The 72,089-nt window shown below is 33.4% G+C and overlaps 3 protein-coding genes and 1 long non-coding RNA gene across 4 annotated transcripts; all 4 read right to left on the reverse strand.

Moving 5' to 3' along the window:
- Positions 1-33,567: 33,567 nt before the first annotated feature.
- LOC133798351 (uncharacterized) lies at positions 33,568-35,709 on the reverse strand. Its single transcript, XM_062236593.1, has 6 exons — positions 35,254-35,709; positions 34,913-34,979; positions 34,465-34,643; positions 34,271-34,346; positions 34,089-34,146; positions 33,568-33,973 (listed from the first exon to the last, which is right to left on the reverse strand). Exons 1-5 carry the CDS (start codon positions 35,377-35,379, stop codon positions 34,130-34,132), a joined length of 465 nt encoding a protein of 154 aa, XP_062092577.1. The 5' UTR covers positions 35,380-35,709; the 3' UTR covers positions 33,568-33,973; positions 34,089-34,129.
- Positions 35,710-42,041: 6,332 nt separating this feature from the next.
- LOC133794026 (uncharacterized) lies at positions 42,042-42,706 on the reverse strand. Its single transcript, XR_009875089.1, has 2 exons — positions 42,621-42,706; positions 42,042-42,487 (listed from the first exon to the last, which is right to left on the reverse strand). It is a non-coding gene; the product is annotated as an uncharacterized LOC133794026 (long non-coding RNA).
- Positions 42,707-43,155: 449 nt separating this feature from the next.
- LOC133795968 (cytochrome P450 90D2-like) lies at positions 43,156-47,390 on the reverse strand. Its single transcript, XM_062233451.1, has 5 exons — positions 47,147-47,390; positions 46,474-46,563; positions 46,288-46,339; positions 43,474-43,571; positions 43,156-43,164 (listed from the first exon to the last, which is right to left on the reverse strand). The coding sequence occupies exons 1-5, from the start codon at positions 47,336-47,338 to the stop codon at positions 43,156-43,158; spliced, it is 441 nt and encodes a 146-aa protein (XP_062089435.1). The 5' UTR covers positions 47,339-47,390.
- A 2,675-nt stretch (positions 47,391-50,065) lies between these two features.
- Positions 50,066-50,989, reverse strand: LOC133794027 (uncharacterized). The gene is made up of 2 exons (XM_062231209.1): positions 50,824-50,989; positions 50,066-50,699 (listed from the first exon to the last, which is right to left on the reverse strand). The coding sequence occupies exons 1-2, from the start codon at positions 50,926-50,928 to the stop codon at positions 50,409-50,411; spliced, it is 396 nt and encodes a 131-aa protein (XP_062087193.1). The 5' UTR covers positions 50,929-50,989; the 3' UTR covers positions 50,066-50,408.
- Positions 50,990-72,089: the final 21,100 nt, after the last annotated feature.

A 72,089-nucleotide genomic window follows, 5' to 3' on the forward strand; every position in this document is an offset into this window, starting at 1 on the left:
AGGATTAAGCACTAATGGACTCTCAACGAAAGTACCAAACCGTTGATGCGGTTTTTCGCCAACAGTAGATTTAGAAATCCAACAAGAAAGATATTAGTGCTTATTTGTAAACCGTAATGAACTATATGAATAACTTCTCACACACACAATTTTACGTGGATTAGTGGTTAAAATCTACCTACTCCACGAGACAATATTAATACTCTCTCACAATTTCTACAGAGTTTCTATATTCTAAAAAGCTGTCCCTTTTCCTGTCCTTTATCCCTTGTATTCATAGTGGAATTTCCTAGACAGGTTTGGGTAACGTGTGCATAAATATGGGAAGTATTTACTCAAGATAATTCTCATTTACACAGGGATACGATTGCCTATAGAAATTACTTCTGTTATCTCGGACAATAAATGTGCAATACAACCTGATCATTAATGAGCGTATAAAAATCCTCCAAGTCTTTCGGGACCCTTCACTATGCGTCATGACCAGGTTTCTACGAGTTGAACATCTTCATCGAGCTAGTGATCGAAGAGTATGTGAACTATAGTTCTGATTAAGTTTAGAGCACCCTAAAGGGGATCTAGCCACTATATGTCTCAAACTGGATCATCATATTGTGAGGAGATCGATAATAATCTGCATGTCGTACTGCCAAGTCCTAACTCGAGCTGCTCACATCATCATTAGATAGATGTTCTACTCGCCTTCTTTTCCGCATGTTTATCTGCCAAATGTACCCCTAGCTGAGCGGTTGAATCCATGCTAATTTTTAGGGTAAAACTCTTATAATTTCCTTCATCCTTTGTACTATCTCTTCTTATTTGTCTCGGTATTTTATTTTCTAAGGAATGTTGGTTGATCAGTATACCAAGCAAGCATTATCTTCTTTTTGTCAAAAATTAGGGTACCAATTAGGAATATTTTTTTTGTCTTTTTCCTCTTATTGTCTCATGTAATGCTTCCTTCTTCTCCCTTGGGCCACTTCACAAAACTAATCCTTGTTGTCTGTATTTTTACCCTCCGCGACAACTTTTAAATTTAGCTCATTAAGTGACTCGCTAGCTGTACCATGCTCAAATTACGTAAAATCTACCTGTGGTTTTGCTTTTGCATTGCTGCACAAACCTGCACTTCCTAGCTTCAAATTTAACTACAAAAATTGAATTTCAAACTTTCCAAGCACCACTTCTTTATAACCTTCAAAATAGAATTGACATTTTCAACTTTTTATATTCATTTTCCCGCATGAAACAACAACACACAAGCTAAACTCCCTAACATAACTAAGAGGAAATACAACTTAAAATACCTACTCTAAAACCTCTTTAATACATAATTTAAGCTCAAAAGTACTAAAGACATCTATATAATTTAGAGTTATCACAACTCCAAACTTAAATCAGTACTCATCCTCGAATGATGATACGAACAAAGACAAATGGCACTTGCACAACTCAAAACATTAAACAAAAATAAAGAACACAAAGAAAAACATGATATATATACATAGAGGAACCCTTTAACAGATTATAGTGCCTAAAGAAAAAAGAAAATGCTCTTGTTTGGTCGCATCCTATTGTACACGTGAGAAGTTGGGATATGCTACTGTTAATTTAATAAAGATAATATTTTTTCACTCACAATTGTATTTCATTTATACACATGTCATATATCATGGATTGATGTAATATTAAATTAAGTATATACATATCGATGTACACACAAGTGGATTTCATTCAAGACTACAATAATATAAATTTTTTTGTAATCACTAAATAAAGTGAGTTTTATTTAATCAAGATTATGCGCACCATTTATCTTCTACTTCAAATAGAACAACTAATTCAGGATGTTTAGTGTAGTGACACGAAAGATAAAGTATACAATATAGATTGTGTAGGGTTGTGACACGATAAAAGTATAAACTTATGATAATCTTTATTAGAATATAGAAGTTTTACATTCACTACTTGATGGTCGTTTGAGATTTGACCTTAATACTAAAGTAAGCAATTGAATCTTATTTGTAGTCCTATGGGTTTTGACTTTGTTGGTTATTTGAGTTTCACTCTTAGTTGCTCTAATTTTAACAAGTTTACCTGAGTGTGTAGCAAGTGTATCATAAAGCCCAAGATATTCAATTATAAGAAGATCAAGTTGGATTCAAGCTTGCATAAAAGGAAAAGAAGGCTTGAAGATTAAAGCTTATAGGGAACCTAAAAAAATCAAGACTAAAGTCCAAAAAGGTATATTTATATTACTCTTGTATTTAGATTTGATACATGTGATGATTTCCATCTAAGAATGGCTCAAGTTTTTTACAAAATCCATTTTATAAGCAAAACAATTTTGGTAACCCAAATATTGGCAACACAAGTAACCAAAACTCAATTTTTATGTAAATGATGAAAACATGGTAAAAATATTTTAAAACTAAACTAACTTTTAAAATGATTTCATGAAGTATTTACAAAGTTTTAAATAGTATTACTTTTGTTTGAAATTAGTTTAATCAAATAAATTTGAAAAAAAGGTACTTTCGTAACTAGAAAAGTGACATTTTTGTAAACATAGGTCGGTCGACCGACCTACATGCAACAGTCAACTAAAATGCTCCAAACAACTTCCATAATTTTTGGAAATATGGTTTTAACAACTATAAAGGGCTAGTTTCAATTTTTCTTCTATAAAAGCCTATTTTATGAGATTCTAAGACACAAGAAAACACATATGCATTGATATGACACCTATTCAAAGTGTTTAAACCTATTTTTCTCATAAATATTTTCAAATCCATTTCAAAGCACGTTGAGCCAAACTTATTTCATATCTTTGTGCATTGCTTCATTTATCCTAAGCTTACATTTTTGTAAATCTATTTTGGGGAGAGTTTTGTGAGTGTTCTTCACTACTTCTACATCTTACTTGTATTGGTGAGGTTGACACCAATTTAACAATAATCCAATTTAAGTGAGCTTGTCACCTTGGAAGTTGCACAATCCTAGTTCTAGGTGTGATATAGCCTTGGGAAGTCTATTGTGCGAGGTTTGGGGTAAAACCTTGGTGAAAATTATTCTGATTGGACTAGTTGATAAAGCCCAAAACTTGGTTAAATAGTGGAACTCAAAGCTTGGAGCTTTGAAGACGTAGGTGACGAGTTATTCACCGAACCACATAAAAGAGAGTTTGCATCCTCTTATCCTTAAACTCTGAATTGAATTGCTTTACTTGTTTATTACTTGTTGCTAATCCAAAAATTAAACATAATGACGCGACAACCAAAAAGTTCAAACAACATCAACACTGGCAAGTAAGTTGACCAATGAAGTTAGTAGTATTGGTCAGATACCGTCACTTAGCAATAATTTATATGATTGGTATGTTATTGATCAAATGTAATCAATATATTACTGGTTGAAGCATAGTTGATTGAGCACAAGGTCCAAGACACAGTGCTCGAGCAACTTATTATGAAATTGATGATTTTTAGTCATTTATTTATGTATTTCGTGATCAAAAGGCCCAAGGCCCATTTTGTAAGGTCAATAAGTCTAGAAATAGAAGACTTATTGTATCATTTGGATGGCATGCCCACTTTTATACATAAAAAGCTCTGTAAATCTTATTTTCCTCTGAGGCTTAAGAAACTCAGTTGAATCTAGTTATTTGATCTTGGGTTTGAAAATCATTCAATAAAAGTTCCAAGTGGATGTAGGTCATTACCAATTCTTGGGACCAAACCATTATAAATTCCTAGTGTTCTATTTCTTTAATTCATTTTCTCTATTTTCATATCATTTATTGACTCTAATGTCGTTGGCCAGATTTGTGCTCAACAATTTGGTGCTTTCATTGAGAGTTGAACTCAAGAACTCGCTTCAACAATTAATTTTAGACTGGCTCAAGGAAAGAATACAAGCCAGTCATAGCAATATAGTCTTCAAAATCCTCCCCCACCTTCTCTACCTTCTTTACCTCCTTAAGTTCCTATTCCACCAGATAAGCCAAGGGTAGACCTAGGACAAGATACTCATCAATAAATTGAGCAAATGTGAGAGGCCACGGGAGTTATACGAGATTAGTTGGCTAACTTGCATACGTATTCAGCTACCTTGGCTGGAATAGTGGCTTGACCAAAAGTTAAAATTGAAATACAGCGTGGAGAATCAGAGGCTTACAACAAGAAGCCAATATGGCCTTGAAGTAGCTGTGGCTATAGCATGAGCAAATGCTGCGCCACTTGCTCCATCGGTTCAACAAAACATGCCTCAAAATCTGCAAAAAGATCCTGATCGACAAGTACATTGCTAACAAGGCTTAGGATGAGGTAACAATCATAACCAAGACAATGTGAATTATCTTCCACAATGACCTACTGGGAGAAAAATCTGACATTCAAATAAGGGGAATCGAGAATTGGGTAACGAACATGTTGCTAGTGACTAAGGCAACGAAAATAAAAATAAAAATTTATTATATGATTACCAAATGTTACCTGCCAGAAACCACAAGCAGCCACCACAAGGCCATGTAGGAGGACAAGCTAATGAAATGAGATTAGTTGTAAGGGATCGATTGGTCGCATGAATGTTTCAAGATAGAATGATCAAGGTCAGCCCAGATGTATTGAATAGCAAGGCCATCTAACAATCAAGGACATCGAGTGCAACGACTAGCTCTGTAATCTTTAGATCGAGATGGATTAGGTGATTATGAAGGCGATAACTATTACAGCCAGAGTCATCAATATAGGCACCAGAGACCTGAGTACAGGGATGACCATGGTTGTGATGAAAGAGATTCACAATATTTTAGAAACCAACCACGTGGGCCTCATCAACCAAATCCCCCACCTAGAGAAAATCAACTAGTCAAACAGTATGTTGGGGGTCGACCAAGGAGTACAAATGTGTTTGGCAGGTTAGGAACGGGAGGGCTCAACTGCTAGAATGAAGAGAGAGGTGTGGTGAAGGGAGTGATTTGAATATTCCCCAAGTAAGAGTTGAGCATAAACTTGACCAACTGGGTAATGGAGGATGGGACCATATTAGACCAATAGTTAAATTGCATAATGAGCCTGTAATACCTCCATTCGTCCAAGCTCAGATTGACGCTTTGAATCAGGTTGTTCAGCAGTTGGTAAGTAATAAAACAACAACTATCGATATTGATCAAAGGAAATGAGTCCCATTTCTGGACCGGATAGCTAATCTAGAGGTTTCGAGCAAGTTCAAGATGCCAATATAACCTACCTATACTAGAAAGGAAGATCCAGTTGTGCTCATCAATAAGTTTGAAATTCAAATGGATATTCAGATGGACCATTTTGAACAATTATGTATGGGTAATGCACTTCCCGAACATAACTGTTCAAAATGGAACTGGGATGTCTCTCTATGAGACATATTTGTTCACTATTGTCGATGATGACTTACTAGTGATGTGGTGACATAATACCTCATATGTCCACCCAACATACACAAATCATACAACAAGCATTCACAACATTGTGATCCATATCATATATCTCATATACAATCATAATATCCACAACTATCAGTATACATTCCCAGACCATGCATTACAAATCATATATCCGTATATACAATCCTAATATCTAAAACTATCAGCATACATTCTTAGAGCATGCATTCCAAATCATATAGTCTCATCTACAATACTATAATTATCACTAGTAGCATTCAAAATATACTATACAAATAATTTCCACCTACTTAAGTTACTCAAATGCAGACTTCCTTACCTCAAGTCCTTCCACACTTCTTTATGAGTGGTAGATTTCTTCTAGGTCCTACATACAAAATAAAACATAACACTTAGTTTATAAACTTACTAAGTTTCTCAGGAAAGAAATAAGGAAAACCTATCCCAAGATCCTGTTCCTGAACCACACTCGAGTCCCCAAGGTAAAATGACCAATATACCCCTATTGGGTATCAAAAATACCCTTAGATGAATATTTATCCCAAAAAAATTATATCTAAGCTCATAATCTCAAACTAGAATCTCCAAAATTATCCTTAAAAATGATATTCCCAAGCCTTGAGTCCAAATCCAGAGTTCCGAGCCCATTCATTTTTCTGAGCCCATAAATATTCAAATCATGAACCTAGTCATCAAATTATATTTCTAACGCTTAAAAATTAATCTAGAGCCTTAGTCATAATTCCCGAGCCTAAGATCCATGACCATTCGGGTCTATGGCCATGCATGCACTTCACTTGCATGGCATATGCACGTTGGCCTAAGGGCCACGTCCGAGGCTCACTCGAGCCTTGGTCACCTGCTTGTCATCATCATTGTAACACCCTCACTTATTTTAGTTAAAACCATATCCGAGGTGTTATGTTTTAAAACTATATCATAATTACTTTCAGCTGAAGTCTGGATTTTTTTTTAAAAGAAAACTTATTTCACATTATTTACATTAAACATTAAATGTGTCTCAAACATATTATACATAAGTATTAATTAACCCAATTTGTTTTCAAAACATAACTTCACACTTTATTACAAACATACACACTGATAAACTGAAATAACCCACAAAAGGTCAATATGTTCATATGTACAAATCAAGGTCAGGACCATGCTTCAGTTCTCCTTTGTCATTCACTCATTTCTTTCTCTACCTGCAACACAAGATAATTGTGAGCCTAACGCTTGGTAAGCAAAGTAATGCATGCAATGCTAATGATTACCCAATGTCAATGGACGTACACAACTTCTTTTTAAATTTTGGGCCACTTAATATTGTGCACATTATTTGATTAGGCCAATGCCTGCAGGGCTTGTTATACATATAATATAAAATTCCATGGGTTCTCCTCCGGCTAGCCATAACCACAATAGGGAGCATTAAAAACCTTATTCCATCGTTGCCCAATCAGGCTCAAGAGTTAAGGCGGCCACACACTGTGGTGTGAATACATATAACAGCAACTCATATGGAGGAGAAATAAAAATGGGAACAAGGCAAACAATATAATTGGTTCACCAAAACCTAGCCCAAATTATTGGGTTGCCACTATGAGCCTAACTATAGGCCTCCATTTACTCTTACTTACACTTTCATTTGCCTTTTCAAAACAGTGGCACCGAACTTAAACTTCTTATTACAACTTACTTTTATGTTGCATAAAACTTGCTAAGGCATCAAATAATTAATCATCATAATATCATGCATGGTCTTATATCATACAATAATTCATCATATCACTATTATGTCATGCATACAAATTTATGATGAAGTGTCAATGTATGTTAATACCACTTCCGCACAAAATATTCATATAATGCATACTTTCACATAACATGTAATTCTTGTGTTGCAGTTTAGTACTTTACTTACCTTCTGTACAAAATATATTTCACCGTGTAACAAGTGGTGTCTTAGGTGTTGATGTGCTTATCCTGACAATGACATGAATTTTATATCATAATGATGGAAGTAAGGCATTGAACTATAATTTAAAAATATTCATAAAACATCATATCCAAATCATGCCTAAACTGCCTTAAACCACTTAGATTGAGCGTCAGATTTATCTTAGACACTTGGAGAAATTTTGACAGAGCTTCCCCTTAATCTTAGCTATCCCCAAATATCAAAATCAATCAGTAATCAACATCAAATAACCTGTCATAACCACATATCCCAAATACCAACATAATTCATCACAAAGTTATTATATACTGATTTTGATAACATTCTAATTTCCAAGATCATCACCCAAATTAAATGAGTCACCATATCTATTAAAACATTTGTAAACATATCTACCCTCTTATAAACTCAATCAAATAACCAAAAATTAGTTTGTACTCCAAGAACCACAAAAACCTCATAAAACACAAAATTCCACTTACCGAGCAACTTTTCGGTGAAAACAATCTCTTCTAGCTTTTCTAAACCTCAAATCACTTGGAAACCACCAAGAAATATCTTAAAAAAAATAAAACACCATAGATAAGCTCTCAAAAAAATTTAAAAAATGTGGTTTAACTTCCAAGTACAAGAACTTACCATAAAAAGGCCAAAACTAAGCTTAATCCACTTCTTTGGCTTTGATTTAACTTGGATCTCCTTAGAATCTCTTCAAGCCAGCCAAGAAATATTTTTGGTTTTATTTTCTCACTGTTTTTGAGAGTCTTTGGTCGTGGAAAGTGATAAGGTTGATGACACTCCTTTAATTTCAATGATTTGGCCTTATTGTATCAAAATTTGACATCTTTCACCTTATCATTTCACTTTTTGACTTATGAAAACCTTAGCACTTCAGTAATTTCAACTTAATCATCTGCTAGGCCTATTATCCTTATGTGTGAAACACTCACAGCAAACCTTAGGTCCATATGAGTTCATACCCAATAGTTATGCTTACCCGATTGAGCGTAGCGCACTTATGCTAAGCTCGTTTTAACTTTGTGTCAACACCATTGATTATGTATACCTCCCATCAAGACTTGATCTAATGGTTCTAAAACCATTTTTACTTCATAAATGAGACCTTAATCATACCTCAATTATATGTGGTAAATCCACTAATACTCAATTTTACACCGAAATACTAGTAATCGACATTGTACTATTTTTCATCACTTAACATCTTTTTCGTTCTATATCTCACTTTTGTCACTTGATTTCATGACTTGTCCATATATTTCATACTTTCTTAAATCTTGAGAACATCAAACACCCATAAAAGACAACTCAAATGCCAAAATGTTAATAATATTGAACATACACATAGACATCATATACATAACTTTTATACTTATACATGAAAACACTTATAAGAATATGCATATGCTCAAATTATACATATTATATGATATGTAATGCAATGCAATCATGTGATTATTGGCTATATAATATCAAAATAATGTGGGTGCTATAATCATTACACCATCACCATCATTATCATTATCATCATGTAACCACCACCACCACTACCACCACATCGTTTCTCATGCACCTAACCTTGATGGTAAGCCGGGGTGCACTCACGCACACACACATGTCGGGGTGCTTGCTCGCCAACATTTCCTTTTGTACAGCCCCATTGCCGACAACACACCAATGTTGCTGACGGTTTCTTTCAAACCCCCACCTTTCCCCCCCACGTCCAAGAATAACCACCCCAAATATCCAACAAAAAATTAGATATACTTCTCTATAACCCAAGAATTATTATTCTTTAAATGTTTAGATCAAACAAAAATAAAAAATTAGATTAAAGTTGACAATTGTACCTTCAATGGACAAACTTTTAGTCTCCAAGTTATCTGTAACGCCCTAGATAGCCCAGACTGTTACAATGTGTATTTTAAATAGTATTTGACTCGCCAATCAAGTTATTTAAACATAAAAGTGTTACTAGAAGTAATTAACAGTTTATGATTAAAAATTTTGGTCAACGAAATATTTGCTTTCATGAAAAAATTAAATTTTGTAAATGGGATCCCAAAAATACACATTTAAGAAGTTATTTACAACTAAAAATATGAATACAAAACACGCCGACCTAAGAGGCAAAATTAGGGTTTGACCTTAGTTCCTCCTTGAATCTTCAGCCGTGGTAGCCGAGCAGGCTGAATATGTACACGCCGCCACTGAAGCTCTCCAACTTAGGCTGGTCCAGCTTCCCTTTTCCCTTACTTGCACTACATAACACCCATGAGCCAATGCTCAACAATAAAACATAGACATGCTCATAAGGAGCTAATAGTAGATTTCAAAATCTTATCTAGCATGCCTAGCAGTGATAACTCTACTCATGCATGCAAACAATCTAGCTAAGTGACAATAGAGTCACACAGGGGCCCGTAGCCTTATTAATTGATAACTAGTCATAGGGCTAGGCAAGCGTATCCGATGCTTTGTCTTCCCAAGCGACCATTAGGTCATTCAATCATATGTCACGCTTCGGGATAGGCCTAACCATGTCGGCCTACGCTCAGCGCGCTATAGTCGCCATAGACTCATAAGTCAAGCCTTTCGGCCTGCGCTTCGCGCGCTATTGCCACCCTTGACTCATAAGTCAAGCCTTTTAATCAGATAATACAGACAAGCATAAATCATTTATCATAGATATGCTCAATACAATCAGACATGTTTAATAAAATATCTCAATCCTAGTTATAAGCATGTTCAATGACCGGATTCAAGCCCTAACCACATACTAGGTGTACTTTTCTTACCTTAGGTCCTTAACGAGACACGTATCATGACCCTGAGCACGACCCCTTTCCTCCTGAGCCAATTGTGAACCCTAGTCACAACCATAATAACGAGTGAATAAAGGCTTCCGAACTGAGTCCTAGCCTCCGGTACCTCGAATTCTACTAAACTGGGTAGTAGAATCCTTCTCAAGCTCTTAGGTTTGAGTCCCCGCAACTCAAAACCTCATTTGGACAATTTCCCCAATTTGAGTTGCGGCGCCCCCCACAAAGGGCCGTAGCGCAACAAGTTAAAGAGCCTCGAGCCCAAAACCATAGGGCATGCTCCGTAGCTCAACCTGCCTAGCGCTGCGGCGCTCAAGAACAGGGTCGCGACATGACCCTGCGAACCCAGATTTCCAGCATTTTCCAGCTATCTTCTCCAAACCAAAACCTCTAAAATCAGTCCCCAAACCTCATCCAAACCCATAATTGAGTTCTAAACTCATAACAACACATTATAAGCATCATATAAACCCTAAAAACCAAGCCAAAACCTCAACACAACTCAAAATCCTAACCTTGAGTTCAAAACTCAATAACACTAAAACAAACCAGAAATTCATCAAAACCAGGGTTTAAATCTCTACCTCACCTGAGTAATTACGACCTATAAGTTGCACCTTACTCCAATTGCTGTTCCTCCAAGCTTCCAATTCAAGAATTCTCCTCACAATTCCAAGAATCCCAAACCAACTAAGAGAGAGAGAGAGAGAGAGAGAGAGAGAGAGAGAGAGAGAGAGAGAGAGAGAGAGAGAGAGAGAGAGAGAGAGAGATAACGAAAGGGAGAAAGGGAGCTATTGTTTTTAGTGTAATATGGTTTCCTTTGAAGGCTTCTGCTTGCCTAAGTCTATCCAGGGTCAGGGAAAAGACCAAAACGCCCCTTGCCTATACAACTCTTTAATGCCCTCAAGGGTAAAATGGTCATTTTCCACCATTTCCCACTAATCTTCAATTAACAACATATTTCCCAATCAATTCCAATAGCCCCAAAAGAACATCAAATAACTTCCCATTACCTCATAAATCCCGATAATGTACTAAATTACCAAAATATTCCTAGGCTCACCCCGAGCCGGGTATTTAATCCTCGTTGTGACTAAACCGCTAATTTGCTAACTAGGGTCGTTTCGTGCCGAATAACTAAAAGATATCCACATAATAATGTGGTCTACATCACAAAACACATATATTCACAAATATACCTCAGCAGGTCAAAATTACAAAAATACCCTTCTAATAAGAAACAAACCCACATGCATACTTAATACACCTAAACATGCTACAATAGTCATATCATAATATAACTCATATAATTCACATAATTAGACATATAATCATAAAAATACACATAATTTCTATTTATGCCCTCCTGACACACTAATCAAGGTACTAAGCCTGACTAGCAAACTTGGGATGTTACATTCTCTATTTTCTTTCTTTCTGTCCAAAACTCAAAAATGGGGCTGGTACAAAAGGAAATAACCGTCCCTTTAATTCCATTTATATTCTAGTAACTTCTCATTTAAAATAAATCAAAATTTTTCCCTCCAAAATACTACTTTGGCCGAAACTATGTTGCTTAAGGTATTAAACATGTACTTAATTCCTCTAATCCACCATTAATCACTAACACATATCATAAGCCCCAATAACCACCCATGATCTCCATCATTAGGCCAAAATTTCATTTAAATATTTAATAGCTTAAACCATAGTCTAATATTCAATAATATGCTTATGTATTCAGCCTACACCATAAACCATATTCCAAAAATATTTCAAGATTAAATGTGTATGTCGTCCAATACATGAAACCTTAGTCTAAAGTCTTACAAGACTCATCTATGGTACCCAGATAATTTCTAAATTATTTTAAGGTTGAAATAATGAGGTACCATTATGCACTAAAAATATATAATAAATACTTATATTTATTTTAGTCTAAAGTCTCTAAACACAATATCTAAGCGACCCACTTATACTAATTTAATTATAAAAAACAATTCATAAAACATTTAATTAAAACAATTTTTTTTTTATCGGGTGGTAAAATATATTTATGTTTTTGTTGCACTCACACATGTTAAGATCAAAACCAACAATTGGTAATAAAGCTAAGAATTTAGATATCATGTACCGTACGTTAATCTCTATTTGCATGTTCTCATATGTTTATACACATGTGCACTTAGATCACATATACATAGGCAATGTTCTTATTTTGATGCATATTCTGAATATGGTTGTATGGATGTGTTGAATGGGTGTAGGCCATTAATTATATGGTTGTTATTGTTTTAGAGTTTTATTTTATTTGTTATTGTAAAATATATATTGTAGGGTTACATGATTTTATGTTAGATGCTTGCATGTTTTATGTCTATGTTTTGAATGAGATGTAAGAATAATCAATGAGATTGATTTAATATGCCATACGAGATTTCTTGTGAGTAGTTAAGTCTAACTATTAAAACTAGAAAATTGTTTTATAAGTGAAACACCATGTGTTGTACCTTAAAAATTAGCACAAGTTTAATCACTCGGCTAGGGGTACAGTTGGCATATGAATAAATGGAAAAAGCAGATGAGTAGAACATCTAGCTAATGATGATGTGAGTAGCTCGAGTTAGGACTTGGCAACACGTTATTCAGGTAATTGGAAAGTTGCCTCTTAGGATGATGTTCCAGTTCGAGATATGTAGTGGTTGGATCCCTTTTAGGGTGCTCTGAATATGTTTAGCTCGTGGAAACCTGGTCATGACACATACTGAAGGATCCTGAGAGATTCAGAGGCACTCTATACACTCATTAACGTCCAGGCTAATGGCACATTTATTGTTCGAGATAACAGGAGTAAATTCTGTTAGGCAATCATATCCCTATGTAAATGGGAATTATCTTTATTAAATGTTTACCATATTTATGCACACGGTTATCCAAACCTATCAAGAAAATTCCACTATAAATATCAGGGATAATGGACAGGGAAGGGAACAACCTTTTTGTAATACTGAAACTCTGTAGAAATTGTGAGAAAGTAATAATATTGTCTCGTGGACTAGGTTGATTTTAATCACGTGTGTAAGAAATGATTCATATAAGTTCATTACGGTTTGCAAATAAGCATTAATACTCTTATTAGATTTCTAAATCTACTGTTGGTGAAAAACCGCGTGTAACGACCCAAATTCACTAATTAGGCTTAAGGGCCTTGATTAGTGTGCCTGGAGGGCATAATGGAGATTATGTGTGATTTTTATGGTTAAGATGCATGATTATGATTTTAAGCATGTTATAAGACTATGCGTATTATGTTGTGTGATAGTTATGATATGTGAATCGTACCACGTGGGTGTGGTGATATTAATGTGATGCACGTGCCGAGACGGTCCTAGAAAGCTAGATAGTGGTAACTGGTGATTTGGTAACCTGTGTAACTGTTAGTAACCATAGAGAGTAACAAGTTTTGTTGGAGAGGTGGTAGAATTGTAAAGCTAGTAAAAGGACAAGTAAGCCCTTGAGGTCTAGTTAGAAAGGGATACTAATAGAGGATAAATTAGTCTTTTGGCAGTAAATAGGTGAGTTTGAGCTGAAGGAAAATACACTTACGTATAACATTTTGGGAAGTTGGTTTTATGCTGAATTTTGGAGACCTAGAAGTAGAACAAAAGAAAGATAGAAAAGGGAAGTTGAACTTTAGCTCTTGGAAGAAGAATCAAGGGGTGTTTGAAGTTATCAAGCAAGCTTAGGCCAAGAATACTCAGAGAGTTGGAATAATCAAAAGAGAAGGTGATTTGAAGCTAGAGTTGAGGAGAATTCAAGCTGGGTTCTTGACTGAGGACTTCAGAGAGGCTCGGGGTAGAGGACCGTGCTCGCGGCTTCGTGGCATCGAAAACCAGTGAATTGAAAGGTAAGAAAACTGCACCCGATTGTATGATTGTGATGGGACTAAGTGCTCCCAAAAGTTACATCATGTCAACGTTGGTATTACGCCATGGGACATGTGAAAGCGGTCTAAGAGTACCATACATGTTTTTAGCGCACAGGGCGCGAATTGGCCGCTGGGTGCCAAGAATAACGGGATAACAGAGGGAGCAGCCTGAGGGCGCTAGCCCTGGTTATCGTTTGTGAATTGCGAATGTTATGAACTGAAATGTCTAGTATGTGGAATACTTGATTATTTTGACTGATGATATATCTGAGTTTATGTGATGCTATGTGAGATGTTGACTTGTCTATTAGTTGCTCATGCTCTGTCGTTGTTGTGATTTCTTGCTGGGCCTTGGCTCACGGGTGCTACGTGGTGCAGGTAAAGGCAAGGGTAAGTTGGACCAAGCCTGAGGTGGAGAGCTCTGAGGTGAAATGTACATAGCCAGCGGTTCGACTGCCACGGTCGAGGAGTGGACCAGGACAGGGATCACCTAACTACTAGTTTTGCCTTAGCATGGCCAGTTGTTGTATATAAACCCTCAGTCTTTTGTAAACGGTCTTTGAACCTAATATTTTTGGGATCCCATGTAACAGATAATACTCTTTAATGGAAATGTGGCTTTTGAGACCAAAATGCTTTTAACCCTAGTTCCTTAATAGTTTCAATAACACGATTTTATTTGAATGACTTGATTAGCAAGTCTGACACTTTATAAACACACAGTGTAATGGTCTTGGCTATCCAGGGCGTTACACTGCGTCAATAGTTTGGTGCTTTCATTGAGAGAAAAATTAGTGCTTAATCCTTTACAATGGTGGTTACTTGATCGATGCATGATAACGAAATGGAATAACCTGGTGGGAAATAGGCACATCATATAGCCGTTCCCACTGAAAAGGGCCCAGATGTTTAGCAACATCCTGGGAAACAACCGGTGGGCCAAGACGACACTGGGAGTTCAACACCATGCCCACCAAATCTTAATCCAAGATATCTAACAATCGTTGAGATTGAGAATGCCCAATTAAGGAGCCATCTCGCTAGGGTAAATAGACAGATCGAGGAGGTCCTGGCTCGATTACCCCCTCTTGCAACTGATGCTAATGTCGGAAAGAGGAAAAGTAGGTCCCATAAGTCCCACAGGAATAACCAGTCCAAACCCAGTCATTTTGTCAGGACCGCCACTCCAAACTCTGTACCTTCAGAGCGAAATCATCAAAGTGCTCAGCCCACTAATCATCACAGGAACCATCATCCCCATGTCAGTCGGTCGGTCAGAACTGTGACCCCCAACTCTTTGCCTTTCGCACAGATTCCCAGGAATGCCTATAACAACCCATAAGGGCGAGTTGGGACAAATTCACGAAGACAAAACACTCCAACGAGTCCTCTTGCACCGCGGTTAGAACCCCAGGCACAGAGAACACGGGACATAGTGGTAGAACTGAGACAAGTTAATTTAGTTCGTCCTGATAGAACAAGGATAACCTCACTGATAAGACATCCACCATCACTGGTTAGACATCCTACACTACTACGCTCACAAAGAGACGCTCCAGCTCGTGGAAATAGTAGGAGAAATCATCCACCGTCAGTAGAAACTTACATCCCATGGGCACATGCTGATAATCCAGGTCCTCAATCTCAGCCATGGGCTGTAAGCTTCGCAAATGGAAGTTACTGGACGAGGAGCCAGCGTGGAGGCATGTCTGAGAGCGACTTGAGGAATCATCTTAGTTCAGCACAAAGTCCTCGTTTTGATCCACATCCCGACCTGCATGATCATCTGAATTAACAAAGGGAGTATCCAGCTCGCAATAATAATATGAGTTATACTCAACATGAGGGAGGTCCGTCTATCGTATGCAACAATGGGAATATCCCACCTAACCAAGATCGAACTTGGAGGGAAAACAACCAATCAAATGCACACAATAGGATGGGAGCTGGTGAAAAACTCCCAGCTAACCTAGAGACCAAAGACCCAACCCTCGAGTGACTGGCCTTGATGGAGGAGCAAATGAAGAAGTTCTTATCTGGAAAAGGGATTGACGATTGTAACTCTGATGAGGAGCTCAAACCTTTTGCCCCGAACATTGTAGCAGCTGTGTATCCTATTGGTTTCAGGATGCCGAACATGCCAACATTTGATGGAAACACAGATCCATCTGACCACCTCAGGATGTTCAACATTTGATGATGGCCCGGGATCGACCTAAGATGCATTCTATTCCCCACGGCTCTGATCGGACCTGCCAGGCAGTGGTTCAAAAAGTACAAAAAACATTCGATAAGCTCTTGGAAGAAGTTGTCTTCCGAGTTCAAGAGAGCATTTCGAGCTTCAAAGGAAACTCACGTAGAGGTTGCCTCATTGGCCAACCAAAAGGAAACCTGGTAAGTCCTTGAAAGCATATCTGAGAAGATTTGCCAATGTTGCAGCAGGAGCTAGAGATGCTGATGATAGCTCCAAGCTCATGGAAATGAGAACATGAATCTTGGTGGGAGGCGATCTATGGTAGGAGCTCCAAAGAAAAGGGGTTAAAAGTGTAGATGAGTTCTTGGCCCGAGCTCAAGAGTGGATAAACTTTGAGGAGGCGCGATCTGTTATCGCAGGAACCATCCAGGCCCCTATTCAGCCTGCTGGAGCGGTGATAGGCAGTGCAGCTACAACTCAACATGTTACCCAGAATAACCATGCGGGAAACAATAAGAGGAAAGATAATGGTGATGGCGACCAGAACGACACCAAGAAAAACAAGTTTGGGGAAAAATTCAAGCCCATTTATGCCACCTACACTGACCTAATGGATACACGGGAACGCATTTTCTTGGAAAACTCTAATCACCTTCCGTGGAAGAAACCATAGCCATTAAGGCATTAGAGGGCGAAGAGAGGTCCCTCATAGTTTTTTCGATACCACAATGACATCAGTCATAATATCGATGATTGCCGACAACTAAAGGATAAGATTTAAACTCTCATTCGGGCATGACTGTTTCCCCCAATAGTAGGAGGAGATATAACTACTATTTCCAAAGGACCTCATTTGGCGGGCATGAGAAATGGAGCCCAAAAGAGGTATATACAAGAGTTGAAAACTCATAACGGTATAGAATTTATCGCAGAGAAACAGTTATCAAAACAGCAACGGTTGGAAAAACAACCAATCATTTTCACGGAGGAGGACGCTAGCCACATTTAGTTCTCACATAATGACCCCTGGTGGTAACCGTGCAACTCGCTAATTGAAGGGTACGAATGTTAAGATCAATGCCCTAAAAGCATGTAAAGACATTTTATTGATTTTAAATAAAAGTACAATTTTATTATATTTGACTCTTATAATTATTTTTTGAATTAATTATATAATAATATCAAGAAAATTCCCTATTCATTCATGAGAGTATGATCTTGTATCAGTACGAGAGAATTAAGATCATATGGAATGAGTACAACAGTTAGTAACATATTAAAGTAAGGAATATTTAGTGAATGGTTACTAGTACGGTTTGCTAAGCATACGAGATGCAAGTAATCTAGATTCAGATTACTGATGTGGATAGACATCTTAGTAAATGTGCTGTGTATAATAGAGAGTATATATGACAGGACCAATGAGAAATAATTATCTTTATAAACTTGCCATTTGACGTAAAGATTTAATTCTTGTCATAATAGATGATCATTTGTAGACCAGTCTAAATCATGAGTATTCATGAACTCCTGTTTATGTTTATTGGATCTTTTGATTCACTCATTAAGGTCTCTTAGAATAATGAGGCTAATTACTTTTGTTTTGGAGATTCAATATCATGGATGGCTAGGAACTTGAATTACAATATTGGAATCCATGCTTTCCTAACGGATCAAATATTGGTTCCCTTAAGAGTTGATTCTGTAACTGAATAGTTATTGAGCTCAAATCTATAGTTAGATTATAGATTGATTATTCGCTAGTGAATTAATGGTACTTAAGGATCAAGAAGTAATTAGAAGGGTAAAAAAATAATTTTGACCAACTCTAATTAATGAACCAATAATGGAGGACATAACTACATATATTGATTATATTAATGGACTACTAGAGAAAACTATGTAAATATAATTCTATAAATACTTAGACTGCAATTCCATATTTATAGTGGAGTAATCATTGAATTAATAAATAAGATTATTAGATTAAAGAGTTTAATTAATAATCTGGTTAATTGGAACTTCGTATTATAGGTCCATGGTCCCCAGATCACCTCTGTCCTACACTGTCAAGGGTAAGGATGTCAAAAGAAAGATTTGATAAGAGAAATGATTAAATTGCAAAGGAATTAATTTTCCAAGGCAAGAAAATAATAATTTGACAATTATGGGCAATTGATTAATTGTGAATTAATTAATTATTTAACTATATAGTTTTTATTTTGAAAAACTATAGGTTAAAATTAATATTAATCTTGTTTGGATTAATATAAATAGAGAAAATAATAAATATCTTATTTATAATATGATATTTATTTATTTAATTTAAAATTGATATTTTAAGATAAAATTAATTTTGAATTAACTGATATTTATGTTGGCACAAATATCTTGTCTTAAAAGTTGATTAAATAAACAAATGAAAAAATTAGGGCAACCCTATTAAGGTTGGGTGACACACACTGTACATTACAGTGTGTGGCACCTAGCTTCAGAGATTTTATCCATGGGATTTGAATTTTGAATTTCAAATAAATTTGTTTAATCAGTTATTTCATTATTTTAAAAAATATATGATTTAAATAGATAATTAAATGAAAATATCTAATCAGTTTTAATTTGAAGTATATTTTAATTAAATAAAGATTATTTAACTATATTAAATATCTTTATAAATTTGATATACGTGATATTAAAAAAATGATGGATAATCAGACTCTCTCTCTAAAGCGATAGTTTTCTCTAAACCTGAAAACTATTCTAAACCTTCTCTCTTTCAAAACTCTCTAGATCTCATGTGTTGAGTACATCTAGGGAGTCACATAAATCAACATTTTGAATCCTACGTGCCCACACATGTCCTTGTGTGTTTGAGGATTGGTCTGGAAGATCAGGGTGTGAGATCTAAAAACACTGGGTAGGAAGATCATTGATTTATACAAAAAGACTCAAGACAAATGATAGGCTAATTCTTAATCTATTTATATGTGATTTAATATTTATATATGTATATGATATGATGGTAATCACTACTTACTTCATAAGGTACAAAGAACCAAAAGACAAACAAAAAATAAGACAAAATAAAGTTGATCGTGGCTGGTATTTAAATTTATTAAAATGGGTCCATATATTTGGCTGTGTACCTTTGATTTGATTATTTAATACCAACAATTGGTACTAGAGTAGTTTATACATATATATATATATATATATTAAATACTGTGTGGGTTTCTTGCATTTGTTATATGTATGTTGATATGTATATTGAATGGATGGATATGTTTTTTGAATGTATGGTTGAATGATGGATCGTTAATTATATTGCGCTATTGGGTTAGGATTTTATTGTTTTTTCTAGATCTTGTGTAAGCCATAAAGGGCATAGGTTTTTTGTAAATTTATTTTTTTAAAAAAAAATATGTACAAAAAAATGAGGAGGAACCCGAGCCATGCACCTAAGAGGCACACGACCCGAGCCCCTGCTCATCCTCGCACACGCCTAGACGCACCCCAACCCCGCAGCTCCCAGCGTGCAGCCCCGCGACTCCCTGCGTGCAGCCTCGTGGCTCCCAGCGTGCAGCCCCATGGCTCCCAACATGCACCCAATGCCAAGGCGCGTGAGCACCTGCCTGCCTCCGCGTGCGCTAGGCTCGCCTACCAGGCCCGTGCGCCAGGCTCCTCGCCGAGCCCTTGGCTCCTTGTACCGTCGATCCTAGGGCACCATTTTGGTGCCCAAAACCCTAATTCCTAAGTTGTTATAAAATATCTTTTATTTAATTAATTTTTAAATTATTTAAATTTAAAAGTTTAATTATCTTATTTTATTTTATTAGAAAATAAGAAATCTTTTAGTTTGTTAAGATATTTTAATGTCTTAAGTTTAAATAATTATTTGAATATGATTCGTTAGTTATTTAAATTCAACTAAATTAAAAAGATGACAAAATTTTTATTTAATTAAAAGTTAGTTTTAAGTAAATAAATTAATTAGAATTTTTTTTCTAATTAATAAGTTGGGCAAAACAAAGTTCCTAAAGATTAGCATGAAAGCCTAAAGGAGATGAGGAGCATTCTTGGAGAGTCTTGAAAGCTACATAGGCTTAGATTGCAATTTTATTTCTAATTTTTTCAAAGGGTTGTAAATCTTAAAAATACCCATTAGTACTCGGTTCATTATTTATTTTTATTTATTACATTTATTTAAATATATGTTCATTGATGTTTGATTGACAACTTGATCATGCATTAGTCAATTGCATGTCATTCATGAAACCTCACAAAGTTTCTCATTAATCATGCATCTTTTAGAAACATGATTATTTAGTATTGTCCTATTTGTTTACATGAAATCAATTGTTAATAACAATTGGATTATTACGTAATCAATTTTGTCGTTTTATTATCACAGGTTCACTTTGTAAAAGCAACCTAGAACATTTATAAGTTCTGGTTGCTTGGGGGGCACATAACTGAAGAGAACTTTTAAAAGAGTTCAACGTATTCAGATGAAATCTGAAACTTAGAGTTTGGAAAAACTAATTATTTCACGACTTTTTAAAGCTCAGATTTTCAAATTCCGAACACAAACTAAGATTGAGAAATTTTTAAAACAAAACCCCTAGAAATAACCAGGTCTGAGGCTTGATTCCTAACATGTACAATGCTATTAAGCAGACTAAAACCCCTAGATACGATTAGGTTCGAGGCCTGATTCCTAACAGGTACAATGCTATTAAGTAGACTAAAAACCCTGGATATGACCAGGTTAGAGGCCTGATTCCCGACAGGTATAACACAATTAGGTGGGAAAAATCTTGGATACAACTAAGATATTGACTAAAATTAATTAGTCGAGCCATAAAAAATCTATCCCGATCTAAAGACAACCTCTAAGATTTCAAGTGTACAAGAATCCAAGAATTCACAAACATGAGAAAATAATATAATAAGGGGAGCATGAATAGATCACAAATTAAATATGTATTCAAAAGCATATAGTTATCTTGAGGAGGGAAAAATCCTTGACCTGAGCCCGAAGGCAATTGTTTTAATCCCTAAGGACTTAGTTACAAAATACAAAATAAAGAAAATGAATCATTGAGCTCCGTTGACTTGCTCAGAGGATGTCACTTCCTCGCCATCCCCTTCAGCAGCATTGGAAGCCTCGACGGTCTCAGAGGGTTCCTTTGAGAATCGAATCTTGAATTTGGCAAGAAAAAGTTCCCAAAGCCCTGGCTGCATGAAAGAGAAATTCATGTCTTGGTTGAAAGCCCAGCACCGATACTACAAGAAATCTGATCTTTACCTATCAATAATTTACCTACCAATATATATTGGTAGGGAAAGTAATGTTTTGCCTACCAATATTTATTGGTAGATAATATTAGTAGGTAAATGCTAGTCCATTATATTATATTTCAGAACATAGCTTTACCTACCAATAATATCAGTAGATAATGATATTTACCTACGTATATTATGGAGGGAAATTTTTTAACCATTCCCGCTAAATTTTACCCCCATTTTTTTTATTTTCATTATATTATTTTATTATTATAAATGCTTATTTGGAAGCTTATGTGGAGTAAATAATATGATGTGTACACATTGTATAACATGTGGCATGCCACGTGTGTACATAGTTGGAAAAAATATAAATAAAATATATTTATTTATTAATCAAATAAGAAAATTTTAATTAAAAAAAACAGACCTAAAAATCAGATTGGGGCTTTAGGGATTAGGGTTCATTTGTTTCTCATTCTTCCTCTCAGCTGCACCTCTCAATCTCCCTCACATCTAACCTCTCAGCTCCTTCTCTCTCCCTCTCTCTGTCTCACCCTTTTCTCTTGCAGGTTGCTGGCGCGGGAGGCTCGATGGAGACTGCAACGGGGCTCTACGCGAACCAGACCCCAAAACTTCGGGTGACATTGCCGAGTGCTTAGATTATTTATTTCCTTCTTCTTCTTCTACTCCTCCTCCGACTTCCACCGTCACCGTCACCACTTACGGAGATGATCACGACTCCATAACCTCCAATGAAAGAATCATCGTCCAAGAACAGGTTATCATTTTTCACTAACCATATTTATTTATTTATTATACGTATATTTTTTTGAAATGATCATGATCAAGAGACTCTCTGTGTAATAACGTGCAGAACTACATCGACGAAGATCTGAACTTGTTGACGACAACCAGTTCCAGTCCCAGTCCCACTTAACCCAACGACGCCGTTTCAACACAAGTACATGGCGATCTGTCCTTTATTTCTACGACGCTGTCTTCTCCTGATTTTCTGACTGATTCCAACGTTCGATCAGAGTTTCAGGTATCATTTTTCATTAAATTCATTTATATATGTTTATGCATTGTATCTTTTCGGAATAAACATTTATATATATGCAGTGTAAAAAAAGTGTGATGAGACCAGTTTTTGAACAACCTATTCGTGTAACAAGTTTCAAGGATCTCATAATGGAAAATTGCAAAAGGTAAAATTTTGATATTGGGGTTTTAGTAATTTTGACACAATATTATATGTAAGCGAGGCCAATGGTGAAACAAGGTTCTTGAATAGGAATCACTGAACAATTACTTTTGGACATTTTCTTGTTGATTTACATTTCACTTCGTAATGTATTACAAATTTAGTCTCATTATCTCGGTACGCTTATTGAATGTTGTTTCTAAACTGTGTGTTCATCATTCTAACCGATAGCATGGTGTCATTATTTTTATGCCTTTTTGGAAACTGAAAGGATTGCAAAGATTGAATTTTGTTTGCAAAAAACAACATAGAACTTGTGATTTAGAATTTGTTAAATATAGTGAGGAGCCAAGCTAATTTGTTTATTTAATACAACCAAGCTAGATTAGATTGTCTTAGTGAGACAACCATGATTCGAGCTTACGGAAAGGAAGATTGGTAGTTTTAAAATTTATTATCTATGTGAAGGAAATTCATAGAATAAATAAGCACACCGATTGGAGTGTTATAAGCATAATGTTAAGATAATCCTTTAGTTTTATGTAACTTGCATTACTACATACATGATCAACCATACTTATGAAAGGGAAAAAGAGCCCAAGATTACTAGGATTGTGAAATTGAGCCTCCTAATATAAGCTTCCTCTGCTTCCAATTTAATTATAAAAAGACTATATTTCTATACTAAGTGGAGAAAGGTCAACTAGGAGTGAGTGGAATTCCTTACTTGATTGTTAATGATGCACATGACTGGTTTTAGTTTATTCGTTATGTCTATGTACCCAGATGGATTTCTATCTGTACTAGAGCTCATTCTAGAGTTGCGTTCCTCTCTGAACCTGAGTTATTCATAGATATTTCTTGTGATAGACTTAATCAGTCACCTCCTGAAGCTCCTTCTAGTAGAAGGCTTATCATGATTGTCTCCATCTTCCTCTGGAAGCTTGACAGCAGAATAGACCCCTGCACCGCAAAGTGCTCCAAGAATAGGAGCAGTGAGGTAGACCCATATTGCTTCATAGTTGTTTGTAGCTACTGCAGGCCCTAAAGTCCTCACAGGGTTCATTGAAGCTCCTGTTGTCTCCCTACAAAATTAAAGGTTGATGAGTTCAAGTCATAGTTGAAGACATCTTTACCTTCTATCAAAAAAAAATATAATTATATATCTTATCCCACATGCATGTATATATGCTATCTGCTTTGTCTGTATGAGTTTAAAAATGTGCGAATGTAGTTAATTATGTGTACTTATGTCTTTACTCAGGAAGCTAGATAGAAGGTCGGAGTTCAAACATACCCTGCAACAAGTATATTGAGCATAACAGTTGCTCCTACCGCAATTCCTGCCAGCTCTCCCACCTGCTTGACAATGAACATTTGATCTCACATTCAGCCATGTTAGGAGATTCTTTTCGTACCCTTCTAATTTAATTTCCTATTATTGATACATCACGTTGAATCAGTGAAGTATAAATTATTTTCTTAATACTTAGCTGCTCATTTTCAGTGAAAGTTTTTCTTGTCTTATTATGGCAAGTTTTGATTGATGACTAGAAGAGGGATGCCCATCCTGACCATTTATTTAGGCGTTAACTGTTAAGTTGACTTTGGTCCTAGAGATTTTTGGATATGGACAAGATTTAACTAGGAGTTATTATTAGTATAATATAGTATTGGAAGTAGTACTTAGTATAATATATTATCCAGTTTCAGTATTACTTAGTTTGTATATCTCTTATACTTGAAGAGCTCATTATTGTATGTGTTTGTGTGTTCCTATGAAAATAATATTTATAGTATATGTTAATATGCATGGTTGACTTAGGGAATCCCTATGAAAAGAATAACACTTAGAAAAAGAAAAGTTTTTGCTATTGTTTGCAATTGGATCTACTTGGGCGGTAGGGGTATAGTTGAAGAGAGACTTGCATTGCATTGAACCTATCTATATGTTATTTTTTTAATGTAAAAATAAATTGTTTTTTAACAACTTTAAACAATGAATAATTTCTAAACTACTCCTTTGAGAAGGTGTTTATAAATAATTTCTAAAGTGCTTTTCACGATTGATTTAACTGAACCTGAATTACTTGTTTATCTTTTCCAATTTGCTTTCTGCATCTAAATCTCAATTGTCATGCTTGGCTTATGTGTTTTGATCCCATGACAGCTCGGGTTGGAACTTGTTGGTGAAAGCCTCATCTTTTTTCTTTGTTTTGTTTGCAAAAAAGTTAGGTTCTGATTATTACATATTTGTCGAGCATTTTTTTTTATGTAAACCCAGTTTTCTTCTTTCCACTTGATGCTGAAATTGAATTTTTTTCAATGGTTTTGTGTTAGTAATATAGGTTGCCAATTAAGAGACGTGATTTGGGGTTGAAAGAGATTTTTTTGTTTTCTTAGAGAAAGATTGTCCTAATATAGTATTTATATGAAGGATTTAATTTAATGCATTAGCAACAAAGCAAAATAGTGTTCAATTACTTGGTGCAATGGCCTATTGTGCTCTTGAGCAATTGTCCCAGTGTCTCCATAAGATTGTACCAAAACTGACAGAGGTCTCTCTTTGTGTTTATGAATTTTTTAATTTATTATGTAAAATATTTCATGCTCATACTTAATTTTGTTTATCTTTGTCTTCTTTAAACTCTTAGGAATGCAGGTTTTAACTAATGTCCATCCAAGTTTTTGCTCGTTATGCAGAAGCATAGTAAATATATGTGAAACTTGGCTTTTTATGTGTGTCCAGTTCATTAAAATTTTGTATTAAAATTCTGAGGCAATTTTTTTTATGCTCTGTTTGAGGTAATTTTTTATAATATGTATCAATCCTTTTTTGTTGCTCTGGTTTGTTGTTAGGCAATCTGTTGTGGTAGGTGTCATTGTTACTTTGAATTATTTTGGCCTATGATATTCAAGAATAAATATACTTATTTTATGTTGGTGATTATGACACTTGATGTGCTCATATTTTATTTTTATTTTTAATATATGTTGGTATCCCAAGTGTCGTAAATGCCCATAATAATAAGTCATATATTTTCTGAAATCCTTATGATGATTAAATTGGGGATATTTATTTTGTTGAAATTAATTATAAAGTCCTTCTCATTGGTGCCAATTCGAACCCCACCTCCGGCCATTGTCGATGTCCACCTCCCAAAGTCATCATCGACATTCACAATGAGTTCAGTCAGAGAAAAGGAGGCTCTCATGCAATGATCCCAAAGTGAAGAATAAGAAGAATGTCAAGAAAAATGACATTATTGAGTTTTCAATGACCTAAAAATAATGTATAGATATTTTTTTTTTATGAAATGTGCTTCTTAATAAGCAATGAATATTGTATAATATATGTTTGCTTATTTTTTTATTAAAGTTAAATAATTTATTTGATTAATAATGTTAAATATTTTTCAAATTAATTACTTTCATTTATTATTTATATTAAATAAAATTTATATATAATTAAAATTACCTACATAGAAATATTATATTTACTCACAAATAAATAAGTGTAGGTAAAAATAAATATACTACAACATGTCACGTGGACCAATCATTTAGTGCCACATAACCAATAAAAAGGGGATAAGTAACACAATCATTCGAATTTCTTGTAGCACGTGGACAAATTATTGTCTGACACGTGGTGCAATCACAAGATGCCAAGTGGTAGTTTTGATGTATGCCACGTAGAATGCCACATCATCAGACACATAAAATATGGACACCATGTCAGCAGACATGTAGGATGCCACATCATCAAACACGTCATCTGCTGACTCATCAATTGATTTATAACTTAGTGGGGTCCACTGATTCTTTTACCTACCAGTATTAATAAGTGTAGGTAAAGACTCTTTCCCCACTAACCTTTACCTACCAATCTTTACCAATTCAATATTGGTAGGTAAACCATATTACTCACCATTAGACTAGTTTTACCTACACTTACAATTGGTAGGTAAAGACCCCGTTTTCTTGTAGTGCGGTAAAGAATCTCCTCCATTGAGTTTGACGAATCTGCGAGCTCCAACCTCGCCCTCTCGGCCTCTTCCTCTGCTTTGGCCTCGACCTCACAAAGCTTCTTTTTGAGGCCATCATTTTCAGCCTGCAGTTGTTCCAGTCGACGACTCACTTCCACGACCTAATTCTTAGCAACCCGCTCGCCTTCCTAGGAAGCAGTCAGGGCAGCTTTGCAGAATGCTTGCTCTCTTGGGCGGAGATTAGGGTGGCTTGGAGCACATCACTCCTAGCTCAAATTCAAGCAATTCCACGAAGTTGAGCCAGGACAGATTGCAAAAGGAAAAGGCAAGTCAAGGCTAGTAAAAAAAAAAAAAAGAGAGAAGAAAAGAAAAAGAAAGGCTAGATGAATGAAAGGAGCTCACAGTGAGGTTCATTCCCATAGTGGACTTGAGAACATCTTTGGGAGTACGCTCCTCCATGTCCCTCATATCCTGTACATTGGCTCTATACTCATGGCCCACCATATGGCTTATACCATCTCGTATACAGTCCCCTGAAACGCTTCAGGGATCCTTGCCAACTCGGGTGGTTTTACTGGGATCTGAACAGTTGGGACTTGAGCAGGGGAAGCTTCGCCTTGGATCACTTGAGGAGTCGAAGGAGGTACATGTCAAGGGAGAGGAGGAGGAGGAGTCTCGAGAACTGCGACTATTGTTACCGGGGGTGGGGATTGAGTTTGCTGTTGCTGCTCCCAGGTGGAGATGGTACTTTTGTCTTTGATAGGAGACCCAGTGGAAGTTTCAGTCTTGGAAGCATGTTTCTTTTGCACCCTGGGCCTTTTTACCACGGGCCCGCTCCGCCCCCGCCAGCCTTGAAGGTACTCCTTAGACCTAAGGCATCTGGCAAGTCCATCTCTTCACCTGAAAAGGAACGAGCAGAAGATTCAGATACAAGGGATAATTAGTCAAAGTAATGTAAAGACAAGAACAAGAGAAAGAACCCTACCCTCCGAGCTAGGGGAGGAATCTAATACGATCAACTCGGGGTTATGAACCGGACTAGGTATAACCTTTAACTCCTGGACTACCAGAGGGGGGGGGGGGGGAGCTAGAATTATTACATCCTGGGTCCTAAGGGGTTCAGGCTCTTCTTTTGAGCTAGACTCATCTACAGATCGCCTAAAGTCGGGGGAGAATACACCCTAACCTAAGGAAGGCCATGACCTACGATTTGTCCAATATTCTTCAAAAATGGAGGACCTAAAGTAGAGGGTGTTGTCAACCACAACGGTGCATCTGGGGTAGCTATGGTCATAGCGCATCACTAGATGATCCACAAACTGAAGGAGTGTTGTGTTTAGGTCTAGGTTAGTAGGATGGCGACTGACGAGCTGATTGGGGTTGAAGCGAATTAGCCTAAAACTGGCAGCAGCCCGATCTAGTTCTCTATATGGGTTACCTTGGCTGGAAGTGCCGCCTACTTCCCCGAACTCAGCTCGCCCTGGATTAGGACCCTGATCATCTTTAGGAACTCTCCTCTTGCGCACCAGCGGTGCCACATCCTTTTCCTCCTTGGGGTCTTCAATGGCGGGCAAGACTTCTTGAGGATAAGGAAGCTCGGGGTGAACGGGGGTGGACCTCGAGTCCTGATAGCTAGTGTCTGGCCTTTGCAAATCAGGTTGCAGGCCACCATGGTAACATCATTCACTACCTGTCGGAAGTCCTTCTCCTTCGAAGGAAGATGGGACATCATCTCATATTGACCCCAAGGGTCTCAGACTGATCTGTCCTCTTGAATATAGGTGCACAAGGAACGAACTCAGTTAGAAGGATTAAACAGAAAAAAAATGAAAAATGATAAGAGAGTTCGCGTACAAAATTCAGAAAGTTGGGGAGACTTACGAGGATTGTTGAAGTATCGGTGATTGAAATTCTTGAATCCATTTGACATAAAAGAATTGGTCTTTATAGTTATTTAGGTGGTTGGGGAGGTCAATAACGGAAGCCAAGTTGGGGAAGCGAGTGAGGTAGTAAAACTGCCACCTCGCCCCTTCTGATCAGGACGACCTTGAGGTAGAAGAAGTACATAATATCTGCCGGGGTGGGGACCTCCCACTCGTGCCTCAAAAATAGATATTTTAACCCCGCCAAAAGTCGATACGAGTTTTGGGGGAGCTGGAACGGAGCCAGTTCAACGTAGTTAAAAAGAATCCACGAAGTATTGGTCTAATGGGAGGAAAGCACCTGCCTTCAGGTGCTCATCACTTCAAGCCCAAAAGTCATCTTGAAGGGGGGTATAGCTCCGCTCTCCTTGCAACGGAGGTCAGGTGAGGAGGACATCAATTCCCATCTCGATCCCATAGCTCAGCAATATTTTGTTCACTTTCCCTTGCGACGTTATTCGATATACAATGTGCTCGACCTCAAAAAAAGCGTTAGGGTCGACAACAATCTCCCTCTCCACCACTGGGCCAATTAGAGATTCAGACGCAATCTGCTTGCCTTTATTCTTGTTATGAGTAGAGGAGCTTGCAATGCTTTTCTTTGGTGGAGCCATGATCTAGCTCGCCTGACGACAAAGCGGCCTATTAGTGGAGACCTAAGACAATTACTAGCTACGGTGATAAAGGTATGATGACTCGAGGGTTTGAGTGGCGACTCAAAATTTACACGAGCTAAGATATATCCTAGCACCAATGTGTGTTTCTACACGCAGGCCTAGGCCACACGCTATGAATTTGCGAAATTCCCTGATATTTCAGGACTCGTGTGTCAGATTTGTCAGACCCACCACTTTTCTTTTGAATGGGTTTTAATGCAAAACTACTTAAGGAATTATGACCCTTAAGCTACCTAGAGCCAAGTCCTAAGAACCTCTAAACTTCTACATCCAAATAGGTATCCTAATCGATTCATTAGTGACATTTTCCTTGCAAAACCCAGAAAATTTGCCCAGTTTTTGAATATCTTATTTCTAAAAAAGTCTAATATCATTCTTTTAGCCTAAACTGAACCTATTTAAACTCAGACATGGCCAGAACATGAAACGGTACTGAACAAAAAATATTTTTTGAAGTAAAAAAACTCATTGGAAAATAAAGAAGATTCAAGACCAGGTGAGGATATACTTACAATTTATACGTTTGTTCAATGAGAATGTCGATGCGTCCACATGCAGGAGCTTGACAACTTCTAAGAAACTGAAGGGCGATGAAAGTTTATGGAAAAAATTTGAGAGAAAAAGGGGATTTTTGTTTTTGAAAGGAAAGATTTTGAATGCAAAGGTGGTAAGGTTCAAGTCTGATCTCCCTATTTATATGTAAGCTTTGGGAATTAATTTGGGACATCAGATTGGGTCAGCTCGAGATCCAAAGGCCAAGATTAAATGACCCGTGCGGCGGCAAAAAGTTGATAGGACAGTTGTCATAGTCCTCAAAACCCGAACATATGCCAATTAGATACAACCACGTGTTGAGTAGTAGGCAGGCACAATTTTACATGATAGAAGCCTAAAAGCCCCTAAGGTGCGTGCCATAAAGTGATGACGTCAAGCACGAGCAGGATCTTGGGGGAAAAATGTTGTACTCTAAAAATTGGCATGGATTTAATCACTTAGCTAGGGGTACAGTTGGCAGATGAATATATGGAAAAGTAGATGAGTATAATATCTAGCTAATGATGATGTGAGCAGCTCGAGTTAGGACTTGGCAGCACAACATTCAGGTAATTGGTAGGTCGCCTCATAGGATGACAGTCCAGTTAAAGACATGTAATGGCTGGATCCCCTTTAGGGCGCTCTGAATATGTTCAGCTCGTGGAAACCTGGTCATGACGCATACTGAAGGATCCCGAGAGATTCAAAGGCACTCTATATGCTCATTTGTGTCCAGGCTAATGTCACATTTATTGTCCGAGATAACAGAAGTATATTCTGTTAGGCAATCGTATCCCTATGTAAATGAGAGTTATCTTTATTAAATGTTTACCATATTTATGCACACCGTTACCAAAGACCTGTCTAGGAAATTCCACTATAAATATAGGAGATAATTGAAACTCTGCAGAAATTGTGAGAACGTAATAATATTGTCTTGTGGACTAGGTGGATTTTAACCACTGAAGCACGTAAAATTGTGTGTGTAAGAAAGATTTTATATAAGTTCATTACAGTTTGCAAATAAGCACTAATACTCTTATTAGATTTCTAAATCTACTGTTGGCAAAAAATTGCATCAACACCATGCACAACACTCATGGCTGTGAGAGTGCATTGGTGTGTATCGGCCTTAAGTCTTAGATTCCTTGCATGTAGAAGGCACAACCTAGGCCATGAGTGTTGCTGTACTAGTAGTTGCTATGTGCCACACAACAGCGCATGCATGCTTGCATGCAACGACACACACATGTGCACTCAACCTATGAATGAGTATCTTATTCTACTAGCAGAGTGTGTGCTTAATGGAGCTAAGTAGGACTACTCGATAATAAACATAATTGTATATTCGACTAGCATCCAATTCGGATAAAAAAGCGACATGAATAAGCTTTTCACTTATTTAACAAGCAAGAAAACTCGCTTTTTTTGAGAAAATAAAATTTTAATTTTTACTTTGATTTTCTTGGAAAAAGTCACAGTAAGTCACAAAAGAAGCCTACCCAAATCCTTTATAAACCCTTAAATTCTTTTTTCCTACTTTCCAAACACCAAATTTTTTTCTTCAGAAAATCATCATGAAACTAAAAAAACCTCAAGAACGCCCAACGATTTTTGACAGTTTCCGAACACTATATAAATTTATAATTCAACATAAAAGGCAAAAATTCAGACATCAAAGGTAGGAAACTTACTCAAAGTGAAGATTTTATGAAAAATCGCTGAAGATTTCTATGGAACTCTTGGATTTTTTCCTGGGCTTCTCGGTGTTCTTGATGTGCAAAGAGTGAAGGGAGAGAAAGAGAAGGAAAATTGTTTTTTTTTTTTTTTTTTTATAGGAAAACATGGTAGGTGAAAAATTGACTTTTTGCGTAGGGAGATGTGTAATCATAGGTATGATTTTCCAAAATAAGTAATCATTATATTTTATTCTTTCCAAAAGGTGGTGGAATCTTAAAAGGCATTTTGGGTAAACATAATTTGAAGTTAAGTTTTTAGAATAAAGTTTATCTAGTGCAGATCACACTATATATATGATAAATTTGGGGGACAAATGTTATCCCTAAAAGTTAGCTTGATTATGTGACACTTTTGTATGATACGTGGCAAAAGGAAATTCTATATGACATCAAAGTTTGGTCAAATATAGCGACTAGGATGAGTAAAGAATGAGCTTCAAAAGTGTTACAACAAGAATATCGTTAATTGTTGTATATGTAGCTGTTCGATGTATATGTAGTTGGCCAAGCATAAACTTCCGGACAAAGCTCGAGCAACATATTATGAAAATATCTATTTTGAAAGTATTTTTTTAGTGATTTATGTGTAAATGATAAAAGGCTATCTAAGGCCAAATGCCAATTAGGTAAGGTCATAAAGTCTATAAATATATGACTGAATGACTCATTTATTTTTTCATGCAAACTATACATATAATAACTCTATTGTTTTGTATTTTCTCTCACACTAAAGGAACTCGAATGAATCTTGTTTTTCTAATATTGAGTTTGAGATTCTATTTAATAAAAATATCAAGTGGATGTAGGTTATTACCGATATTTGGTGCCAAAACACTATAAATTCATGGTGTTCAATTATTTAATTATCTGTCGTATGCCAAATTTGTGATCAACACAAAATATCATAAATACATATATTATTTATAAAATATTTATAATATTTCAACTTATAATTTTATAAAAAAAATTACACAAGCAATAATATTTATAAACAATTATAAATATTTATTAAAACATCTTTTTTAATATTTCAAATTAATAATATTATATAAATCTCTTTTTTTCAATAGATAGAAAACTATTTATTATTTATAAAAATTACAAAAACTTATGCTATATTTATATAAAAAATCGAAATCAATAGTATATAAAATGATTTTCTTAAAAAATATTTATTACTTATATAATAATATTATAAAAAATATAAATTAATAATATTTGAAACAAAATATAAATACTTATACTATTTATTAAAAAAATATTTATAATATTTATTACCTGAGTATCTAATAACTTTTTAAAAATTATAATATTTGTAAAAAAAAGTTTAAATAAATAGTTATATAGAAAAGTATTATGAAATACCTAAATAATAATAGTTAATTATAACAGTAAATAATTGATGGGAAATACCTAAATAATTGACGTTTAAATGAGTTATCTAAGGATAATCTTCCACGTACGATGTGGAGTCATGTGGTTAGCGAGACAGTGAATGACTTTAAAGGAAGCTTGGAATTTGGACAAATCCGGACTTCTCACTCTCAGGAATGTTTTATCTTTCTCCAAATATGGAATAATGGGGCTTGATAAATACTACTCCCACTCCCACTACTCCCAGTCAATGACTTCGAGTTCGAGCTTGCTTTTATATTCCAATCTCATTCTTTATTCCCCTACGTACGAAACGATTCTTGGTATACATAATTAATAAGTATATTTAAGTGTTCCTTTCTTGGCCTACATTTGAGTAGATTAATTAGTTTGCCAATATATATTTGAAATATATAATGTATTCGATTCCCCACACGTTATGGTATCCTAATATTTAAGATGAAGATTAGATTGGAGTGATAAAACAATTCCAACTGAAATCATATTCTACAATAAACAAGTGCGTTAGTCCTAGAAATAAGGTTTCTCACAACAAGAAGCAATATTAAGTACTCTCCTCGTAGAGGGAATATTACATATACTTCGCTGAACAAAACATTTATTAATTTTTTTTTATTTGTAAATATATATATAGGACAGCTTGGTCAAGGTAAGTACATATTAGTGGGAACAAAAAGAACCCAATAAATAAATACACGTTCCTTCAAGCCCTATACTATAGAGAGATCCATATTCGATAATATTACTCTTCTATATATATATATAGCTAGCACTATTAGCTCTACCATATGCTGTTCTACGTGCTACTTCATCATCTTATTGCGATTAGTATCATTCGTACGTAGACAATTCCTAGCTGCAAAAACAAAGTCAATACACGCATTTAGAATATAGTCACAATTAATTTGTTGGCAAAATATTAGACATGTTACATAATTTTAAAGGAAGTCAATTTTTATATTAATTGTTACCTAGTTACAAGTGGTGATTGATCACGTGTTACTGCTAGGTGTCAGTAATAAAGAGAACCTGATCAAAAAGAAAAGAAAAAAGATGATAATTAATAATCTTGCTATATATGTGGTCGATCGTCGTAAAAAATAATTTAAAAAAAAAAATTCCTTTCTAATATATAGAATCTCAAATATTTTACCCTGCCACCAATTTCCCCTTGAAACACTATTGGAATTATTTCCATTTGAGTCGTCGTCGGATCCATCTTTCTTGAACTGATTAAGAAAACAATAACGCTATTTACCATGAATATTGATATATATACAATAATTAATAAATAAAAGGAAGTAGAAAAAAATAAATGCAAGTATATATATATATATATACACTTACGGTATGTTGAGATTCATGAGTAGTGGTCCTTGTAGTCCTGGGAGAATAATTTTCTTGGCCACCATAGTAGATGGATGAATTGAAATAACAGGGCTCAACTGTTTCATTTTGATAGATGGAACTGGAATCTTTGCTTGTCACGCCACTACTTTCACCTTTTCTACTTTGAGCCACATTATCTGAACACAAATTAGGTAGTATCCAATTAAAAAAAGATCAAATTGTAATTACCAAACACAATTTCTATTCATGAATCGGAATAATATTTATCTTTTATAACTCTTAAAAGTTTTATATATATATATATTGACCAAAACAGCCCACAATATTCATAGTAGTAGAGCCACAAATAACGAATGGAATGTTGTTAGAAAAGCGAATTAATATGACAGTTATATTGTCTTCTTTATTTTGGAAATAAATAAAGGGTTTTGATTATTATACAAACCTGGTCTTTCGTACTTCCCACCTCCAGCTTGATTTCCATGATCCCGTTTCTTCTCTTTTCCAAGCACCTAATTTAAGACAAGAAATGAATTCAGAACATATATATATAGCACATCATTCTTAAAAAAAATGAAAAGAAAAGAAAAAAAGAAGGTGAAACTAAATAAAAACTACTTATCAAAATCGAGACTTTCCTTTTAATTTATTATCAATATAGTACTAACCTAATTAATAACTTGGTTAGTGTTGCACCAGAATTGAATACAACTAATCCATTCATTATATCTATCTATCTATATATACATATTAAAAAAATAAAAAAGAGCGAAGCAGATGAATTACCGTTGATGGAGGTGGGAAAATAGAGCCAAACAAGCCAGTTGAGGAAGAAGTTGAAGAGTCTTTGGGCCCAAAAAGATGATCCAATGAAGAGGAACCATGACCACCAACCTGCTTCTTGTTGTCCATTAGTTTTTCTATAATTTGGGTGGAATAGGAATAGGAATGTAGGAATAGCAGAAGTTGTTGTATAGCTAGTTCTAATAAATCAGTAGTAGTAATTAATATACGGTATTAATAGATCAGAGTAGTGTGCTTTCTTTGTCAACCAACGAACAAAACGACTCCTTTTTGATAGAGATATATATGTTTTAACGGCCTGGCTGAAGAGAGACCTAAAAGCCAAAACAGCAGAATAATCGGATAAGGTTTTCAGAAGAGAAAACAAACAAACAAACAAATTAAAGCACAGAGCTTGACAGAAGGAGCATAAGAAAGGCACGTGAAGATTTGGCAGATGTGGAGGGAACTGAACCGGTCTCACCCTATTTATAACCCCAAAATATATATGGTGTGGTGTGGTTAGATGCTGCCCCCCATGTGCCTTCATTCACTTCCTTTTTCTTTCTCTCGATATCTCTCTCTCATTTCCTATCTTCCAATGCCACATGGGTGCACCACTTTTGCACAAGTGGACATGTTGCCAGCCCTAAGCCCCTTACGACACGTGTCCCATTCCTAAATTTTGACCTATATATGTTTCGGTGGTCCATTCAATGCATGTCCCATGGATTGGACAGAGTGATAGTGAAGAGCCAAGACTCAATTCTTTTAAAATTAGTGCCTTCGTCCCCACAACAAGATAAACGGATAAGGCCTCAACTTGAGCTAATTTGCTCTTTAATTTTATATATGCGGATATGCCATTGCCCGCCTATGCCAAACAGTTGACTCTTTTATCTCTCTTTCATTCTAACCTTTTTTTTTTCTTCTTCAAAATAATAATTTGAAAGAAGCAATTCCTTGACTACTATGTCTATTTCTTTCCTTTCAAACAAGTATATAACATATTATTATTATCATTATAATAACAATATATTTTATCTATGTTCCTCCCAAATCTTTGAACAATCTAAACCGAATATAAAATATATGATTTGCATGATCCTTTTTCTTTTCCGGTTTGAGAATAAGTATGTCCTTGTATGCTTAAATTTATTGCTTATATATAATATGCAAAAGGAACATTATAATACTCTTATTATGCGTATGTAGTCTTTTAAGATATAATAATGGACGTACCATACATATTATTACATCCGTTTCAGATATGACATATAAATTTAAATAATTTGTTGATAAAGCTAGGGAAAAGGAAAAAAAAAAGAAAGAAGCTTCCAAACTTTGATTGATTATGTTATACATTGGTGCGTCACAATAATTAAAGTTAGCTTAATCTTTAATAAATAGAACCATATGAGATCGAAGAATTATTATTAGCAAGAAAAATATATAATATGTTATCAAACCCAAGTATATCTCTAAAGATACCTACAATTTCTAGAGCACATATGCTATATATGTATATTTTAGTTAGACGTTTGATTAACTATATTGGATCTAATAACTATAATAAAATATTTGTCTAATCCTAGGAAAAGCTACATTAATTATTTTATATAATGGGTGGCGTTTTTTGACCAAGCATGATATATTAACACATGAATATACTAATAGTGGTACTATATATATATATAGTTGTTCCCTTAATAATAAGTCTATCGATCGAAGAAGTTGTGTTCAATTAACAAAGGCCAAAAATTGTGATGGGCAAAGTCTATGCAGGATAAGTATACCTTTCACACCGCCACACAGTACTCTAGTCGATATAAAAAAAAAACGAAATTAAAGTGAAATGATACGGATATATATGAAGCTATATATATATATTTATAGCAGGCTAGGAATATTATATAGTCCGTATCAAATAACATTATAGTATAAAGTCTTATTAAATTAATTGATGAGAAATGATATATGTTTTTTAATATTGACGCTTTAATCATGAACAAGGACGATTATTAGACTATTGTGTCCCACATGGAATAAGTGTAAGAATATTCAACCATTAATAAGAACATGTGTAACTCTACTAATTACCAATTGGTTTTTAGATGGAGCCTCATGATTCTTGTCATGGTATCAAGAGCCAATTCCCTAGCGGGCATTCGATCCACACCGATCCAAAGGAGTGAGTCAAGCCGCACGAGATCCGCATAGTGCAAAAAGACACTTGAGATCCAAAAAAAAAAATAAGCGAGCTGGAAAAAAAAACGGACCACTTGTGATCACGTGATTCAAGATTGGTGAGCGAAAAATCGCCACCATCTTAAGGGGGGATATTAGACTATTGTGTCCCACATGGAATAAGTGTAAGAATATTCAACCATTAATAAGAACATGTGTAACTCTACTAATTACCAATTAGTTTTTAGATGGAGCCTCATGATTCTTGTCAACGATCTAATAGTAAAGTTCAGTGACTTAATATAGCTCATTGGACAATTAATGATTACTTATTTAACAAGAAGATCATTTATTTTAAAACGGAAGGTATAGGTATATGATTAGTTGTTCACATAATATATATTGAAGTTTCAAGAGAATATTCCTTTTTATTAGTGTTTTTTTTTGGATAGCTAAGGATAAGAACAACATTTTCCGCCAACAATAAAAAAAAAAGCAGTGTGAAAAACCTCCCCGGCCAAAAAAAAAAATATAAGAGAGAGGAAGATATTGAAAGAACTTGAGTGGATAGTGCTTTGACATTTTCGAGAGTTCCAAGTGAATTAAAATGTCTGTTTTTGCACTACATATATAACCATGGGGACTTGTTATTCCTTCGGTATATGCTTCAAATCTTTATCCTTAACCCTGTCCAAAGGTGAAGTACCTTATAGCTAATCTCTTAGAATCAAAATCTTTATGTCTGATTAGCTATATAGTCTGACCAATGATTTGATGATACATACAACAGCAAAATATAGCTAGCCAACCTCAAAATTCTTGATCCCAAAAAAATATGTGAAATAATGGAGCAGTACTTATTAATCAAGAGAAGTTTATTTGTTTTCTATCTGTTTTCTCGTCATATATGTCATCAAATCACAAAATAAAAACAGACATATAAGCTTTAAACCACAAACAAAAATAATGTCATTTTACTTGATGAAAAAATATATGAATAATTTAAAATACATGCATTAGCATTCGTGTATATATAGTGTTAGATAGATACTTTTTTTTTATATGTAAAAAATACATTATAATGTGTAGCATGTATTTTAAACCACACACAGAAATATATAATATAGTTGAACTATAATAAATTTAAATATTTTATAAGTTATAACATGTATACCTAAAATAAGTGAATCCCTGATATTATTTTACTAGTTAACTATTTTTATATATAGACACATAAACAATTATAATAATTAGGTATATAATTTTATATAGGGTTTAGAATATTATTTGATATAAAATTCATGTATATTTTGAAATCAAATAATTTAAAAATTGTAATAATAAGATTTTCGAAAACCGTAGGTAAAAATTATATATATAAAAAACACTTAATAAAAGATGATTAATTTTTAAAAAAATCCATAAATTTATCAATAGTATTTCGTACGTAGATCATTTTCCAAAAGGCGCCATTTCCAAAAGGCCAATTTCCAGAAGGGTCATGGACTTTCCGGATGATTATATATTTGATATATAAATATATGTATATATATATATATTTATTCATCACGTTGTCGAGAACATATTCGTTTAGCGATCTCGACACAATAGATACACATAATGGCATTAATTAAGCTTCGGATTGGATAATTATGAATTCTTTAATAATATTATGTTATATCCATCAGGTGAATTATCGTACGAACGTTATTACTTATAATTTTCACACAGTTAAAAATCCTGAATATTAATTAATTACTGTGCTGCGATTATTAATAATATTATTGGTTAGGTCTATTCCATATACCTCTGTGAAGAAAAATGCAATTAAAATTTAGTAGCCATAATATTCCACGAGTCAATTTATTTGCAAGTTGGGGAAAGAGTCAATATATTCTTATATATTTCTTTGTTGCCCGAGAATCTAAACCCTATTTGCCATATCGTTATCACTCATGCATGTCTGGCTTAATATGGCACACGTTGCTTTTTGTTTGATGTTTTTGACTATTTTTTAGATTGCATTGCATGGTTGACAGTTGGATTGTTTAGATAACCTATTCTACTGTTCCCTTCACAAAAGCTATAAACGCGTACAGTTATGCTTTATACAGATGAATCCTTTTTCTTTTTTCATCACTTTCACGCTTATTTTATTTATTTATTTCTTTCTTTTGGAAGGATAAGAACTTATATACAAACATATTTATATTTATATTATGTTATAATATATTATATTATATGGATATGGATATTGGATTATGGATAAGATATTAGGATATATATGATATATAATGTTCGATATGTTATATTGCCATATTTGGGCGAGCTTCGGGAAAGAACTTTTGATACACGACATATCTCTATCTATTTGATAAGTTTTTATTTTGATATACAAGTTTTTTTTTTCTCTAAAAAGAAGAAGCATATACATTAATAAATCTATATATCTCCATTACATATAAGTTTTTGCTTCATATTTAACTCGAAAACTATATAATTCAGCAGAGACCACATCAGGTTTATTATTTCTCCTTTTTTTTTTTTACTTTATACCTAACTATTTCATTTAGGGATTTTAATCTTTTTAATTAGAACAGTCACAAAATTTGAAATAACTACTACTCTTATGTATTGTTGTTATAATCAATATATTTTATATATAATTAATGAATAATTTTTTTTTATAGAAAACCTTGTGTTTTATAAATTTTGACTTAGGGTTTTCTAATAACAAAATAATAAGATTTTTTTATAATATTTTTAAAGTGTAAACTTTTTGTTTCAAAATTTGACAAAACACATTATTTATAAAAAATATCACCCATAATTAATTTCCTTATGTTCTTAAATTACATAACCCACTACTACAAATATAGATTTTTTCTACGCTTTTTTTTCAACCTTAAAGAAAAAGTGCGGGGAAAAGGTTTGATTGAAGGCAAAATATCACATTTAATACCCGTGTATTATTTTATTGCGGTTTAAAAAAAAACGCAGTCTAAAGTTTCAAGTGTGAGGAGGCGAGGACTTTTCTTTGCGGTTTTGTAGAAAACAGTGCAGAGAAAAGTGTACGACTTTTCTCTGTGGTTTTGTAGAGAAAACTACGGAAAAAATTCATTTTCCCCGCAAAATCTAACATGAGAGCCCTGTTCCCTCATTTTCCATTTGCACATGAGAAAGAGAAGAGAGAATGATTCCGCCTTCGTCCCCAGCCACGGGTAAGTTCTATTTTCACAATTTTACATTGTTTTTTTCTTGCATATTAACACTTTAAATCAAGTAAATATACCTAACATTGATTTATTTTTGAAGTTTTAGGGAAAAAATGAAGAAATATTGAGTGAGTTTAATGAAGTATCAATATGTATGTTTATATGGTAGTGTTTGTTTCTAATGTTTTTTAAAGTTTATATAGGATTAGAAGACATTTTCATTGTTCAAAACATGTATTGATCACTAAAACTTGATTTTTTAATATATATTTTGATTTTTGGGTATTTTTATATCAATTACCTAATTTATTAGTTTTTTTTAATAAAGTTAATATTAATTATGTTAAATCTTTAGAATGTATTATATTTCACATAATTTTTTATATTATAATATTGTTATTTACATCATTTTTTTATACTATAATATTATTTCTTACATAATTTTTTATATTATTTGCATAATGATTTTCTTAAAAGTTTATTTTTGTTAGTTATATTATTTTAGGATCAATTCAATTACCATATATTTAGTAACCAATGTTTAAACTTTTATTGTAGGAAATATTTGTTTGAATTTGAGGTGTGTAGAAATTGTTGAAGATTAATTTTGAAGGTGAGTAATAATTACTAAATTTTTAATTTTTATTTTTGATATTTACAAATTATTGTTAGAGGAGTTTGAATATATTGGATATTCATCCGTAGTGAAGTAGATTTTGAGATAAAATTGTGTGCTACGGAGATAATAGATGATTGAGAACAAGTGTGTCTTAGTGAAGTAGGTTCTGCGAATTCTGTGTGCTGTGGAGGCTTATGGTTGAGAACATGCATGTTGTTTCACTACAAGAAAAAATGCTTTTAATAACACCGAAAATGTGTTATCAAAACATACGATAACACTTTCTGATGTGTTAAGACCGACTATGTTATCGTAGGTCAGGGTACTTTACATAACACTTTATCAGTGCTATACAGATGTGTTATTGTATTGTCAACGATAACACAATTTCTGTGTTATTTTAATATATAGATAAGTGTTGAATTATGTTATTTATAGTCGATTATATAACACTTTTTTTGTGTTATACTACACTTTAGTATAACACATTTTTTCTGTTATACTACACTTTAGTATAGCACATTTTTTCTGTTATACTACACTTTAGTATAACACATTATTTGTGTTATATAATGAAGTTTGCATAACAAAATTCTTTGCATAAAAAGTGTTATTGTAATAGATATTATAACAGAATTTTTGTATAATTTTAATATTTAGATAAGTTTAAATTCTCATTATATATTTTATTTATATAACACTAATTTATTCTATTATATTTTAATTTTTTTATATAATTAAAATTAGCTTTCTAATATATACTAGCATCATCAAATGAACTTGATTTTCAAATAACAAAAAGTAAGAACATTCAACATTGTATTAACAATCCACAAATTAGTTTAAAACATTCAACACTGTCATCAACAACAAAATGTTCTTTAAGCATTCAAGGAATCTTAAATATTCAACATAGTTAAAAGTTACTACTTTCAACACAAAGAAATAAACAACAGTTGCAATGACTGTACAGTTGCAGGGTGACGGTCCAGTGGCCAGCAATGACTGTACAGTTGCAAAGAATGGGTAGTAATCCCAAACACATTAGAAATATTAGCCACGTCCTCGACAGATTCCATGTCTATCATGCCACCAAAACGTAAACTGAGACAACAAAACTCCACTGTCGAGAAAAGCAACACAAGTAAAAGCTTTATTGTTATGTTAACCTCTGTAGTTGATGGCATGAAGTCACACAGTACCCGAAGGCCAGAACCTGATGTTTTCAACAAATGTATGCAAACAGATAAGTTGAGGCTTTTACATGTAGATCTCAAAAGAATCAGAAAGTAACATGTCCCAAATGACCCCAAACATAACACAGTACACAGGAAAAGAACAATATTTACCACACTTGACTCTCCAATTATCCACTCACAGCAGTTTCTTGAGCATGAAATGAGCTGCCAATGCCCTTTAAAGCAAAACACGCCGCATAGAGCATAAAGAAAAAAAATATCAATAGAAAGAACAAGGCAAACCAAAAAATTTATAGAAAAATCAAACAAGCCTATCAAGAAAAGAAACTCTTGGCAAATTTTTAAATAATCAAAACACAACAAATTAAAGATTCCCATTTGTGCCAATTCCAAAGTGCAAAAAATAGTTAACAGACCTTAAAGCCAAAGTACAATAAAACATATTTCAACAAAAAAATGCATGGGGACCATTTGGTCAAATTTCCATTAAGCATTCATAAAGGACTAGTCCATATCATGTTTGAACTATAGAAAATGGTTCAGTAAGACTAAAAATGTGACCAAACCAAGTTCAATACCATAAATTGCATAGAAATATCAGGATTTTGAAAGATTGGTACTACACTTGACACTTAAAAACAAAGGAATCATTGTTTTCCCCCTTGGAATAGGAACCATCCAATTTTTATTCCCTCTAAAGAACCATTTGAATAGCAAGAATCACAAGCTATTATACTGTTGTTTTCAGGTTTCAGCATTATACCTGAATCAACTACCTCTAATTCCAAGATAGATAAATCTTACCAGGAACAGATGGCCCAAATTTGACTGTATCCTAGGATAATCTGTATGCTTGATGCTACTATCAAAGCACCTTGGATTGCTCTCAAAGAAAAGGGGATGAGCAAAATTAGTATGAGGAAACATTAAAGGATCCACTCACAAACTATATTAATTTCTTGCTTAAAAAGAAATATTGGTCTTTTATGAAAAATGAACTCACATCAGTACCACCCATGTAAGGAACAAGGAAAGAAGGGATCATCACTGCAGTTCCAAGGGCCAAAATGTAGTGCTGAAAACCCAGAAATACTGCCTCCCCTATTTTTCCAAATGAAACAAATAACACTTTAAAATAAGAAATAGAAGAAAAATAACATAAAGAATCAATAAATGAAGAAATGAACATACCCCAAGGGCAGTAATCAAAAGCAGTCCCTCATTGTCTACTCAAGTGATTGTGGTGAGAAAAGTGAACCAGAACCAATACACAAACACTTGGCAAACACACCAGCGAGCAACAGATGTATAGCATGATCAAGTGCCAAGTCTTTCGCATTATTTTGTCTAACAACCACTTCTATATTTTTAACCATCACTAGAGTTTTTCCCTCTGTTCAATTTACTATTTATTTATTTATTTTGGTCCTAAAATGTGATTGATCTGAATGGTTGTTGATACATAGAACTGACTGAAACATTATAATAAAATTAACTATAAAACAGTGCAGTAAAGGTTTCAACCGTCTAAATTATATGTTTAAGAATAAAAAAAATGCAATAAATGGTCTTGAGTAGACAATTAGGAGTAACTGTTACTTAAGTTGAACTATTAGCAAAGGACATCAATTTAATAAAATACTCTAAAAAAGAATTGAATCATTTTTTGATCAATAGATAATTGAGATAATTATATGCAATTAAATACTTGGTAACATTTATAGAGGGTTTAAGGTGATAAAAATAATTTCAAAGCAATTAATGATCCGGATTTAAGACATCTCTCACATTTATAAAGTAGTTGAAAATAATAAATAGCTTCTGTAAAGTCTCTTAGTTATAAAGCATAAACTTGTCTGCAAATAATTAATTTCCAAGAGAAACAAGTCAAAAACACATAATGAACGCTTAATACAGTAGAAAGAATGAAATCCTGTTTTCTCAATCATCATTGCTCTAGTAAAATCTGTCACAATTTTGCCTGTGTTCACACTCCTAGCCAACTAGTAAAGACTGTCTACTCAAAACAGGTTTAATTAATTAGAATTTGTAAAAGTAATGTCCCCACAAAATTGAGCTTCAATCAAAATATTTAAAATTATAATTATTTTAGCACTAGACATATATATCCTTGAAGTCATAATGCAATTAAGAAAAATACAAATTTTGAAATAAAAAAACTAATAAGAACACTTACAAAAAAAAAAAAATTGCAACATGAACAACTAACACAAAAACGAAATCAAAACATAGTAGTCATTTGAGATAAAGACCTCAGTTCTTTTAGACATACACATTTTAAAAACATATTAAAATGGAGCCTTTTTTATACTTAAGCACATAACCATGATTTTAATTAAAATCAGTTTGCATCTTCACCAATCTAGAGAGAGAATGCAAAGAAAGAAAAAAGATCATCTTGTTACCATCTAAAGATGGAAACGGTTATGATGAAAAATCATGGACCTATTTGAAACTACTACTATTTTCATTATTGGGCTAATGAAACTACAATCCTCAACATTAAAACAAGAACATAGACAAATACATTTTACTAAGCTATACACAGATTGAATTTAGTTCAACAATTCAACTCGTTCACTTGTTCAGAACAATTCACATGAAATAAGATTTTACAATTCTCCTGATTCAAGTAATGAATTTTTCATGTCAATCAATGATAAAACATAAAGGGTGTTAATGTAGTACACTGAGGAACATATTAACATACAACAGTACATGTAACATATAATAGTTATTAAAAGCCTTCAGATCATTAACAGTAAGATCAACTTTACAGCTTACAAATAAAAAAATCAGCACATAAGTTATATTGTAGACATCATTAGTTACTAATCATGGATTAAGTCCAGTTCGACATTACATATGATTTTTCAAGAGTATAGGAGTGAGGAAGAGAGAATAAGGATTGCGACCAGGAACCATCTCAGTGAAGATGTTGACACAGTAAAAATGTCATCACAAATCCGTAACTCAAGTTATACATGATCTAAGGATCCGTAATGGATGTGAACAACCATTAAGGAAACACAAATTCATTATAGAAGTAACAAAAGCAACCCATTAAATGTAACAAATGTATTATTAGAGAGCCCTCAAATCTCATAGCTATATCAGATCATTAACAATATTAACCACAGATTATTTTCAAAGCCCATTTACATCTTCACCCACCTTGTAAGAGATAGAAAGAGTAGTAGTAGTAGTAGTAAAGAAGGAATGAAAGAGAGATAGTTAGATAGATATGATGGTGGTGGTGGTGATAATGAGGCGGCAAAGATGTAAAGGGCAATTATGAAAAACCAAGGAGAATTTGTTTCCAACAATGAGTTTTTCCATCACAGGGCAGAAACACTATTATACATGATATAATCATCACTAGAAGTCAATTGAAAAGATCAGTGAACAATACATTGCATAAATAAACACGAAAATGAAGTGATAGTTCCTCCCTTTAAGTGGGTAGGTTCATATAAAGCTTTCTAGGCTGCATGTCCATCAATTAACGCAGCAAAAAAACTACTCATAAACATTTGCCATCATCTATTAAAGAACCCATTAACATACCAATTGAAGGCTTATGTATGATGGACAAGTTTTGTTCTATAGTTTCATATAAATATTTATATATATTTAGAATATCTTTTTATAATTATCATTATTATTCTAGTTATAAGATATGGTTTTTGAAAGCTAGTACCTAACTACGTATGTAGCAATTAAAAATCAAAACCAATAATTGAATGGGTTGTCATAATTTTAATTAAAACTTACTAATATTAAAAGTAAAAATTACCCATTTGGCCACCAATGATAATGTTCCCTAACCTTAGTGTTTCTGTGATGACCTGTAATTTGAAAAAAAAAACAAAAGAAAAAGAAATCAAGTAAATTAGAAAAGTTATAGCTACTTTTCTATCTTTCTTTCTGAGCTGTTGTTTTCTTCTTGTTTGCCATTTTCAGTGGTAAAAAGAAATATTACCGTTTGTGTAAATGGTAAAGATAAGTAGTCACTCCAACACAGTGGCTCCCCAAGCTGATCATTGAGTCTTTTTAACTTTATGTTCTCCTCCTTAGATAAGATAAATAAATCTATTGATTGTATTAATATAACCTAAGCAAGTGCATAATACCTAGTTATTGAAACTAAGTCTTTTTTTTTACTTCATTTTCTATATAAAAATCTTGTACTATAGATGTCATCCTCACGAGAATAACTGCTATAGGCTAATAGGTATAAATATTTATATATTGTGGACAAAACCTATGGCTGGCTACCTTATATTATTATATAGCATTTGCATTGTCACCTATTTCCAATGACAAGGCACAAATGAGAAGGAAACCACTTCAGAAACAACAAAACTAGACAGTAAAAGTGGTAAAAAAAAATGGACTCGAAAGTCACAAATTTCCAAAAAAGAGAGCTAGTAGTATTAGAAAAAAGTTGGCTGGCTGAACAGGATTAATGCAGCTTAATCAAATCAAGTCATTTTTTTATTAAAAGAGCACTAAAGGAAAGGATGATAATGATCATGAAATGAAGTTGGCATATTTTCTAATACAATGATAATAATAGTCTAAGTAGAATGATTATAATAATTTGATTTCTATAGCAATCCAATAAAGAGAAACAACGACTAAGTGGTTCATACTAGTAACTGTTGTAGGGCAGCAGGACAATCTGAGAGATATTTCACTGCAAGAGTCAAAAGAACAGGAACTGAATCCTCTCCTGGGATCATCATATCTATAATGTTATCAGCTATTAGATCATCTGTTAATTGACCACTTGTGTCATTTAGAAGAACATCTATTACATCTCTTGGAGCCTCTTTGGTGATCATCCCACTACTACTTTTCCTGGCTTCTAAAATTTTCTATACTTGCTTCACCATTTTTTTCTTAGCCTGAAAAGAGAAGAGGAAAAATATTTTGTACCAACATAATTAGTAATCATGAAATAAGACAAGATGTGAGTAGTAATAGATTAATAATAACTAACTTACCTGTAATGATCTATGAAGCCTAGTTCCAGGAATGTTTATTGGTAATGACATGAGGCCTGCAATGAATTCTTGAAATTTTTTTCATACAGACTCTATTTCCTCACCAGGATCCAAATTAATCAATGCCTTAACTAGTACTTGAAATGCAATCTGAGAGAGAGACCAAAAGGGGGTTTAGTCTTATATGTGTTATTAACTTTTAAAAAGTACCATTAAACATAATAATTGTGAATCTGTTTTGACAGACAATTATTGAAACAAACTTATTCTGAACCCCATAACAACTGGTTCACCTTTTCTATTTAGCAAATCATTTTCAAACCTAAGTAGAAGCCAGAGATGGGGTATTTCAAAAATCAATAATTATTACTTTCACTGTTTCACAGACAGATTCTTTATCCCCCAAACAAATAAATATTTATGAATATAAATAAAGCACCCCCTAAAAATATCTTAACCACACAAAAAAGGCCAAAGGTTTAAACTTTAAAGATAGAAGGCATCTTTTGTTTTTTGCTGTGTCTACTTCAAACTATTCCCAAAAAAACTAAACTCAGATGAACCAAGTAATAGTCTTTCTTTTTTATTTTTCCTTTCTAAACTTCAAATATTGCTTTCTCTAAAATAAGATAGAGGTCGTGAACAGTTATAACTGCAAACCTTCCATGCTCTCCAGGTCGGATACAGAGCATCACATCTTTGTCTGCAAGAACTGCACTTACAGCGATCACTCCACCACCCATGGCTTTTCCTAATATCTGGAAAGAACAAAAAAGAATAAATATAAAATTTCATTTAGTGAATGAACTTTGGCGACACTCTAATACATATAAATATCAGTAGAGTGTGAAGAAGAAAGTGATGGCTTACCACTACATCTAGGCGAACTTCTTCCCAATCACAAGCCAGCAATTTTCCTGATCTAGCTAAGCCAGATTGGATTTCATCAGCAATCATTAAAATATTGTATTTTGAGCAAAGCTCTCTTACAGATTTTAAATAACCATCGTGGGGAATAACAACCTACCAACCAACAAAAGATACAGTTCTTCTCAGGTAGTTTAAAGTCGATAAATACTTAAAAATGCTATACCTAACGTGGGAGAGGAAAATCTAAGTAAATCATGCCTAACAAATGAACAAACTCATGAACGCTTGTACACATGCTTAAAACTAGCTAGCTCTTTCTCAACTTTCTCTCTTTCATTATATTTATATACATATATGTATAATTATGAGAATAGAATTGAAGAGAATTCAAATAGTTACAAGTTTTACAATACGAGACTACCATTCAAGTATCAACATAAAAATTAATAAAATAAATAATCATCAATATTTGCATACAAAAAAAAAAAAAACTGAAAATATATTGATCAACATCATATTTAAACCTCAATTCTTCAAAACCCAAAACCAAGAGCAACTAGAAGCAAATTTAATGTTGTTTCCTTTTCTACACTTAAAATATCTTTATCTTTTTTGTCACAAAAAATTAAAAGGAATAATCGTAATCTTTAAAAGTATAACTATATGCATTCAAATTAAAAGAATAATTACAGCCAAAATCTATCAACCTTAACAAAACACAAACTTGAATATCAAATCCACAATTGAAACTACATCGAATGCACCAAGCATATCTAATGATTAATGAACATAGCATTTCAACATAAGAGATCCTCTCCCTTTTATGTATCGATAATTTTCAACACTATATCATCCATTTTTTACAGAAGAAATTTAGATATTATACACCAAAATAAAACATTACAGGTGCTATTTATTAATTCTTAAACCAATATGGGGAAACAAACACAATATCAAACAAGATTTATTTAATTTATGAACAAAACACATATATACAATCACATAAATATACAATTGAATTAAACAGAAAAATTAAGACAATATATCTCTTAAAGGAGTCCAAATATAATGCTCTTCAAAGTCACCACCAAATCCACAAAGTCTCTCAAATCACCTTTTGAAGGAGCCCAAAAAAACAAGACAATATTAGTTATCAATTGACTAATTTGCAAATGAAACACAACAAAATGCCCAAAAATCTAGCTGAAATGCTAAAATGCCCAAAAATCAAGCTTAAATGTTCAAAAATCAATCAAAACTTGGGAGTAATAATCAATCAAAAAAGCAACAGATTATTGGGTAAATAAATCATCATCATTCATATAAAAATACTTCAGCCATCAAAATAAAACAAATAATTACCCAATGAAAGCAAAAGACAGATTCAAGAAAAAGGAGAGAGAACGATGAGGAAAAAGGAAGAGAAAAGAAAGAGAAAGATAAAGAGAAAGAGAGATTTGAATTATGAGACATAGAAAATTAAAAAAGAATACAAGAAAAGAAGAAAAACAGAAGAAAATAATGAGAGAGAAGGAGAGAGGATGATAACACATTTTTTAGTCAATTGGGACAGTGTGAAAAATTTTGGGGGCTGGGGAAAATTAGGCGCAAGAAGTTCACATTGTGGTGTGCAAAGAGGAGAGATTAAACACTAGTTTTGGAAATCGATGGTGAGATAGATGATATAGCATAGAGAGTACCAGTTGTTTTTCAAGAATGACCTCTCTCTTGTGTCCAACACTGCAGAAAAAATAATAATCAGTGGAAATACATCAATCACAACAATCGGGGAATAGAAAACGCATAATATAAAGGTGAATACAGCAAGGTCAATCTCTATTAAATATATCTTCGATTGTATATTTAGGAAGGCACCACTAATCAGTAAATAACTAACTTCATGATCTCTAACAGCAATTCAATCTACAACTTCTCATTCGGTTTTGAGCACAGGAAACCAATTATTATGAAAATAAAGAACCAAAGATTTATTGCATCTAGAGATGAATCTATAACCACCAAGGAATGTGTAAGCTCATTAAAATGATAGTAAATTAGAAAATAGGTTCAGAAGCTGATAAGAACTTGACCTAATACCACCACCACCAGCTGGTCCATTGGTATATAATGTTGTAACGTCTCTAGTAAATTGGACTGCATGTTCTTTCATGTCAAATAATCCATCCATACGCAACCTTACATCATTACTAGCGGCTGAAGATGAAGCGTCATCACCAATGCTAGTTGCTTTCAGACTATCGACCCCAATTATATAAGAAAATACATAACTGTTGATGCCAGGAAATATTTCTTCCAACCATGATCTGACCTAATAAAACATCAAAAATAGATTAATACAATGAAAACACTCAAAAATTCATTTTTTCCCTCATTTGAATAGTCTTATTATATAATAAATAAATAGCCGTGGCAAAATCTTAAAACTTATCCACCAGGAATTCTGCAGCCTTTGCACGTTTAACACATTCATATCCTCCATAAGATATCTCACCCCATCCTTTCCAACCACAGTCCTGAAAATTTTGACAACAACACATTAGTATAACCACAGACCAAGGAACAAAAAAGGGTTTTCAATACAGAGCAAAAATATGGTTAATGTTAACTGTTGATTGAAAGAAAGGAGAGGGGAAGATCACATGTCACAGGAGAAATATATGCTTAAATAGTGAAGGAAAACACTATGATAAAAGGTTAACTCCTTCCTGATAGCATAATCTTAGGGAATATGACGCTGGCTAAGATGGTAAAAAAAACAATAGCTTGAGCACTTCAAATGACTTAAATTTAAACAAGCACAGAGACATTCCAAACATGTAGGCCAATGATGCAATAAATGTAACCAATTACACTGGATATGGTATTAGTGCTAAATTAACCAAGAATCGATTGCATTGACTGACACCAATAGTCCTTATTTTATTAGAACACAAGCTATTAGTACCACCAAAGGATAACGATCTTGGAACTTATGAGTAGTCTTTGACCAAAGCAAACAATAAAAGATAAGAGTGACTCCCATATTTGCATAGACTATTGAAATCAAGGCATTTCAATGGTAGCAATAGAAAGATGAGCTCTCTTTAGTGATTAAATATGCACCAGAGCTCCAAATAAAATTTCAAGCACAAGCATGGTACACGGAGAGAATAAACCTCCATTTGCTGCTTATGTATTACATAATGAATTAGCCAGAAACATTAAAAGCATCACCTTTGCAATCAATTGCAGGATTATTTCACGGATCGAACCAGCAGAGGATTTTGCTCCAACACAAAGAACCTTGTAACTTGACAAGGGAGAGAATGAAACATTCTGAAGATCAATAATCTACATTTTAGGACAAATAGATAACGATCTCAGTCAATTATTGTTCTCCCATTTCATTCGGAATAGAACTATATGAACACAAACTTACCACATTAGGGGTGACATAGCTACTGGGGTCCCCAATTTCATACAGGAACAATTGCTCAAACATTTAGCCCTACATTCCCGTAGATTCATACTCTTGTTCACCCATGTATGTTGAGCATCCAGCAATTTCCAACTAGAAAATTTCAAAAAGAAGTGATAATTTGGTTAGTTTTTCATTCTTTTCCAGCAACCAAACAGTTGTTCAAACCAAAATACCCCAAGAAAGTAAAGAAAAGAAGAAGTTACCTGCTGTTTCCGAGACTCTTCGTCCAGTGCCTTCTTTCTTTGTTCCTCGTATTCTTCTTCTTATTCTTCCATCTTCTTCCTTTTCATCTCCATGGCCTCGAGCCAGGCCTTCTCCCTCTCCTCGAACTCCTTCCTCTTCTTCTCGGACCTCTCCGCATCTTCCTTCTCTATCAAGTGTACCTGACTCATCAAATCGACCACGCCATTCTCTGATTCACCATCGCCATTGCACGTTTGTTGAGCTCTACATTGAGAGTGATTTGGGCAAAGATAGAGGAGAGTGATTTGGGCAAGATAGAGGAGAAAACGAGAGAGAAGAAGAAAAAAAATAAAGATATATTTTTAGTTCCCTCTAAATAAATTCACTCACCCGCCAACACTGTACCTCATTTTATATCCCATTCACGTGTTGCCATTCACGTGTTGCCCAATATAATACACTACCATAATACTTTTTTATTAGTATTATATTCATGTGTTATGGAAATGGGTATTTGGTGTAGTGTTTGTTGTATGTTTTGTTTGATTTGAATTTATATGTAGTAATAACTTAGGATATGCTATAAAAACAGAGGAAACTCTGCCTCATTTTTTTAAAGATTAATATATTAATTGAACATGTTTTATAGGTTATTATATGTAATAATTATGTTTGTTTATGTTGAAATTGTAATTACATATAAATTTTAGATATGTTATAGAAATAGAGGAAACTCTACCCATTTTAGAATTTATTAATTAAACATATTTTTGTTCAATTAACAATGTTAATTTTCTTTTCATTATTGACTTAGGAATTAGGTAGATATTAACATTATGGATAAATCATGGATTCTTGAGAATAGAGAAACACAACAATTTCAAGACGGATTCAACAAACTTTTAGAATTTTGCCAAACAAATTATAGTGATCCGAAAAGAATTCATTGTCCATGTATAGATTGTGGTAATGGATCAAAAGGAAATACTACCATGATAAAGAATCATGTATTTTATCAGGAATTTAATGCAAGTTATCGTACATGGTATTGGCATGGGAAATCATTGAAAAATAATAATCCATATCCATTCGGGAGGCGAGGGGTTGATGATTTGGGTTATAGTAATTTTGACGATCATCCTATGGAATTGCTCGATGAAGCACAAGAAGAGTTTGTTGATAATCCTTCAAAATTTGATAAATTGGTTAGAGATGCAGATAAACCATTATTCAATGGTTGTTTGAAACAAAGATTACCAACGATGGTAAAATTTTACAACATAAAAGCTAACAATGGAGTTAGCGATAAATGTTTTAGTCAATTTTTAACTACTTTTAAGGAGATTTTGTCATCGGATAATTGCTTCCCTGAGTCTACGTATAAAGTGATGAAAGCTTTAAATTGCATAGGGTTGAAGTATGAGAAGATTCATGCATGTCTGAACAATTGTGTGTTATATCGTAAAGAGTATGCAAACATGGGCACTTGCCCAGAATGTGATTTACTCCGCTACAAATCTAACAAGAGTAAGGAGATTAGGAAACTTATTCCTTAGAAAGTGATGTGGTACTTGCCTTTGATTCCGTAGCTTAAGCGATTATATCAAAGTGCAGAACACTTTGAAAACTTAATATGGCAAGAGCTATGGCAAGAGCTAGCTAGGTGAGTGAAAGATGTTAAACTCCGACATCCTGCAAATTTGCAGGCCTGGATAAAAGTTAATAACTTAAATCCAGAATTTAAAACTGAAGCAAGACATCTTCATATAGGTCTAGTTGCTGATGGTGTAAATTCACATAAATCTCTAAGTAGTAGGCATAGTTCGTGGCCTGTCTTCCTTATTATGTACAATCTTCCTCTGTGGTTAGTGATGAGAAGAAAGTTTTTGATGCTCAAGTTAATGATTTCAGGCCCAAACAACTGGGGCACGATATAGATGTTTATTTGGCGCCATTAAATGATGATTTCTGTGAAAATGGTGTTGAGGCATGTGATAGTTTTAAGAAAGAAGTCTTTAACTTAAAAATTGTTTTGTTGTGGACTTTTAATGATTTTCTGGCTTATGGTAATCTACCAGGGTTAAGCACAAAAGGTTACCAGGGATGACCAATATGTTGCACAAACACAAGGGTTCTTCGTCTGTTGAATGGGCACAAAATGTGTTATACGGGTCATAGACGATATTTCCCCCTAAATCATCGTTATAGAAAAAAAAATTTGATGGTGATAAAGAACAAGATGTTGCTCCTTTGCCAATTTCAGGGAAACAAATTTTTAAAGAAGTAGAGAAAATTGATTTCAAGTATGGAAAAATGAAGAAAAATAAGAAAGTAAATGGATGTTTCCAAAAGAAATCAATTTTTTTTTCATGTCCCTTATTTGAAAGATTTACTTGTTCGGCATTGTTTGGATGTCATGGATATAGAAAAAAATGTGTGCCAAAGTATTATAGGTACATTACTTGATATTCTCAGTAAAATTAGGATGGTTTAACTAGTCATTTAGATCTTGTTGAAATGGATATACGAACTGATTTAGCACCTGAAGAGAAAGGTAAACACACATATTTACCCCCTCATTGTTTCATGTTGTCTAGAGAAGAGAAAAACATTTTATGTAAATCATTTGCAGAGATGAAAGTGTCTGATGGCTATTCATCCAACATTCGAAACATGGTATCCATGGGGGATTTGAAGCTGATGGGTATGAAATCACATGATTGTCACATGTTAATACAACAATTACTTCCGATTGATATCCGATCAGTCTTACCGAAAAAATTCGAAATTGTTTCACAAATGTTTGCATATTCTTCAATAATTTATGCAGAAAAGAATTAGAAATGAAAAAATTGGATGCATTGCATTGTTAGATAGTGGAAACTCTATGCAACCTTGAAATATTTTTTTCACCATCCTTCTTTGACATTATGATACATTTAATTGCTCATCTAGTAAGGGAATCCAAGTTGTGTGGACCAATTTGGGCGAGATAGATGTATCCATTTGAAAATAGTATGAAGGTGTTGAAAAATTATGTGTGTAGTCATTATCGTAATTCATTAATACTTGTGATTAGTTATCTGTGTAATGCATTAATTTAAAATAATACTTATTGATTTATATGTTGTAGATGATAGGTAAAAGAGATGACAACGAGCAACATCAGGGTCGTGGTAATACAAGAATGAGTTACATGACCCAACTAAAAGCCAAAGGAATGAAGAAAGATCTTGAATCGAACGATTTGGGACAACCAATAGGTGATGTGTATATAAATATGATATCATATCTTGGATCTAGAGTACGAGCCACGATTTCTATCAACTCAAGTGATTGGAGGAAGGTCCCACAAGATCTGAAAGACAGTCTATGGGAGGATCTCATTGTAAGAAATTATCATTATGATATTTATTTATTTCTGTGTGATATCCAAATTTAATAATTACTTTTCTTGTTTATATTCTTAGGGTGGTCACAACATTCTTCAAACCTTCAAACATGAGATTTTGAAAAAAGCTAGTCATAGAATGAGGGATTTTAAAAGTGAACTCACTGCTGAGTACATCAAACCTTTGGCTGAAATGCGTGTGATAGAAGAACTCAAATTTCCCCCCGAAGAAGTATAGCGATGTACTTGACGATAGAGAATGGTTAAAATTTGTAGCTATCCATCTAAGTCCAGAGTTTCAAAAAATGCATCAAGAAAAAAAAGCACGTGCATTACCAATGAAGTCAAGGCATTGAACATCTCATAGAGGAATGACTAATATAAGAGAAGATTTGGTAAGTATAATTGATATTAAAGTTTAAATAATGGTTGATATTATCACAACATATAACTATAATTATCTTGTACGCTGTAGAAAAAAGAACGAAATATATAAAATCCGAAGAGGTATCAAGTTTGGCTTAGATTGCGTGAAAAAAATAAAGTTCTCGTGACAGAGTTGGACCGACAGTTTGCCAATAAGATTGTAAGTTTTCTACGGTTTTATAAATAACATATTGGTTTTATTTATATAAACTAATTTGACCAAACAATATCTTGAGTAGGAGGAGGTCAAAGAAAAATTGAGTAGTGGTGAAATTACAGCTCAGGGTCGAGATGACATCATGACTCAAGCATTAGGGACACCAGAACACCCAGGTTATGTTCGAGCTGGTGAGTATGATACTTTATAATAGTTGTTTTCTTTTAAGAATTATTTAGCTTGATTTATTGATTGACTTGGTTGATTATTTTGTAGGTTCACTGCGACCGTGTCCAAAATGTTTGGAAAAAAACCAAAGAAAATGACTGCAAAAGAGGAGATTGCTTGGCTAAAAGCTGAGATTCAAGAGCTAAAAAGACATAAATATACAACAAAAGAGGAATTAGCTCAAAATGAAGAATAAAATGAGGAAAACGATGAGTGAGAATACTATGATGAAGGCCAATACTATGAGAATCCAAATGATGAAGGAAAATATTACGAGAATCCAAACGATAATGAAGGCTATGCTATGAGAATCCAAATAATGAAGTCTATCGACCTGCCTCCTATGCATATGATCATTTTCATCAAGTATATTCACATGTCCCACAAACTGAAGACTATCCTATTGGTGAATTTTATCAACTTGTCGACCAAACCACATCGAATCCTTTTGATGAAGATAATTGATCAATTTATGAGTTCCCGCCACCACCGAGCTATGAAGTGCAATTGTGTTTCGACAATATTGATAATGTAGTGGCTAAGGGTGTTATCATTGTACCAAACATCGGTAGTCAATTTACCATCCATGGAGTTATACTTGATGATTTAGTTGTGAGGGTTTGGCTTATAGATGTCTTACAAGAGGAAGTTAAGATCCCTATTCCCTTTGGTAACATACAATATGTTGGGGACGCACGTTGGCCAAAATATTTAATCGTGACTTGTCAGGTAATAAATTATTTGCTCAGATGTTTAAATTTTATTTTTACATGGGTACACTGTATTGATATGTTAAATGATATTATCTAGGGCCCACACTACAAGAAATATGATCTTTACCTACCAATATTTATTGGTAGATAATATTAGTAGGTAAATTGTAATGACCCACTACTCTAGACTTTTGGACCATTAACGAAACTATACATAAAACTTACATTTTTGCATAAATACCATACTTTATTGGAAACTTGTAGAAATAGAGTTACTTTCACAAAATAAGTAGGATATGGGATCCCATTGTCTTAAAAACAAAACATAATTTAAAATAAAAAGACATTACATAAATAGTGCGAAAAATATATGTAAAAAGACATAAAACAAAACTACATCCTCGAATCGAATAACGCTCGGCTCCTTGACTCCATTCACCATCGATACACATTCTCTAAGCGTCCACGAATCTTACCGCCTCTAAAGCTATTTTCCTGCACATAAAACAAAAAGGAATGAGCCTAATGCCCAGCAAGGAAAATCTAACACATAGTCATAAACATATGTTCATAAGAAACATAAAGACTTAACATAATACTTATTACATACACATACTATAATGGCCATTGTTACTTGGGGTCCCATAGACTAAACAAGTCATATGCCCATTAGATTAGTTGGGTCCTACTAGCTAAGTAGGTCATATGCCCATAATATTTTGGGGTCTTGTTAGTCATATGGGTCATATGCCCAAGCCTACATACATACATACATACATACATATCATAATACATTTAATAACATAAAACATAAGATAACATAAGCATATAACATATTGATTCTACCCTATTTTCCTTACCAAAGTTACCGGGATAAGAGGACAGCGTTGGGACTTTTTGGAACACTCCTAAAACCATATATAACAGGGTGAGTCTAATGAAGAAAAAGAGATGAAATGAAAGGAATGGAAAGACTAAACCATTGAAAGTCACACTTACCAAAACTTATGTGCTCAAGAACTTAGATTCCCTAACCAAAATAAGAATGAGGTTAGAAAACTGAGTAGAAGACTAAGAGAAGAGAAACATAACATAAAACCAATGAACTAGAGTGTGTTGAATACCTTGAGGACTTGTAGATCAATCTAACCCTCGAACCGAAATACTATGAAATCTTACTTCCCAAAGTGTTTGATAAGTTTACGATGATTAAGCTTATGATTTCCCCACCCAAGTGTTTAACTCTCACACTCTCCTAGCACTTGCAGCTTCTGAACTTAGAGTAAAAGGTGAATAATGGCTGGGTACTAGGTCCTATTTATAGAGTTTGGGAATGAAGGAATCTTAATTTTACTTGAATAAAAATAATAGCTTTTTAGGTGAAAATAATTTGAATAATCGTTCAGCAGAGGCTGAAGACTCGTTCAAAAGATGCTGGACTTATGAAGAAGTTGAATGGCTGAAAGGAAAAAGAATTCAAAAACATTTGAATTATGCTGAAGGAGGCGATATATCGCCTGGGCCAGTATGCCCGAGGCGACCGTGCATCGTTTCGTGTTTTCCGTATCTATGTGCTGCGATATATCGCTCCCTATAGCTGCGATATATCGACACACGCTGAATATTTAAACACGAAATTACTCATTTTTAGCTAAGTTTAAATGGAGTAAACAGCCTTGACTAAGCCCTCAACGTATTCAAAGCTGCTGACTGACCTTATAGCATTCAAACTTTACTCCTTATTAAATTTAATCCTCAAAATACTTAATTCTTAATCATCCATTCATAACATGTGCTTAAAATCCTATTGGTCCTCATCTAAACCTTATAGTATAACAAATATTATCCTTAATATCAGTCATATAATCAAACCTTAGGTTAAACTTAATATTCTTAAACTATAGGTTAAACTTAGAAAATCTATAAGTACTACTATGAGTGTCCAAATAATTCTCGGTCTGAACCAAAAATCCATAGTTACAAAGATAATGCTATAAATACTATAATACTACTATCTATCTTAGCTAAGTAAAGTTCTTAGACTCTACATAAATGCTAGTCCATTATATTATATTTCGGAACATAGCTTTACCTACCAATAATATCAGTAGATAATGATCTTTACCTACGTATATTATGGAGGGAAATTTTTTAACCATTCCCGCTCAATTTTCCCACCCATTTTTTATTTTCATTATATTATTTTATTATTATAAATGCTTATTTGGAAGCTTATGTGGAGTAAATAATATGATGTGTACACATTGTATAACATGTGGCATGCCACGTGTGTACATAGTTGGAAAAAATATAAATAAAATATATTTATAATAAATTTGTATTATATAAATATATTCTTAAGAAAATTAATAATTAATAATTAAAAATAAGTTTTTATTTATTAATTAAATAAGAAAATTTTAATTAAAAAAAAACAGACCTAAAAATCAGATTGGGGCTTTAGGGATTAGGGTTCATTTGTTTATCATTCTTCCTCTTAGCCGCACTTCTCAATCTCCCTCACATCTAACCTCTCAGCTCCTTCTCTCTCCCTCTCTCTATCTCACCCTTTTCTCTTGCAGGTGGCTGGCGCGGGAGGCTCGATGGAGACTGCGACGGGGCTCTACGCGAACCAGACCCCAAAACTTCAGGTGAGCCTTCTCCTTGACGTGAACCAGACCCCAAAAGCTTTAGGCTACCCTTTTCCCTACGCGAACCAGGCCCCAAAAGCTTCAGGCCACCCTTCTCCTTGCGCGAACCAGGCTCGTTTAGGCCACCCTTTAACAGCAAAACTGCCCGTGAACACAACTGTCGACGCCGAACCTTGGGCGACTGAGAGAGATTCTAGGTTTGTGGTATCACTGAAACTTGCTACTTTTTTGTTGGTGTTCTATTATTTGTTTTTTCCTTTTCGGCAACCAATAGCAGTTGATTTCTATTATGCAATTGGGTTTGTGTTGTTTTGTTCATTGTTTGTGTTTCAAGTTTCAATTTTTGAATTTAGGGGAATTGAAATATATATCTTTTTTACTCATTCTTGGATTTGATTGATTTAAGTTAAAGTAATTGATTGAAATGGATTATACTAGTATAAGTTTTGCTCTTGTTCTAATGATTTGGCAGCTTATGTACATTAATCTTTGATTGATTTTTCTTGGCTTGTTGTAAAGTTAAATGATTCACGTTATAGTTGAGAGAGTTGTGGCCTCTGCCCACCATATGTTTGTAATAATGCTCTAATGAGATTTAGGAAAACATGGTATAAGATGTTAGGTTCATTTTTATTTTTTGTAATAGAAAAATCATTGCTGGTTATGCTTTGAACAATTTTCATGTGAGGACCTTAGAATTGAGTAGAAGGGACAAATGGAAGGAGTGGTCATTGATTGAATGATGATTGAAAGTATTTTGTTGGCATGTAAAGGGTTGAAAAGTATATACTTGGTAAAAGAAACTCAGGGTTACATTATGAGAAGAGGATTATATGATCAAGTGCTTCAAAATGCATTTGTCGATGTCTATGGAGAGTGTGGCGTTCTACATAGAGTACCCAAACTGGCTTATAACTTTTGTTAACTCTTGTCCATTTCCTTTATTGGCTTTCATTCATATGTTTCCTTAATTTTTCTTTTGTTGTTGGTGGTATTTTTGTACACATATAAGTAAAGTAAATTTATAGGTATATATTATTTTCATCATGAATTTTTGAATCCCCATCTCAGCCCCTGAAACGACTTCCTGGTTTTGATTTTTTCTATGGGTATGGTTTTGCTTAAATTGTGTTTAATTAATGGTTGTTATCCTTTGTTTTGTTTTATCCTTGTTGTGATTGTTATTCGGTTTTGACAGGGGCACCATATATTGAGATTGTTGTTCGGTTTTGACAGGGGCGCCATATAGAGATTGTTATCGGTTTGCTTGCTTGGGTGGTATGAAATTTTTGATACACTTGGCAATGTCTTTGTGCGTTTCAGATTGTTGGCTCGGTGGTTTGGTGGCTTTGAGTTTCATATTGTCGGTTGGTTGCCTTTTAGGTATATTGTTATGATTCATTTTGATTAAATCCCCAATGTTATGAAGGATTAATGATGGTGCATTGTTCTGAGGCCCTTTGATTGTTATTTGCAATGTGTATTAGTATATGGCTTAGATTTAATATGGTTTATGTGTTTAGTATTTGCAATGTGTGTTTAGTCTTTAAGTGTGTTAAGAATTTTGTGTATTTTTCTCTGTTTGCTTGTATGGTCTAGTTTGGTTTACAACTTGCTTTTCAGCTTGCTATTTATTTGTATGGTTTGTTCTATGTGCATTCAAGCATGATCTGTTCATTCAGACTTTGCCTTTTACTCTAAATAAGAATTTAGTTTAGTTTTGATGTGAGTATAAGATATGAATAGATTAGTTTGATAAGTTTAATACATTGGTGAATCTAGTTCTTTGTTCCCGTACTCAGATTTAGATGTTTGGCGGGTAGGGTACTTTGTTTTTGAAATTTGTTTTCATATTTGGATATTTGGTTTCTCAGGACTTCGTTTAAGATATTGATATATTTATGCATATTGAAGACACAATTTCTTTATTCATGTTTCAGATTTTATATTAATTTTAAGGTGTAGAAGTTTTGATTTCATATTATAGTTGAAGAAATTGGCTAAGGATGATTTTTTTTTTAATAGTTAAGCACTGATTCTATTTATTTATTTGCTGCTATGTTTCCAAAGTTTTGTATTAATCTCAAGTGTTTTTCTAAAGCATAAATGAGATTTTCAATCTGTTTTTTAATCCAATTGGAGTGTGTTTTACAATTTATTTCATTGTTACTTTAATTTTTTTTTTTTGCCTATGATGTTCAAGAATAAGTGTACTTATTGCCTATTAGTAGTTTTTCTGAGTTGGAAGTTAGTCACACTGAAACAGAAGCTTAAAGTTTATGCAAACAAACTAAGAATTGGTATTATGTTTCATATTGATATTAAGAAAAGGCTCGAATTTTGTTTAATTTTGTTGTAGTTATCTTAGATCGATCTCATATAGTTTCTTACTATTCTGTGTTTATCTTCTTTGTTCCATTTAAAGTTTGTTAGCTGGAATTTTGAGTTTAATTATTGTGAGATTTATACAAGTTTGAATATTACTAGTCAATTTGTTTCAATATTATTTATGATACTTTTTGAAAAGCTTGTTATTATGTTGTTGTGAAATATCTTTGTTTGTATCTATTTGAAGAGTCTTTCTAATAATAAGCAATGTGTATATAAACATGTTTTGAATCTGATTTTTAGCTTGTTGGTTGGTGTTATGAGGATAAGTGTAAGATATTTGTGTGTCTGGTCTATTTTTTAATCGCTTTGGAGTATGGTTTATGATCTATTTTGAAGATTTATGTGTTTTTTTAGATATTTTGCCAATGATATTTGAATAATAAGTATGATTAGTTTATGTTGGCGATTATGAGACTTGGTGTGCTCGTGTGAATATATGTTGCTAACCAAGTGTTGTAAATGCCCATAAAAATTCATATTACTTTCTTTTTTCTGAAATCCTTATGATGAATAAATTTGAGGATATTTTATTAATTAAATTTTGTAACACCCTTGGCCTCTAGCTCTCTCCATTTATTGAGCCAATCTGCCTATTTTATTGTGCGATTAAATTTACTTGTGGTGGCTTTAAGAGTTAATTTCAAATTTGTGGCTTTATGAGTTTTGGATTGTTGGCTTGGTGGCTTTGATGTAACTTTTATGATTTATGTTGATTAAATCCCTAATAATATGAAGGGTTTATAATGATTGATTGTTCTGAGGCAATTTTTTTTATGCTCTATTTAAGGTAATTTTTTATAATATGTATCGATATTTTTTTGTTGCTCTGGTTTGTTGTGTTTAGTTCTTTAGTGTTTCATATCACCATATTTTTGTATTCTGATTTATTTTTAGGCTATCTGTTGTGGTAGGTGTCATTGTTATTTTTGAATTATTTTGGCCTATGATGTTCAAGAATAAATATACTTATTTTATGTTGGTGATTATGACACTTGATGTGCTCATATTTTATTTTTATTTTTAATATATGTTGGTATCTCAAGTGTCGTAAATGCCCATAATAATAAGTCATATATTTTCTGAAATCCTTATGATGATTAAATTGGGGATATTTATTTTGCTGAAATTAATTATAAAGTCCTTCTCAATGGCGCCAATTCGAACCCCACCTCTGGCCATTGTCGGTGTCCACCTCCCAAAGTCATCATCGACATTCACAATAAGTTCAGTCAGAGAAAAGGAGGCTCTCATACAATGATCCCAAAGTGAAGAATAGGAAGAATGTAAAAAAAAAATGACATTATTGAGTTTTCAATGACCTAAAAATAATGTATAGATATTTTTTTTTATGAAATGTGCTTCTTAATAAGCAATGAATATTGTATAATATATGTTTGCTTATTTTTTTATTAAAGTTAAATAATTTATTTGATTAATAATGTTAAATATTTTTCAAATTAATTACTTTCATTTATTATTTATATTAAATAAAATTTATATATATAATTAAAATTACCTACATAGAAATATTATATTTACTCACAAATAAATAAGTGTAGGTAAAAATAAGTATACTACAACATATCATGTGGACCAATCATTTAGTGCCACATAACCGATAAAAAGGGGATAAGTAACACAATCATTCGAATTTCTTGTAGCACGTGGAAAAATTATTGTCTGACACATGGAGCAACCACAAGATGCCAAGTGGCGGTTTTGATGTATGCCACGTAGGATGCCACGTCATCAGACACATAAACTATGGAAACCATGTCAGCAGACATGTAGGATGCCACATCATCAAACACATCATCTGCTGACTCATCAATTGATTTATAACTTAGTGGGGTCCACTGATTCTTTTACCTACCAGTATTAATAAGTATAGGTAGACTCTTTCCCCACTAACCTTTACCTACCAATCTCTACCAATTCAATATTGGTAGGTAAACCATATTACCCACCATTAGACTAGTTTTACCTACACTTACAATTGGTAATTAAAGACCCCATTTTCTTGTAGTGCCATCAACATCTAAATACAAATCCCTATCACCAAGCCCACATTTATCATTAGTTGGATCTCACGTAGTTTTCCCCGCTGAAAGAGGTCAATCAGAACCTTCAAATTGGTTAATTGATGACCAATGTGACATAATTGATGTTAGTTTAAAATTTATAGTGAAGGAATACTATTCCATTAAAGGAATAGATGGGGTTGTACAAGTTCTCATTGACCCAGAGTCTATAGAAGATCGCGAGCCTATCTTCATCACATCGGAAAACGTTTATCAAGCAGACTCCATGGATAATATTGGGTCCCCAGCTATGCTATTTGGTATGAGGTACATATCAATTCAAATTGAACTCAATTTATTATGTCATAACAACCTTTTAGAGGAGTTTGAATATATTATATATTCATCTGTAGTGAAGTAGGTTCTGAGATGAAATTGTGTGTTACAGAGATAACAGAAGGTTGAGAACATGTGTGTCTTAGTGAAGTAGGTTTTGCAAATTGTGTATGCTGCAGTGGCTTATGGTTGAGAGCATGCATGTTGTTTGTTGTATGTTTTGTTTGAATTGAATTAATAGGTACTAATAATTTTGGCTATGCTATAGAAGTAGAGGAAACTCTGCCCAAATTTTTTTTTTTGATGATATTAATTGAAAATGATATTAATTTATTAATTCAAAATGTAATATGCATGATTGATTCTACAGATGCATTTGGGAATGCATGCTCCCAAATTCATGACAGTTATAAATTTTTTTTGACACCAAACATCTTTCTATTAGCAATGATGAAAGTAAAATTAATATGGTGGATATTATAACCAAATGGATGATGACTATGGATAGACAAAGACAAATATATTTCATTCCTTGGATTGTTGAGTAAGAATAGACTACTTAAATATTATCAATATTATGTTTGGATTTTAATCTTATAATAATTATAATTTATTATTGTTTTATTCGACATTGGATGTTGGTGCTCGTGATGATGCGGCGATGACCATAATTGTGGACCCTTTGAAAAATCATAAATCTCAACCAATAATGAAGGAGGTTATGGAAGAGTAAGTTTTTCAATGTTAATTATGCATTGTTACTTTTTTAAGAGTTGAGAGTATAATATGTATTTAATTAATTTAAATTTTTGTAGGGCATACACATAATGTTCGGAAAATGAATACATTGGCACATTTACAAAATTGCTGAGAGGTTCTTGTCCAAAACAACCCGAAAGTCATGAATGCGGTTATTATGTACCAAGATACATTTATGATCTTGTAAATGCACAGAATCCGGCAGAAGTTATCAGGAAGAAAGTATGTTATATTTTATACTCTTTTTTGCTTAAGAAAAACTAGATATAATATTTAATTATATAATCTATATTAACTTTTCAATTTTGTAGTGGTTTGACAAAAATGAATGCAATGTCAAAGATGATCTACTCCCACTATAAAGCGATTGGTTAGCAAGATTAATGCCATTTATTTATGAAGTCTAATTTTTCATATGTGTAACTTGCTAACTTGACTTATCTGTTAAATGATATTTATATGTTCTTATTATGTATATACAAACTACTTGTATGATGTGTGAATGTATATAATAATATGTTATCTTTTAATTAGATAATAATTTATCAAATTAGGTATTTTATATTACTATATAAAATTTAGGTATATAATAATAATTATTAAAATTATGTAATATAAACTGGATTGAAAATATAAAGAAACATGTCCAAAAATTAAAAAAAAAAAAAATTTCCGCGATATAGTTAATAAAGTCGTGGAGAAAGATGGTCTTTCTTTGCGGTTTTGTTAACTAAACCGCGGAGAAAGAATATATTTCTCTGCGATTATGTTAACAAAACTGCAGAGAAAGATATTCTTTCTCCACGATTTAGTTATCATAACCGCAGAGAGAAATAACACTTTTCTCTGTGATTTTGTTATTACTTTTCTCAACACTGCGGTTCTTGATACTCCCAAAAATTGCAGTGTATCAAGGGAAAAACTGCATAGAAAATCCTTTTTTGTAGTAAAGACCTGCCTTACATTAACATATTTTGTAATTTTATTTTTTTCTTTCTAAATAAACCATCCAGAATTATATAACAGTGATTACAAAATGATATTTCATATTTTACTCTTTTTTTAAAAAAAAAAATATTAATGACAGTACCTCACGCGAAAACAATGCATATTATCAAAGCTATTACAAATGAGTAGAAATACCTTTTCACAAAATATTTATTGGAAAAAACATGGTAGTTTACAGTTATATTTGTTGGCACAATTTTTCGTCAACTATGATTTAGAGAGGTTAAGAAAATAAACAGAGAAAAACAAAGGATGTTTTATGTGGTTCGGCCATTAGCGGGGTCTAGTATAAAAGTCATTTTATTCGCTAAGAACTCACTGAAAATAAAAAATTCGCTCAGGTTTTACAAATGGGAAAAGTATAATCTTGCACCAGTTGAATATGTGTATAAATGACCCTTTCTTGGCAAGAGGGGATAATCATAAAGTAAATTACAAGATTAGCATTAAACCCCTGATTAGGTGGAGATATCTATTATATAGAGGATCATGTGATACTTGTCACCAAGCTAGGGGGGTCGTGTGCTTGATTTGGTGGAACTTACATGGTTGTGTTGGCTTTATGAACATTCCATTTGGGTGAATCACCACAAGAAAAACTACTTTTAATAAGACCGAAAAAATATTATCAAACACATACCATAACATTTTTCGATGTGTTAAGGAAAGCAGTGTTATCGTAGGTTTGAGCACTATGCATAAAACTTTTTCATAGTTATAGATAAGTGTTATTGTATAGTGTACGATAACAGTTTTGTTGTGTTATTTTAATAAATGAATAAGTTTTTCTAGCTGCTATTTATAGTAGACTGTATAACACATTTTTGTACTTATAGAGTAGTGTTATGGTACACTTTATAATAACACATTTTCTACATTATATAAAATAATTTGCATAACACAATTTTATGCTTATTTTAGCCATAAGTGTATAGAAATCCAACATTTTTTCCTTGCAAACAACTATAGGAAAAAAATAGTTATCCTTGAAGCCAAACAAGATAATATAAATAATATTTTTTTTATTAATTACTTAAATATAATTACAATATTTAGCTTTGTTTAGGCTTCAAAATTAAACAAGAGAACACATTTCGAAACATTCAACAAGTCTTGATGCTCAAGAAGCACATAGTCCTTGTTCTTGTCCAATACATTACAAGTCAAACAATCAAGAACATCTACTCCGAACTAATTCATCTCTACTAAGTGATACACTTTGAAGATCAAGACTTGGTTAAATAACTTCCTCAAGTGTGATCATCACACAATCCTATTATACTTGCACATTGTAAACAAAGTAATTTAATCGTTACCATAATAAGACCTGTCAAAACAAAAGTCAAAATTGATATATGTAAAAGAGAAAAGTAATTGCATGCATATCATATATATAGAAAGTAAGGATCCTTTGGCATTGTCTGAGAAAATAATTGTGAACCCTACTTTCAATGACTTTCTTATTTCCTTCCAAGAATATCAATTGTGTCTATCTACTGCAATAGAAACTAGAGCTTATGCACTACAATATATATCAATTCCATGTTAGAGCAATATACATTTAGAAAATTTTCTTATAATTTTTTATATGAACTATTTAGACAAACAAAACAAGTAGATATGATTCAAGACACCACCTATACAAAATTTGTACATGTCAAATGCAAAACAGATAACAAAATTTCACATATATTATAGAAACATTTAAATCTCTTGTGAAAATTTGTCCTTACAAAAACCAAACCCCGGAAGACTCAATTTCAAGTACTCAACTACATTCCCAAAGCTTATTTGCTTAGTTTATATAAACTCACACAAAAAACATATATATATATACAATTCAAATATTCATGAAAGAAATTAACAAAAATAAGATAAATAGTACTTATGATTTGCCTAATCCACTACAAGCACAAAAGGAAAAATTTAGAACAACATTAGCCCAAACTTACAAGGGGAGGAAACTAATCAAAGCTTAATACTAGAAATAAAATAATAAAGAAACAACAAGCTACAAACTGACACCACACAAACCTAAAACATAACCCAATTCATAGAAGAGAAATTGCCCTACAGTTATTGAAGAGGAGAGGGATGAGGATTAAAATTAGTTAGAGAAATGATGTCCAACAACGATAATGTATGAGTTATATTCTTTGGCAATCACTTGTATTGGCAGTCTATGCACATAGATAAAGCATTAAAACAAACATAAATAAAGCATTAAACAAGTTGCGACTACAAGAGCCCCACGTGGGACACTATAAGAACAACAAAGTGAATATCCCAATAAAAAAGTGTAAAATCCATTTTTGGCTAAACTTTAATTTAGACAAAATATTTTAATTGTTTAAAGAAAAATCAGTAGCATATCTCCATATTGATTTTCGGTTTTATTGGAAATATTTTCAGCTGGTTTTGTAATGTGAAAAGATCTTTAAGTGTGAATATATTTGTTACCTTATTTATCTCAAATAATCAATTTTTGGTAAAAATATATTGTGCAAATATCTTGAGATTATTTTCAGGGATTATGTGGGATTATGTCTATTCTGGAATTAAGTTAATGTCGAAAATGAACATGGTCAAAAGAAATGACCATGTTCGTTTTGCCAGATGAGACTGATTTCGTTGCTGACTCATCAGTTTCCTTTTCTGTCGACACAGAATGCATCTGGCTGGCTGATTTCCTAAATTAAAGGAATTCGCAAATTGATTCCAAAGATACCAGAAAATCATGGCCTTGGACGATTTCCCTGCCTATAAATACCTTGCCAAGGCCTTTGTATTTTTCACCTCTTCCATTTTGAATATTTGTAAACGTTATGCTATTTTGAAGAGTGTGTTTATTTGTAGAGATTAAGTTTGTTCACCTTAATCTTTGTGAGTGTGCTGAGTGTACTTGTGGATATCTATCTAGTCTATTGTAATCAGATAGTGTCTATTGTGAATGTGTTCATAAGGATCTTTGGGAGAGGATTCGATCTAAGTCGCACTTCGGGAGGAAGTGTGCACTCACTGTTCTTTGAAAGGAGTTCAAGAGAATCAGCGTTTCATCAAACCAGATTCGTAGAGAAGAGTACAACAAGATTGCAGCAATAGTTTAAGAGGGAGTCTTACATTGTTTAAGTCAATGCTTTTGTACACTTTGTTTCTTTACTAATTGGTTTATTCTCTGGGCGTGGCCCCAAGGAGTAGGATATCCGAAAGGGTTTCTGAACCTTGTAAAAATTCACTGTGTTCTTTAATTTTTGCACTGTCTAAGTTTTATGTTCAGTTCTGTCGTGACAAGTTCGGATTCTGTCCCAACAGAACCGTTTTCTGTGTAAACAACTAATTACCATTCCTCATTTTAATTAATTCATTGTTTAATTAATTTGGTAATTACTAAAAAAATAATTTCAATTGGTATCACAGCAGGTCACTAAACTCTTAGTGCGATCTTGTATTTTTCCGTTTGTTTTGTGCCTTGTGAAATGTCTTTCTTTGCAGAAGGTGGATCTATAACTCGTCCTCCTTTGTTGAATGATTCCAACTATCCTTATTGGAAGGTTAGGATGAGAGCCTTTATTAAATCACAAGAAGAAAAGGCATGGAGATCAATCTTAACCGGTTGGACACCCCCGTCTGAATCTGATGATGTCACAAAGGTAAAATCTGAAATTAACTAGACTGATGCTGAAGATAAATTATCCAGTTATAACAACAAAGCTTTGCATGCTATCTTTAATGGCGTTGGTGAAGGTTACATAAAATTAATATCTTCGTGTGAATCTGCCAAAGAAGCTTGGGAAATCCTTCAAACTCAATTTGAAGGAATTGCTGATGTAAAACGTTCTAGGCTTGTTTTTGTTAACTACTAGATTTGAAAATCTTAGAATGACAGAGACTGAGTCTCTCACTGAATTCTATGAAAGATTGTCTGATATAGCTAATGAATATTTTGCTTTGGGAGAAAAATTGGAAAATAATGTGTTAGTTCGAAAAATTGTTAGAGTGCTTCCTGACAGGTTTCAAACAAAGCTCACAGCAATTGAAGAAGCCAAAGATCTCGACACAATGAAATTAGAGGAATTGATGGGTTCATTGCGAACGTTTGAACTCAATCAACAAATTCGCCAAAAGGAAAATCCAAGTGCTCCCAAAGAAAAATCAGTTGCTCTCAAATCATCAAAAATAAAAGATTCTGAAGAAAATGATGGTGAAGACGAAATGGCTTTGTTGACAAATTTTTTTCAAAAATACATGAAAAAGATTGGTAACAAGAAATCCTCGTTCAAATCTTCCAAAGGTAATCAATTTTCTAGACCTTTTGACAATAACAATAAAAGAGGTGTGCAATGCAGGGAATGTGAAGGATTTGGTCACATTCAATCTGTATGTGCTAACACTCTAAAGAAAAATAAAAAGGTAATGGCAGCTACTTGGAGTGATCAGGACTCTGAAAGTAGTGATGAGGAAGATAACTTGAATCTTGCCTTAACCTCTGTTATTTCTGTATCAACACTAAATTTGCAGGATAATAAAAGAGTTGTTTGTCTAAACAATACTGTACAGGAAGATAATTCTGATTGTGAATCTAGTAAGTCCGACCTAGACGAGGATTCTTTGAAAGAATCATACAAAGATATGTATGATCAATGGTTAAGGGTTTGTTCTGATAATCGCTTAATGGCAAGCAATAATAAATTCTTAAAGGAAAAGAATGATGATCTTGTAAACACTGTGAAGAATCTTGAAGAAAAAATTATTGCAAAAGATTGTGAAATTAAGCGATTGGCAAATGAAATTAATCACATGATTAAAGGTGTTAAAATGCTTAATCCAAATTCCAGGATTTTGGATGATGTTATTGATGCAGGTCAAAAAGCTGGTAATTTTTCTAAATTGGGATCTGATGGTTTTAAATCAAAAGGAAAAACCATTTTTGTGAAATCTGGAATACATTCTGTTGCATCCGCTAACTTTTCTGCAGGTACATCTCACACAGTTGATTCAACAAAAAGCAAATTTGTTTCCACATCTGTTAAACAGACCAATTTTCTCAAAAGACCCAGCACAGATCGATTCATTCCAATATGTCATTTCTGTGGAATGAAAGGACACATCCGGCCCAGATGTTTTACTATGATGAATGTTTCCAAAAACAATTATTTAAATCATTATAGTAAAACAAAACATGTTGTCAGAAAACCTTCAAAATATGCTTGGGTTGAAAAAGCAAGAAAAACTTGTCTTGCTGCTTTTACTTGTCATAAATCTCGTGCTTCTAATTATTGGTATTTTGATAGTGGATGCTCTAGACATATGACAGGTGATGCAAATATACTCACCAATTTCAAATCTATGAAATGTGGTGGAGTAACCTTTGGTGATGGTATGTCAGGTAATATTCTTGGAAAAGGTACTCTGAGTCTTGATGGTTTACCAAAATTGAGAAATGTTTTACTTGTTGAAGGACTTAAGGCTAATTTAATTAGTATAAGTCAAATTTGTGATCAAGGGTTCACAGTAAATTTTTCTCGTGATGATTGCAATGTTGTTGATCAAAATGGCGTGAGTATATTGAAAGGATATAGATCCATTGATAATTGCTATACTCTTTCTCCATCTATCACATGTCACTCTGCTATAAGTAATACCACTGATTTATGGCATGAGAAACTGGGTCATATAAATTTTAAAAGTTTGAAAAAAATTGCAAGCGCAGGATTAGTTCGTGGTTTACCCAAGTTGGGTAGAGAATCTGCAGGTAAATGTGAACCATGTCAGTTGGGGAAACAATTAAAAAACTCCCACACAACTGTCACGGGAATCAATACCTCAAAAGTTCTTGAAATTTTGCACATGGATCTTATGGGTCCCATTCAAGTTGAAAGTATCAATGGAAAAATGTATATCTTTGTGTGTGTTGATGATTTTTCACGTTTTACTTGGGTTGACTTCTTAAGGGAAAAATCAGACACGTTTGATG

This window comes from Humulus lupulus, chromosome 8 (genome assembly GCF_963169125.1).
Source record: "Humulus lupulus chromosome 8, drHumLupu1.1, whole genome shotgun sequence".
NCBI classification, from domain to species: domain Eukaryota; kingdom Viridiplantae; phylum Streptophyta; class Magnoliopsida; order Rosales; family Cannabaceae; genus Humulus; species Humulus lupulus.

What these genes read in the sequence shown, in the direction of transcription:
- LOC133798351 (XM_062236593.1), bottom strand. Translation starts at nt 35,379, where the DNA reads ATGGACAACAAGAAGCAGGTTGGTGGTCATGGTTCCTCTTCATTGGAT. An exon ending in TTTTCCCACCTCCATCAACG is followed by an intron (nt 34,980 to 35,253) that starts GTAATTCATCTG and finishes GTCTTAAATTAG; the next exon opens with GTGCTTGGAAAAGAGAAGAA. An exon ending in TGGGAAGTACGAAAGACCAG is followed by an intron (nt 34,644 to 34,912) that starts GTTTGTATAATA and finishes ATTTGTGTTCAG; the next exon opens with ATAATGTGGCTCAAAGTAGA.
- LOC133795968 (XM_062233451.1), bottom strand. Translation starts at nt 47,338, where the DNA reads ATGATCACCAAAGAGGCTCCAAGAGATGTAATAGATGTTCTTCTAAAT. An exon ending in CTGCCCTACAACAGTTACTA is followed by an intron (nt 46,564 to 47,146) that starts GTATGAACCACT and finishes ATCTTATCTAAG; the next exon opens with GAGGAGAACATAAAGTTAAA. An exon ending in CTTTACCATTTACACAAACG is followed by an intron (nt 46,340 to 46,473) that starts GTAATATTTCTT and finishes TTCAAATTACAG; the next exon opens with GTCATCACAGAAACACTAAG.
- LOC133794027 (XM_062231209.1), bottom strand. Translation starts at nt 50,928, where the DNA reads ATGTGTTGTTGTCAAAATTTTCAGGACTGTGGTTGGAAAGGATGGGGT. An exon ending in CAAAGGCTGCAGAATTCCTG is followed by an intron (nt 50,700 to 50,823) that starts GTGGATAAGTTT and finishes ATGTTTTATTAG; the next exon opens with GTCAGATCATGGTTGGAAGA.